Source organism: Choloepus didactylus, chromosome 2 (genome assembly GCF_015220235.1).
Source record: "Choloepus didactylus isolate mChoDid1 chromosome 2, mChoDid1.pri, whole genome shotgun sequence".
Lineage (NCBI taxonomy): Eukaryota > Metazoa > Chordata > Mammalia > Pilosa > Megalonychidae > Choloepus > Choloepus didactylus.
Window position 1 is genome coordinate 205,990,226 of NC_051308.1, and position 72,089 is coordinate 206,062,314.

At 38.9% G+C, this 72,089-nt stretch overlaps 2 protein-coding genes and 1 non-coding gene across 3 annotated transcripts; 2 read left to right on the forward strand and 1 right to left on the reverse strand.

The window, feature by feature from the left end:
- Positions 1-1,244: 1,244 nt before the first annotated feature.
- Positions 1,245-2,183, forward strand: LOC119519617 (olfactory receptor 2A12-like). Its single transcript, XM_037817356.1, has one exon. It carries the CDS (start codon positions 1,245-1,247, stop codon positions 2,181-2,183), a length of 939 nt encoding a protein of 312 aa, XP_037673284.1.
- A 30,903-nt stretch (positions 2,184-33,086) lies between these two features.
- Positions 33,087-33,219, reverse strand: LOC119528344. Its single transcript, XR_005215650.1, has one exon. It is a non-coding gene; the product is annotated as a small nucleolar RNA SNORA70 (small nucleolar RNA).
- Positions 33,220-34,100: 881 nt separating this feature from the next.
- Positions 34,101-35,048, forward strand: LOC119519623 (olfactory receptor 2A1/2A42-like). The gene has a single exon (XM_037817370.1). It carries the CDS (start codon positions 34,101-34,103, stop codon positions 35,046-35,048), a length of 948 nt encoding a protein of 315 aa, XP_037673298.1.
- The last annotated feature ends 37,041 nt before the right edge of the window (positions 35,049-72,089 follow it).

The following is a 72,089-nucleotide window of genomic DNA, read 5'->3' on the forward strand; positions in this document are numbered from 1 at the left end:
TTCTTTGGGCCAAGGTCAAAGAACCATCTAAAGTACTGAAAGTAGACACAAGTTCTTGTGAAGGCTCATTTTGGTGATACAAGTGAGAAAAAGCAGATGAAAGAGTAAGTGGTTTGGGGTTAGATGAATTGGTGCTAGGGGCAGGAGGAATATTGCAGCATCAAGACTGCTTCCATTCCCTTAGTATCAAAGGTGTACCACACATATTACATCCTTTCAGTGAGGATGTTATTTCCCTGTTCTCCATGAAGAAATTGAGGGCAGGGAGATTCAGTTGAGAAAGAGCTAAGAGTCAGGAAGAAACTAAAAGACAGTGAAAAGAATGTTGGCTTTAGTGGAGAGAAACAATGAAGGATAGACATGTCGGAGAGTGGGAATTGATTGTGGGCATCAAGCACGATGGAGTGACTTCTAAGGATGTTTGCTTCCATAGCTTGGACCTGATATCCAGTCCTGTGTATGGAGCGCCATACAGATATATAACTAAGATTTATTTCCGCATGGTGCTTTTCAAGCCAAATATCATTCAATCCTTGAAGCAAACCTGTAAAAAGAAGTAATTATTCTCATTTCATTCTTGAGGAAACTAGGATCAGGGGATGGGAAAAGGATAAAGGACTTGCTAAAGGTTGTTCACATATTAAATTATAAAACCAGGTTTTAGAATTCAGTGTTTCTTCTAATACAGCATAGCTTGAGGTAGGGTGGGTGGGCAGGCAGAGAGCTATCTTGGCCTGGGGACAGACTGAGGGTAAATTAAAGTGGAGAAATAGATCAACGTCTTCAACAGGACCAAGTGGGTTCTCCCACTGTGTCAAGACCCTGAAATTAAAGATATTTCATAATCTATACACTGTTGTTTATTTCAAAATCCCTGACTGCACAAATGCAAGTTAAATGCTCTACTAAGAAGAGAGGAATGCTAAGGGGAATTAGAGATCAGCTATCTCAGTGCTTTCATCTGACAGCTGAGGAAACTGAGGCTGAGACTGGTAATTCCTGGTGGGTCAGAAGCAGAGCCTGGACTAGATGTGGAAGCCCTTTTCACAATTTCCTGGGGATGGTGGCAGTGAACAAGAACAGGTAAAATAGGCTGTCTTGTTTGGGGGGAAACATGGGGTTTCATCATACTTTCACACTGACCACTTTCCGAACCCCATCAAAAACCCAGACTTGACTCATTGCGTAGGTGTGCCCTTTCTGAATAGATGCCTTTTTTATCCTTCATTAAGAAGTAGAACAAAATGCAAGAGTCCAACCAGTCCTCTGTGACTGAATTCATCCTTCTGGGCTTCTCCCTCAGTCCCTGGACCACTGCTCTGCTCTTCCCTGGCTTCCTGATCACCTACCTGTTGATCATTCTGGGCAATGGCTTGATTGCCATCCTCATCTGTCTGGACTCTCACCTCCATACACCCATGTACTTCTTTATTGGCATCCTTTCCTTGTTGGATCTGGGCTATACCACAACAACTGTACCCCAGATGTTGGCACATATGGCCAGCCAGAAGAAGACCATCTCTTTTGCCAGATGTGTGGCCCAAATGTACATTTTCTTGATGTTAGGCATTACTGAGTCCTGGCTTTTTGCCATCATGTCTATAGACAAGTATGTGGCCATCTGCCACCCACTCAGGTACAAGGTCATCATGAGTACTTGGCTATGTGGGATAATGGTCATCTTCTGTGGACTCTGGGGTGTTATAGCTGCTCTTATCTACACTGTCTTTGCCATGCATCTGCCCTACTGTGGCCCCAACAAGATAAACCACTTCTTCTGTGAAGTCCCTGCAGTCTTGAAGCTGGCCTGTGCAGATACCTCAGTCAATGACCAGATAGACTTCATTCTTGGCTTTAGTGTCATCCTGGTCCCACTCTCTCTCATCCTTGTCATCTATGTCAACATCTTCATTGCCATCTTGAGGATCCGCTCAGCCCAGGGGCGGCTCAAGGCCTTCTCCACGTGTGCCTCCCACATCACTGTGGTCACCATGTTCTGTGTTCCAGCCATGGTCATGTACATGAGGCCTGGCTCTGAGGCCTCCCCAGAAGAGGACAAGAAACTGGCTGTATTCTACAATGTCATCTCAGCCTTCCTCAACCCTGTCATATACAGCCTCCGGAACAAGGACGTGAAGAGGGCTTTCCTCAAGGTGACAGGCTGGGGCAGGGCCCCAGAATGAGTCCCCAGAAGAATAGCTGGGGGTCAGAGAAACAAGAGTCATGATGCAGTCAGTATCCCAAACACTCATTCACATGACCCAGCAACACCAGTACACACTCCCCCTCTGTCCCAACTTCCAACTCTACACAGGCCGTTGGGGGACAGCCTGGCATTTGACTGACAGAACCAGATCATGAAATAGCTTCCAGGGGCATCAGTCCTTTAGTTCCCATTTATTCTAGGGTCTAGGTGGTTAACAAAAGAGAAGGTATCTGAGCCATTAGAAGTCTTTTATTGAAATAAAGAGAACAGGCCTGTGATGTGTTCTATGGCTGAATCTTGAGAAAGGTTCACTACCTTCTGAAAACCACACAGGGTATTATGTTAGCTGGAGAGAAGGGTAAAGGCATTGACATTGGAGGGCTCCCAGCCCAGGAAGGAGGAAGGAGTAAATGCCATGTTCATGACTTACAAGGGGCTGTGTGCTTATGTCAGGTATGCAGATTGTAGAAAAATTGGGATGGCTGAGTCAAGTAAACTGGACTTCTCTCATTGCCTTGATGGTGCTGTACACTCCCCTTTCAGGGCTTCCACACATGTTGTTCCCTTAAACCGAAACACCCTCTCCCCTCCCCCACCTAAACCCGACCCTACATCTAGTGACCCCTTTATCCTGTTAACTCCTGTTCATTAGTCGCGTCTTTGCTTCAACTGCAGCTCTTCAAAGAAGCCTCTTCTTGAGCCCCCAGGGTGAGTTAGGGTTCCAAACACTCTGTACCTCTCATAATAATAATTCCCAGTGAATTCCTGTTAGATCTCATGTTCCACGAGGCAGGGACCATGACTGCCCAGTTCACTGCTGTATCCTCAGCTCCTAGCATCCTATTCCCACACATTAACCTGCAACAAGTATTTTATGGGTGAGTGAATGAACATTCCACAGGAAAAGCCAGGGGGAGAAAGAAGCTGGTAAACTGGGGAAGATGAATTAGGATGAGCAAAAGGCAGGAAATAGTGACCACTAAAAAGGGGGGAAGGAGATAGGAAGGATTAAAGTTTGGTGTTCAGCTATAATCATATGAAAATTATTATTGATAAATGTGAATTGAATCAGTGAAATATCATTTCTTATCTATAAAAGTAGCAAATTTTAGAAAAAATGATGCTACTGGTAAGACTACCAGACATCTACTTTCACTGCTGGTAACAGTTTAATTGGTTCTACCTTTCTGGGGCAGTGCTCAATATATTTGTTAGATGAATGTTCTATTTACTGAACATTTATATATGATACACAGATGTTAAAATGTTACATATATTAATTCATTTAATAATATCAACAAATGGAAAGCACATAACAATATGTATCATGAGATGTTACAATATTCATATACTTGGATTTAGAAATTTCAGTTTTAGGACTGTCTTGAGGAAAAAATCAGAAATGCAGACCAAGAGTTATGTACAAAAATTTTCATCAAAGAATTATTGGAAATAGCTATAAATATGACATATTAACTTTATGAAATATGCAAAATTTTGTTTTGAAATAATATTCATTACATTGAAAAGCATAATGTAATAATAGGTGAGAAAATCAGGATATTAAATTGTGTATATAAAATTAATCCATCTTTATAAAATATGCATACATTTGTCTTTTTAAAGTCTGAAAGTATATAAATTAACATGTTAACACTGGTTATCTCTGGGTAGTAAGATAATGAATGATTTTATTTTTTGTCATACTTTTCTTGACATCCCAAAATTCCTACAATCAGCACATAAATGTCTCTATATCAGAAAGAAATAAACATTACTTGAAAAATATTTGCTGTCCTGTTGGAGAAAAGACAAATTTAGCTATGAAGCTGGCATCATTCATTCATTCATTCATTCATTCATTCATCAAACATGCATTGCCGCCCACTCTATGGCAGGTCTAATCCCAGGTCCTGTGGAAGAGATGCGTATTAAGACCAGGAGGCCATAAGGTGCTCAGTGTGCTGCTGGAGACGTGTTCGAAGTGCTGATGGAGTGACGAGGAGGTGCGCCAGGCTTCACAGCTGAGGCTAGATTTCTGTTACATGTTCAAAGCACCAGTAGGAGTTTGCTGATGGGATAAATGGGCCAAGGGGCAGAGGTGGGCTTATTCCAGACAGAAGAGACAGGAGGCTCAAAGACCTAATTACAGGAAGGTTACCGAGAATGGTCCGGATGGCTGGATCACAGGCCCAGCAAAGGGAGAAGATGTGACCAACAGGACCTAGAATGCTGGGCTACAGAAGTTAGGGTTTTGCCCCAAAGACCAGCATTTTCCTAGGAGTTTTCCTGGATCTCTGGTCCCATGAAACACTCTGTGATGAGAGAATTTTGTGCCAAAATATACTGAATACCCTGTTCCTCTCTGGATGCTTCAAAATGCACTACAGTAAAGACTCTGAGAAGTCTGATAGTGACAAGTAAGTAAATAAATGAGTAATGAACAATTAAAAACAAGAAGATAACTGTGTTAATCCTGTTGAATACAGTATTTCCCAAACTCATTTCATTGCAGAATGCTTTCTTCTCAGAACATCCTAGTCAAAGAAACTAGGATTCTCTAAAATTACTGAGAAATGTTATTGTAAACATGGATGAATTTGAGGGGAGAGGGAAATCAACCCTTTTCTTCATTGTAAACATCATACATACTGATTATAGAAAATTTTCAAAATACAGAAAAAATGACTAAGTGACTAAAATATATCTCAAATTCCAACCCGTGGAGTTAGTAATTTTAATATTATGTATTGCTTTAAATCTCTGCATATCACTTAAGTAATTCAGATGATATATAGTGTTCTATGGCCTTTTGCCATGAACCATATGTCTCTCACACACTTATATTTTCCATCCTTTTGTTTTAGTGTGCTTCAATTTGTATATTTTCTTTTGACCTGATTTCTAGTTTACTAATTTTTCTATTCAGTTGTGTCTAATCTGCTGTTAAACCCAGTAATGAATTCTTAATTTATGTCTTTAGTTTTAAAATTTCAATTTGATTCTTTTTTAGAGTTTCCAGGTCTCTGCTGGAATTCTCCTTCTTATCATTTAATCATAGTTATTTTAAAGTTGGTGCCTGATAGTTCCAATATCTGGATTTCCTGTAGGTCCATTTTTCTCTTCTCTTCTCTTCTCTTCTCTTCTCTTCTCTTCTCTTCTCTTCTCTTCTCTTCTTCTCTTCACTCTCTCTTAATTTTCAGTAAACTCTTACCTTTTTGCTAGCCTGGTAATTTTTTATTGAATGCCTGGCACTGTGTATACAAAAAAATTATAGAGGTAATTTGAAGCTCTGGATGAAGCTATGTTGCTTCAGAGTGGATTACCTTTGCTTCTGACAGGCAGCTAGGGCAGTGGAAGATCATCCAAAGCCTATTGAGGATTGAGCTGATTCAAAACTGAATGTCAGTCTTTGCATGTATTAGTGTATTTCTGACTCACCCTTACAGTTCTCTGAATAGCTGAAAGTCTGTGATATTTACCAGGGCCCTTATCCTTGGACTGCCTTAAGTACAGTTTTTGTCCTCCCAGCCACCCCAAAACCACAAAAAACTATGTTCTGCTTCTCATCTCTCGGTGTGACCTACTTTTTTCACAGTATTATAAACATTTCCCCATGACATGAAAATCTCTTTGAAAATGATTGTATTAAAGAGGATAACCAACCATCCTCCTATTTGTTTTTGCTTTATTCTGTTATAGTGTTATAATGACCATCTCTGTGCATAAATCATTAGCTGAATTTTTTATTTTTTTCGGATAGATTCCTAGAAGGAGAATATTCTCAATGTCTCAAAACCTATGACCAAATTGCTTCCATGAGGGTATTGTAACATAAGAGTTGTCTGTTCTATATTTGAAAAGGTCATCCAGAGGCACATGGAGAACAGAAAGAGTAGAACAGTTAACAGGCCATTTTTATAATACAAACAAGGGATAGTGGCCTGGAAAATGGCAGTTTGAGTGGGGCTGGAGAAGAAAGGGCAGATTTGAGAGATAAACCAGAGGTAGGGTAGTCTGGACATGGTTGGATTTAATTCAACAGGAGACCCATTTTCTACTCAGAGCTCCATGGAATCCCCACATCAGTTTCTCCTAGTTTAGTGGAGAATTTATCAAACTTTGACCATCTCCCTGGAGAGACTTCACCAAGGGCACATGAGGGCCATCTATGGCGTTCTAGGAGTCTCAGGAAAAGGGCTTGAGTCCTTTCGTGACACAGTAAGTCAGTACATCACTGGCAACCCAGGCACAAGGGGTTCCCGTTGCTGCATGCTTGTGTTCTTACAGTAATGGTTTTAATTGTTATGATGATAATGATTGCTAACATTTAGGGAGCACTTATGTGCCAGGCTCTATGCTAAAAGATTTACATAAATTTACTGAAAACTCATTTAATTCTCACAACAGCCTTATGAAGAAGATTCTGTTATTACACTCATGAGGAAACTGAGGTTCAATGCAATGAAGGACAGACTCTAGATAATATGGGAAGTACATGGGCATGCTGGATGCAGAGCCCAAGACCTTGACTACTGAACTGTACTGCTGCTTACTGGGGCAGAGACTCCCAAATCACAGAGCACGTTCAGGCCATGTGGAGCAGGGAGAGAGTCAGACAAACCAACATCCAGGTAGGGAAGAAAGACATGGAGTCCCACTTCCCTTAGGAAGGAAAAGTGATTTTAAAATATTTTCTTTTCTAATGGGTCAATGTGCTTACCCAAAATTAGAGTCTGTTTGAATATTTTGTTCATTTGAAAAATTGGACTCTTTTTTTATTATAGATTTGTAGGAATGCTTTATTATTCTGGATACAAGTCCTTTGTTAGATTTTTGTATTTTGAACGTTTTCTCCAAAACTGTGACTGGTCTTTTCATTTTCTTTATGATGTCTTTTGATGAGTGAAAATTTTTAATTTTGATGAAATCCAATTTATTAATTTTTTCTTTTACAGTTTGTTCTTTTTCTGTCATAAGAAATCTTTGCCTGCCTTAAGGTTATGAAGACATTCTCCTAACTTCTTCTAGATGCTTTATTGTTTTAGCTTCTATGCTTAGGTCTATGTTCTATCTTAAATTAATGTGTGATGTGAGGTTGGAATCAATGTCATTTTTGTTCCAAACAAATATTTAGTTGTCCAGCATTATAAAGAGAAAATACATTCCTTTCTCCATTAAAGGGACTTTGCACTTTTGTTGAAAATAAAATTGAGAGAGAGAGAGAGAGAGAGAGAGAGAATCTATTTATTTTCTGCTGATTTATTGATCTATCCTATGCCAATATCACATTCTCTTGATTAGGTAGCTCTATAACACCCAAAAAAATCAGATAATGTGTGTTCTAGTTTGCTAATGCTGCCGGAAAGCAAAACATCAGAGATGGATTGGCTTTTATAAAGGAGGTTTATTTGGTTATACAGTTACAGTCTTAAGGCCATAAAGTTTCCAAGGTAACACATCAGCAATTGGGTAACTTCACTGGAGGATGGCCAATGGTGTCCGGAAAACCTCTGTTAGCTTAGAAGGCACATGGCTGGTGTCTGCTCCAAAGTTCTGGGTTCAAAATGGCTTTCTCCCAGGATATTCCTCTCTAGGCTGCAGTTCCTCAAAAATGTCACTCTCAGTTGCTCTTTGGGGGGATTTGTCTTCTCTTAGCTTCTCCAGAGCAAAAGTCTGCTTTCAACAGCTGTCTTCAAACTGTCTCTCATCTGCAGCTCCTCTCTCAGGTTCTGTGCATTCTTCAAAGTGTCCCTCTTGGCTGTAGCTCCTCTTCAGAATGTCACTCTTGGCTGCACTGAGTTCCTTCTGTTTGTCAGCTCATTTATATGGCTCCAGTGATTTAATTTAGATCCACCCTGAATGGGTGGGGTAACACCTCCATGGAAATTTTCCAGTCAGAATCATCACCCACAGTTGGGTGGAGCACATCTCATGGAAACACTCAAAGAATTACAATCTAATCAACACTGATATGTCTGCACACACAAGATTACATCAAAGGTAATGAGGTTTGGGGGGACATAATATATTCAAACTGGCACCATGTGAATCCTCAAATTTTGTTCTTTTTTAAAATTGCTTTTTCTTAAAAATTTTGGAATAAATTTGCCAATTTATATGAAAAACACTGTTGGGATTTTGACTGAGACAGAAAGACATTTGTAGATGCTAAGCTAAGACATGAAGCCCAGAGTTTTTCCTGGAGAAGCTAAGAGAGGAACCTGAGACGCTTAGAGAGAAATACCCCAGGAAAACAAGCAAGGATGCATAGGAGCTGAAAGAGAGAAGTTAAGAGAGACAAAAGCCCAGAGGCATTTTGGAGAAACCCATTTTAAAACCAGAACCCGGGAGCAAAGGACCAGCAGACACCAGCCACATGCCTTCCCAGCTGACAGAGATATTCCGGGGACCATTGGCCTTTCATCAGTGAAGGTATCCTCTTATTGATGCCTTAGTTTGAACACTTCTTTGGCCTTAGAACTGTAAATTTGTAATGTAATAAATCCCCTTTATAAAAATCAACCCATATCTGCTATATTGCATTTCTGGCAGCTTTAGCAAACCAGAATAGCACCTATTGATGTAATATTTTCCCTTTGTTCTGTTAATGTTATTAATTAAATTGGTTAATTTTCAAATGTTAAACAACCTTTTGTTTTTTGAAGAAAACCTTACTTGTTAATGAGGTATCATCTTTCTTATATATCGCTGGATTTAAATTGCTTATATTTTTAAGGAATTTTTTGTCCATGTTCATTTCGGATATTGGTTTGTAGTTTTCTTTTCTTTTACTGTATTTTGTTGGGTTTCAGAATCAAGGCTATGCTAACATCAGAAAATGAGTTGGGAAGCCATCCCTCATCCTTTAACTTGTGAAAGTCTTTTTTTTTTAAATCAGAATTATTTCTTCCTTAAATTTTGATAAAATTTACCATTGAAATAACCTGGGTCTGGAGTTTTCTTTATAGGAAGGTTTTTTGTTATGAATTTAACTTCTCTAATACATGAAGAACTATTCAGATTTTCTATTTCTCCCTATGTCCACTTGGTAAGTTGCATTTTTAAAGGAATTTGTCCATTTTATCTAGTTGTCAAATGTATTGGCATAAAGTTGGTCAGAATATTCTCTTATTCTTTTAATATCTGTAAGACCTATATAATATCTCCTTTTTATTCCTGATATTGATAGTTCGTGTTTTCTCTCTTTTTTTTCTTCATCAACTGTCTCAATGTCTCAAGATTTGTCAATTTTATTGATCCCTTCAAAGAATCAGCTTTTGGTTTCATTAATTTTCTTTATTATTTGTCCATCTCTATTCCATTGATTCCTTTTCTTGTTTATTTAGCTAGAAACTCAGATTTTTTTTAAAAAAGGCCTTTCTTCTTTTCAAATATTTAAAGCCATAAATTTCCTTCTAAGCATGGCTTTAGCTGTATCCCACAGATTTTGATATGTTTTATTTTCATTATCAATTAAAAATATTTTCTAATTTATTTTGTGATTTCTTCTTTGATTGATGAATTATTTTAAATATGTTGTTTAACTTTCCGTATTTGGGACTTTTCTAAATATCTTGTTTATTTCTAATTTAATTTATTTGTGTTCAGTTAACATACTTGGTAAGATTTCAATCTCTTGAATTTTTTTGGCCTAATATGTGGTCTATTTTGGTGAACATTCTATGCGAACTTGAAAAGAAGTCTATTGTTGGCTATAAAGATTTATAAATGTCAATTAGATCAAGATGATTGACATTGTTGTTCCTACCTTCTGTATCCTTACTGATTTTTGTCTAGTCATTCTATCAGTTGCTATGAGAGGCGTGTTACATTTGCCCCTATGTGAAATTGTCTATTTTTCTCTTTAATTCTATCAGTGTTTTCTTCATGTATTGGGCACATACACATTTATGATTATATATTTAAGATCTGTGTGTTTCACTGAATAAAAATTTTATCTCAATAATAACTAAAATAAGCTGAAACAGGCTCAGGACCAAAAGAAGGCACACAAAGATAGCTTATAAAAATGATTTGGGAGAAAAAATTAAAAATTAAATCATCCATAACATGATGGCTTTTGACATTTCCCCCAGATATCAAGATCTAAGGATGACTGCCTTAATGTGAATTGATGCATAAGCCAAGCAGAGTAATAACATGAAATGCATCTTCAACTGATTTGAAGTGTTCCTTTCTGATGTGCCATGATCCACTTCAGCTTAAAAGCCTTCATGATAAGTGATCTTCATAGTATTCACCTCTATTTGATGCCTCTTGTTTAAAATTTTATCTTCCCCTTGCCTCCTTGGGGGATGTTATGGAGCTGTATAACACAGGTTATGGAAAGGTTTTCCTCACTATTCACCCCAGAGATGATTAAGTTTCATAGTGAAAGCCGAGCTAAACCTGGGCAGTTCACCTAAGGTGCTTTCTTGGGAAGAAGATGTAAATAAATTCCAAATAATGTACTGTCTAAAAAGGCAAAGGTACTCATATTTAAATCTAGGTATAAATAAAAATTACTTATTACAGAGCAACTGAAGGCCTTGGGGTCAGATGGAGATTTCCAGGCTTTAATGTCCAACATCAGAGAAAGAAAGAATATGTTTGATGGGAGTGAGTGGGTAAGATGGATGGAAATTCTAAAGTCCTCCATCATTAAACAAAGTCAATTCCAAATCCATTTGAATATTGGGACTCAGTATAGTAACTCCTAGTCCTCTATAATGCTAAAACTAATGAACGTATATCTGTGCCATCTGCTTGACTGATATCACAACTGAACATCTCAGGTCAGATTCAACATGTCAAAAGGGGAACTCACTCCCATTTACTTCAATCTTGCTCCCCTCATGGATTTCCCACTTCAGTGGATGGCACCACCATCAATCCTGTAACCCAAAGAAATTCCACATCCAATTAGTAACCATTCAATCCCTTAATTCTCTCCAGTGTGTCCCTCTACTCTACCTGGCCAATAAGGCCTAATAATCTCTCACTTGAAATGTAATAGCCTCAAACTGGCTTTCCTCCTTCTAGTGTCATTACCCAAACTGGCTAGCTATCTTTCTAAAACACTAACCTAACCATGCAATGATATGCTGGTAAATGTTTAACTACTAACTCTCTGAAGAAAAAAAAAAAGTTGACACTGATTTGTAGTGTTTGCCAATTTATTTGGTGTAAATTCTCCCAATATGAGCAATTTCAAACTACCAATGTAATGTCACTGAACACAGAATTGGAAAGAGATTAATACAGCTGACTTCCATGAGATGCTGTTGAGTCCACTCCAGCATGCCACTGGATCATGCCACTTTCTTAAATAGTACATTTCAGTGGCTCCTTGATGCCCTCCACATGTAATATAAACTCTTTAACATGCCTAGAAGACCCTCCATGATCTGGCTCCTGATGATTTCTCCAGTCTCATCTCCCACCACTTGCTGACCCCACTCCTACTCAAACCACCTTGCCTAAATGCTCACTTTATGCTTTGTGTTGACAAAGATGGGGGGAGATTTTCCTAGTTCTGACAAGCTTTTTCTATGGAGGACCCAGGTAAAGTTAATGCAAATAAGACCATAGGTAGGGCCAGCAGAACAGCTTAAACTTAGGTCCTGGTGTTAGCCTCCTACCTGCACTCAACTAAGGGCTCCAAGATGGTCATAACTGAGGGAAGGGACCAATTTCCATATCCCTCTTGGAGTCTAGTTCCCCAGAACCTTGGGTTTCCTTTGGACCCATGCAGCCCCTCGTCTTGATTGTTCCCTCATCGCTGAACTTTCTTCCAAGTAATGGGATCCCTCAGGAGCAGAAGTCCCTTGAAGTGACACTGCAATCTATTAGGCTATACCCTTAGCAACTCCCTTATACTGACACCCATGGGCCTCATTAATGCACCAACCAGGGTATCCCCTAAGGAGCTGCTGAGATATGGTGGCTTCTGTAGAGTAACTGAAATAGGACCCCCTTTAGGCCAGGATATGGATGCTGGAGCCATCCAAGGCAGAGCCAGGACATGGGTGTGGAGGAACCGTATGTACTGGACCTGGAATCAGAGTAGAAGGATAGGTAAGGGGCATGAAGGACAAACCCAAGAGCCTGGAAAAGCCACTCTCACTGATTCACTGTCAGCCATAGTTCTGGCTGGTGTCACCTGTGGATGGTGCAGAAGCAGCAGAGCCCAGTGAAGAGAGAGCTTTGGAGAAAGACATGTCTGGATTGTGTCTTTTAATAGCCTTGTAATATCAGGCAAGTTACCCTCTCTGAATCTCTTTCTAAACAGAGTCTCTGAATCTTTTCCTCTTTTCTAAAATTTTGAATTTTTGAGAAAGAATTGTGAGGACAAAATAATGCAGTAATAAAAGCTCTTCTTTTTTTGGGCACTAACTAGCCTGCAGGTACAGTGTTAAGCAACTTTACATATACTTTTTCAATTAATCATCAAGGCATTCTTATGAGACAGATACTATTATAATCCAATTTATAGAAAAGGAAATGGACACACAAAGGTTAGGTAACCTGCCCAAGGTCACCCTGCTAATTAGTAGTGAAATCAGGACTAGAAACCAGGTCTGATTACAGCACTGATGCTCTTAGCCATTATCATATCCTGGATATAAAGTAACTGGTCCATGGTAAGTGCTCAGTGAGAGGGGGTTCTGTCCCTGACCTACCCCTCACCCAAATGCCATTTCAGGTGGCACAGACGAAAGTCTTAGAAACAGAAATATGTTTGAGAAAGATAATATGAGGATTGTTCATGTGTTCTTGACTTCATTTCTCCTCCTTTTTGTTTAAGCTTAGTTCATTTCAGTTAACAAATCGACAGAGAGGCTTTGAGTTGTACTGGGAGTGGAAATTCTCAAGGAAGATGACCTTGAGAGTAGTTTTGAAAAGAAAGTGGTGGAGAAACCATTGGGCTAAGAGTACAGCCTTGCAACTAATTCACTTTCATGCCATTGGCACAATTTCATTAAATCATTGAGCCAATGTTTATTAAAACTTACCCTTACCGTGTGCTAAATACTGGAGATAGAGAGGTGAGTAAGACAGTCCCCATCTTTAGGGAGCTCCACAGACAGGTGTGTGTACCGTATAGGTAGGGCAGTAATAGAAGCACATTTAAAGTGCTATTACATATCTCTGAATTCTAAGATGCTTAGATTTTTATGTATAAACTGGTCAGTCCCTGTGACTTAGGGCATTTGTATGACACCTGAGACTCAGAACAAGAGTTCAGAAGATATGAATGTCAGCATTACCCCATACAGCAAATGTTTCAAAAGCTGAAATAAATGTCTTCAATTAGAGATATGAACAAAATGGACTTGATTTGAACTCAGATGAACCAGATAGGAAAAGGATGATAATGACTGTGTTTTAAAACCTCAAGTTTTGTGTGAGACCAAAGAAAGAGATGTTTATTTGTTGCAAAATCTATACTTTCTGTAGCATGCTATATACTTAAACTTGTATGGTCAGTTAATTCAAACACCATAATTACATGGAACTTTGAATGGGGGGTGAGACCTGGTTGGTTTTTACAAGTTAGCATGAAACCCCAATACATCCCAGAGTAATTTGGGCAGAGAATGTAAAGTATTTGCAAAGACTCCTTGAGGGCCTGGGAAAAAATGTGGAAACATTAAACTTCTACACCTGGGGAATAACTGATATTCTCACAAGCATTGGGGACTACCGTTGTAGTAGGCCAATTCCTTGATCTTGGGGCTTGTCCTTATGAGGTTGTTACTGCAAAGGAGAGGCTAAGCCCACTTATAATGGTGCCTAATTGTTACCCCCAGAGAAACACTTTAGTTGCTCAGGTGTGGCATACCTCTCTCTAAGCCCACCTGGCAGGTAAACTCACTGCCCTCCCCCCATGTGGGACATGACTCCCAGGGGTGTAAATCTACAGGGCAATATGGGACATGACATCCAGAGATCAGCCTGGACCCATCATTGTGGGATTGAGAAAGCATTCCTGACTAAAAGTGGAAAAGAAATTAAACAAAATAATGTTTCAGTGGCTGAGAGATCTCAAATGGAGTTGAGGTCATTCGGGAGGTTATTCCTATGCATTATGTAGATACCCCTTATTAGTTTTTAGTGTACTAGAATAGCTAGAATACCTGAAACTGTTGAGCTGCAATCCAGTATACTTGATTCTTGAAGATGATTGTAGAACTATATACCTTATATGGTGCGACTCTGTAATTGTGAAAACCTTATAGCTCACACTCTATCCAGTGTATGGACAGATAAGTAGAAAAAATGGGGATAAAATGTAAATGAATAATAGGGGGGAAAAAGGAGTATGAGGTGTTTTGGGTGTTCTTTTTTACTTTTACTTTTATTCTTATTCTTCTTTTGAGTAATGAATATGTTCAAAAATTGTGGTAATGAATGTACAACTATGTGATGATACTGTGAACAGCTGATTGTACACTTTGAATGATTGTATAGTGTGTGAATACAGCGTTAAAATTGCATTTGAAAAAAAAATTGGTTTATAAAAAAAAAAATGCTATTATAGCCCAAAGAAGGAAGGGGAAGAGTGGGAATAACAGAGGCTTCCATGGTTAATATTACAACAAGAAGAGAAAACAGGGAAGGGTGTTTCAACTAGAGGATTAATTTAAAATAAAAGTAATAATAACAATTAATGTTTATTGACATAGTGTTATATATATCTAAAATTTCATTTAATCTTCACAAAAACCTTCAAAGTTATGTGTTACTCTCGCAATTTAACAGATGTGGAAAAGGCAGCTTAGTGAAGTTAATTTCTCTGGATTGTGCTGTTGGTAAGTGGCAGAGCAAGACAAACAGAATTTTCCTTGACCCCAGAACTTTCTGCTTCCTTGTCTGGCATACTGCCTGAGGGAGCACAGCTTTGTGAAAGGATGTGAATATCTGGAGAATAGGGAATGAGCTAGTTTGTCCTGAGCAGGAATCAGCAAACTTTCTGTAAAGGGCAGTAGAGATAGCTTTGGAGGCCATACAAGGTCTCTGTTACAACTTCTTAACTTCGTTGTTGTAGGGTGAAACTCACAAAGACAATACATTAAGTGAATAAACTTTTTTCAACCATTTAAAAATGCAAGACCCCGTCTTAGCTCACATGCTATACAAAATCATGATGAATGAAGGGAAGTTCAGAAAATAAAGCTAGAAATCCAGTGGATAAAGATCAGTTTCCAAAGGACCCTGAATGCCATGCTAAAGAGAATGAGCACTAGCTCACAGAAAATGGGTGTCCTCTGTGGCTTTAGGCAGAGAAGTAGCATGGTCAGCTTTGCCTTTTAGAAACGTGATGCTGGCAGCATGTAGGATGAGTGGGATGGAAGAGAGATGAGAGCATGAAAGACACTGTCTTGGATCTTGAGTAGTCCTCCTGTGATTTAAATTCAATTGTTACTCAACAACTTTTGAAATGGTCCACATTTACCAAATTTGATTTTTAGACCATTCTCTTAAAGTAGTTAAGAACAAAGAATTTTAAACAGGAAAACATAACAAAGGTTTAAAGCAGGATTTCTCTCCCTTTCACCTCCCTTCTCATGTCCTCCCTGGGATCTTCTCAGAAGGCAGGAGAGTAACCACCTCCTAGGTGCCAAGCAGGTTTATAGGGCAAGATTAGAAATGTGATTTCAGAAAATGTTGTTTGAAATGTCTATTAAATATCCAAATGGAGATGTCAAGTATGCAGTTGGATGAGTGAATTCAGAGAACAGATCCAGGATGGAGATATATTTCAGATTTATCAGCATATAATTTTAAATCCAAGGTCATACACACAGAGTGAAGATTCAAATTCAGATCCTGATGACTCTTGTAACTACTGCATACTCCTCTAATTTGAGCAATGATATATTGATATTTTCTGATCTCTCTGCATCTAAATCCTGACCATGGCTTTATGGAGAATTATTTTAACCCAAATGGAGAGCTATTAGTATTTTCACTACCTGGGCAATATCTCAAATATTGAAATTCTGAGTTTTGGGGGTTTTCTGTGAAAACCTTACTACTTACAATGCTCTGTAATATGACTTTCTGCTCTCTAAAATTGTTAACACACAGGTCAGTTTGCTTTTATAATATAATTTAAGCAGGACTGTTGTGTGTTTGGTGCCCTGCTAGAGTCTATGAAATTTAATGATGTGAGACACACATAGCTCTTGCCATATTTCAGATTAAATTGGTAGAAAGAGCATGGGATTTGTGAATCCTGGCTCTGTCAATTACTACCTGTCTAACCTTGGATGGCTCCTTTAAGAAAAAGAAAATAGTGATATTCACCTCACTGGGTTGCCATGATACTCTAAAGCATTTTATACATTGCCTGCTATAAAGGATCATTTCCTTCTTTGGAATCTGCTAAGGGTGTTCAAAGGTGTTAGAAGTGGTTGAGGTCAGCAAAAGGATTAAGAGAAAAGGATTAGTCAGTAACATTTTCTGTTGTCCACGACTGCCAACCTTGGATGGAAGACTGAGTCCAGACAAAACTGAAGACGCATTCCCAAGCACCACTCAGCTCTCTCCTGCGAACAACATGGCTGTGGAAGTTTCCTTTCTAGTTTCTAAGAAAAGCTTCCGGACACACAGGCACCTAGTTCCCAGGTTTAATATGTTTCATCTTTTTAAAAGAAATGCTAAAAAAAAAAATTGCTAGAGGCACCGAAGTTTTCTCTAAGTTTCAATACTTTTGTCTCTGTGGCTATATTTATGTCAGTTGTTTTGTTAGAGAAGTTGTGGGCTTAAAGAAAAATCATTCAGAAAATGTGGAGTTCCCTATACCCATTCCCCCTTCATACACACAGTTTTCCCTATTATTAACACTTTGCATTAATGTGGTACCTTTGTTACAAATGATGAAAGAATATTATTATAATTTTATTATTACCTGTAGTCCACAGTTTACATTAGGGTTCACTGTGTTGTACAGTGGGCAATTGTTTTTTAAAATTTTTATTCTAGTAACATACATTCAACTGAAAATTTCCTCTTTTATCCAACATTCAAATGTTTGATCAGGTAGTGGTAATTATGCTCACAAGGTTGTGCTACCATTACCACCACCCATTACCAAAACTTTTCCATCACCCAGACAGAAGCTCTGCACCAATTAAGCATTAGATCCCCACTCCTTAACCCCAACCTGGCCCCTGATAACCTGCATTCATTTCTGACTCTACAAATTTGCTTAATCTAATTATTTCATATCAGTGAGATCATATAATATTTGTCTGTTTATGTCTGACTTATTTCTCACAGCATGATGTCTTCAAGGTTGATCCATATTACCACATGTATCAGGACGTCATTCCTTTTTATAGCTGAATAATATTCCATTGTATGTATATGCCACATTTTGCTGATCCATTCCCTGGTTGGTGGACACTTGGGTTGCTGCCATCTTTTGGCAATTTTGAATAATGCTGCTATGAACATCATAGTAAATGTCTGTTCAAGTTCCTTCTTTCAATTCTTTTGGATGTATACCTAGAAGTGGGATTGCTGGGTCATAGGGTAACTCTAGACTTAACTTTCTGAGGAACTGTCAAACTCTCATTCCACAGCAGCTGCACCATTTTATATTCTCAGCAACAATGAACAAGTATTCCTATTTCTCCACATCCTCTCCAACACTTGTGATTTTCCATTTTTTGAATGGTATCCATTCTAGTAGGTGTGAAATGTTATCTCGTGATTTTGATTTGCATTTCTCTAATGACTAATGGTGTTGATCATCTTTTCATGTGCCTTTTGGCGATTAATGTGTATATATTTTTTGAGAAATGTCTATTCAAGTGTTTTGCACATTTTTAAATTGGGTTGTTTGTCTTTTTGTTGTTGAGTTTTAGGATTTCTTTATAAAATATAAATATTAAACCTTTATCAGATATGTGAGTTCCCAATATTTTATCCCATTTTGTAGGTTGTCATTTTACTTCATAATGAGGTACTTTTATATAGAAGGTTTGATTTTGATCATCCTTTTCATCTACTTTTTTCTTTTGTTGCTTCTGCTTTTAATGTACAGTCTAAGTAACCATTGCCTAACAAAAGGTCCAGAAGATGCTTCCTTATATTTTCTTCTAATTTTTTTTATAATTTTGGCTTTTATATTTAGGTCTTTGATCCATTTTGAGTTCATTTTTGTATATGGTTTGAAGTAGAGGCTGACTTTCATTCTTTTGCACATGGATATCCAGTTTTCCCAGAACAATTTAAGAGACCATTTTTTCCCCATTGAGTGGATTAGCACCCTTGTCAAAAATCAGTTGGCCATAGGTTTGAGGGTTTGTTTCTGAACTTTCACGTTAATTCCATTGTCTCTATGTCAGTCCTCAGGCCAATATCATGCTGTTTTGCTTACTGTAACTTTATAATACATTTCATAATCTGGAACTGTGAGTCCTCCAACTTTGTTCCCCCTTTTCCAAGATAGTTTGGCTATTTGTGGACCCTTACCCTTCCATATAAATTTGGTTGTTGGATTTTCCATTTCTTTAAAGAAGGCTGATGGAATTTTGATTGGGGTTGCATAGGATCTGTATATGGGTAGAATTGACATCTTGACAATATTTAGTCTTTCACTCCATGAATAAAGAATGCCCTTCCATTTATTTAGGTCTTTTTAAAATTTCTTTTAACAACATTTTATAGTTTTCTGTGTATAAATACTTTACATCCCTAGTTAAACTTATTCCCAGACATGTGATTCTTTTACTTGCTATTATAAATGGAATTTTATTATTGATTTCCCCTTCAGATTGTTTATTAGTAGTGTATAGATACACTGCTGATTTTTTCATGATGATCTTGTAGCTGGCCACTTTGCTGACTTCTTTTATTAGTTTTGATAGCTTTGTTGTGGATTTTTTTTAGGATGTTCTATACAGGCATATCTCAGAGATATTGCACGTTCAGTTCAAGACCACTGCAATAAAGCAAATATCAAAATAAAAGGAGTCACACAAATTTTCTGGTTTCCCAGTGCATATAAAAGTCTTTTTCCACTGTACTGTAGTCTACTAGATGTGCAATAGCATTATGTCTAAAGAAAACAATATACATACCTTAATTTAAAAATACTTTATTGCTAAAATGCTAACCATCATCTAAGCCGTCAGGAGTCATAATCTTTTTGCTGGTAGTGGATCTTGCCTTGATGTTGATGAGTGCTGACTGATCGATCAGGGTGGTGGTTGCTGAAGGGTGGGGTGGCTGTGACAATTTCTTAAAATAAGACAACAATGAAGTTTGCTGCATCAATCAACTCTTCCTTTTATGAAAGATTTCTCTGTAGTACGCAGTGCTGTTCCACAGTACAAAACAGTCCTCTTAAACCCTGCCTCTGCTTTATCAACTAAGTTGATGCAATATTGTAAATGATTTGTTGTCATGTCAACAGTGTTCACATTATCTTCACCAAGAGTAGGTTCCATCTCAAGAAATCCCTTTCCTTGCTCATCCCTAAGAAGCAACTTCTCATCCATTCAAGATTCATAGTAAGACTGTAGCGATTCAGTCACATCTTCAGGTTCCACTTCTAATTCTAGTTCTCTTGTTATTCCCACCACATCTGTAGTTATTTTCTCCACTGAAGTCTTGAACCCCTCAAAGTCATTCATGGTGGTTGGAATTAACTTCTTGCAAAATCCTGTTAATGTTCATATTTTGACCTCCTCCCATAAATCACAAATGTTCTTAATGATATTTAGAATGGTGAATCCTATCTGAAGATTTTCAATTTACTTTGCCCAGATCCATCAGAGGAATCACTATCAATACAGATATAGCCTTATGAAATGTATTTCTTAAATAATAAGCCTTAAAAGTGAAAATGACTCCTTGATCCATGGGCTTCTGAATGGATTTTGTGTTAGCAAGCATGAAAACAATATTAATCTCATACATTTCTGTCAGAGCTCTTGGGTGATCAGGTGCATTGTCAATAGGCCATAATATTTTCAATTTATAAAAAACACATCTGCGAAGCACAATAACATCAATCAAACAATATATGCCTTTATATAGGATCATTTCATCTGCACATAGGGAAAGTTTCACATTCTATCTTCCAATTTGATGCCTTTTATTTCTTTTTCATATCTAATTGTCCTTGCTAGAACCACAATGCTGAATAACAGTGGTGACAGTGGGCATCCTTGTCCTGTTCCAGATCTTAGAGGAAAAGCTTTCAGTCTTTCACCATTGAGTATGCAGTTAGCTGTGGGTTTTTCATATATGCCCTTTATCATGTTGAGGAAGTTTCCTTCAATTCCTAGTTTCTGTGTTTTTATCAAGAAGAGGTGCTGGATTTTGTCAAATACCTTTTCTGCATCAATTAGATGAATCATGCCTTTTTTCCTTTCCTTTTTCTATTAATGTGGTATATTATATTAATTGCTTGGTTTATGTTGAACCACCCTTGCACACCTTGGATAAACCCCACTTCATTGTGGTGTATAATTCTTTTAATGTGCTGTTGGGTTTTGTTTGCCAGGATTTTGTTGAGGATTTTTGCATCTACATTTATAGATGGTTTGTAATCTTCTTTTATTGTGTTATCTTTATCTGTCTTTGGTATGAGTGTGATGTTGGCCCCATAGAATGAGTTTAGGAATGCCCTCCTCAATCTTTTAGAAAAGTTTGTGTAGGATTGGTATTAATTCTTCTTAGTATATCTGGTAAAATTCTCCATCTGATTCTCAGCTTTTCATTGTTGGAAGGTTTTTCACAACTGACTCAATCTCTTTAATTGTTATTGGTCTGTTGAGATGTATTTCTTCATGAGTCAGTGTATGTAGTCTTTGTGTTTCTAGGAATCTGTCCATTTTGTCTAGGTTATGTAATATTTTTATGTACAGTTGATTGTGGCATTCTCTTATAACCTTTTTTATTTCTAAGAAGTCAGTAGATATATCCCCCCTTTCCTTTCTGATTTTAGTTATTTGCATCCTCACTTTTTTTTTCTTTGTCAGTCTAGTTAAAAGTTTGTTTATTTTATTGATCTTTTCAGAAAATCAACTTTTGGTTTTGTTGATTCACTCTATTGTTATATTATTCTCTATTTCATTTATCTCTGCTCTAATTTTTGTTATTTCCTTTTTCAACTTGTTTTGGGTTTAGTTTGTTCTTCTTTTTCTAGATCTCCCAGTTGTGAGATTAGGTCTCTGATTTGAGATCTTTCATCTTTTCTAATGTAGGTTTTTCCCTCAGTACTGCCTTTGCTGTATCCCATAAGTTTTGGTATATTGTGTTTTCATTTGCATTGCCTCAAGATATTTCTTAATTTTCCTTGTGATTTCTTCTTTGATTTAGTGGTTGTTTAAGAATGTGTTGCTTAATTTTCAAATATTTGTAAATTTTGCAGTTCTCCTTCTGTTGTTGATTTCTAGCTTCCTTCCATTGTTGTCAGAGAAGATACGTTGTATGACTTCAATATTTTTTAAATTATTGAGAATTGTTTTGTGACATAACATATGGTCCATCATGAAGAATGGTCCATGTGCACAAGAGAAGAATGTGTATCCCAGTGCTGTTGAGTGAAGTGTCCTCTATATGCTATTAGGTGAGTTGGTTTAGAGTATCATACAAATCTTCTATTTCCGTATTGATCTTCTCTCTAGATGTTCTACCCATTACTGAAATTGGTATATTCAAACCTCTTACTATTAATGTAGAACATCTATTTCTCCCTACAAATCTGTCAATACTTGCTTTATGTATTTTGGTGCTGTACCATTAGGTGCATATAGATTTATAATTGAATTAACACTTTTATCAATATAAAACTTTGTTGTCATAACAGTTCTTGACTTAAAGTCTATTTTATCTGATATTAGTATAGCTACCCAGCTTTCTTTTGGTTACTATTTCTATCTTTTACCTTTACCTTTCAACATATTGTATCTTTAAACTTAAGGAGAGTCTTTTGTAATCAGCATATCATTAGGCCATGATTTTTTATCCATCTGCCAATCTTTTATCTAGTCTCTGCCTTTTGACTAGAGAGTTTAATTCATTTGCGTTTATTGTCTCACTGATAATGCAGGACTTCTTCTTCCATTTTGCTATTAGGTCTTTGTAAGTCTTACACCTCTTTTGTTCCTCAATTCTTCCATTAGTGCCTACTTTCGTATTTATTGTTTTTTGTATTGTATCATTTTGAGTCACTTCTCATTTCTTTTTATATGTTTTTCATATATGTCTTGGTGGCTACCATAGATGTTGAATTTAACATCCTAAATCTATAGCAATCACATTTGATTTTATACCAACTTAACATCAGTAGCATACACATGCACTGTTCCTACCCATCTGGCCTTCCACCTTTCTCTTGTACTTCTCTTTTTTTTTTTTTTTTTTTAATTCAGTTTTATTGAAATATGTTCACAAACCATACAGTCATCCATGGTATACAATCAACTGTTCACAGTATGATCATATAGTTATGCGTTCATCACCACAATCTATTTCTGAACATTTTCCTTACATCAGAAAGAATCAGAATAAGAATAAAAAATAAAAGTGAAAAGAGAATACCCAAACCATCCCCCATCCCACCCTATTTGTCATTTAGTTTTTACTCCCATTTTTCTACTGATTTTTTTTCAATTTTTTAACTTTATCAAAAAATTAAAAACAAACAGGCAAACAACAACCAAAAAAACCCCACAACATTTCAAACAAAGCAATGGATTAAGGAAAACAAATAACCTAAAATAACTACTTTGCTTCCAATATGTTCCTACCATACCCCAAGAAAATTAATAAACCATGTCCAAACAGAGGAGTAACAAAAACAAATAATCTAAAATAACTACATTGCTTCCAACATGTTCCTACCATACCCCAAGAAAATTAACAACCCCTAAGAAAACAAAGGAATAAGAGAAAAAAAAAACCTAAAATAACTCTATTGCTTCCAACATGATCTTACTATATCCAAGAAAGTTTACAAACCATAATCATTCCTGAGCATTCCCATAACATTGAGATTACTCTCCATAGTTTATCTGTTCTTATTACATTATCATTCCCCCTCCACTAATTGGTATCTCTAGGTCCCCTACATTCTACAGTATAAAACATTGTACATTTTTCACAGAATTCACATTAGTGGTAACATACAATATCTCTTTTTTTGTGCCTGGCTTATTTTGCTCAGCATTATGTATTTTTTTTTTTTTTTAAATCTTCATTTTATTGAGATATATTCATATACCACGCAGTCATACAAAACAAATCGTACTTTTGATTGTTCACAGTACCATTACATAGTTGTACATTCATCACCCAAATCAATCCCTGACACCTTCATTAGCACACACACAAAAATAACAAGAATAATAATTAGAGTGAAAAAGAGCAATTGAAGTAAAAAAGAACACTGGGTACCTTTGTCTGTTTGTTTCCTTCCCCTATTTTTCTACTCATCCATCCATAAACTAGACAAAGTGGAGTGTGGTCCTTATGGCTTTCCCAATCCCATTGTCACCCCTCATAAGCTACATTTTTATACAACTGTCTTCAAGATTCATGGGTTCTGGGTTGTAGTTTGATAGTTTCAGGTATCCACCACCAGCTACCCCAATTCTTTAGAACCTAAAAAAAGGGTTGTCTAAAGTGTGCGTAAGTGCCCACCAGAGTGACCTCTCGGCTCCTTTTGGATTCTCTCTGCCACTGAAGCTTATTTCATTTCCTTTCACATCCCCCTTTTGGTCAAGAAGATGTTCTCCGTCCCACGATGCCGGGTCTACATTCCTCCCCAGGAGTCATATTCCACGTTGCCAGGGAGATTCACTCCCCTGGGTGTCTGATCCCACGTAGGGGGGAGGGCAGTGATTTCACCTTTCAAGTTGGCTTAGCTAGAGAGACAGGGCCACATCTGAGCAACAAAGAGGCATTCGGGAGGAGGCTCTTAGGCACAACCATAGGGAGGCCTAGCCTCTCCTTTGCAGCAACCGTCTTCCCAAGGGTAAAACCTGTGGTAGAGGGCTCAACCCATCAAACCACCAGTCCCCTATGTCTGTGGTCATGTTAGCAACCATGGAGGTGGGGTAGGCGAATACCCCTGCATTCTCCACAGGCTCCTCAAGGGGGCACTGCATCTTTTTTTTTTCCTTGTGTTTTTTTTTTTTTAACTTTCCCTTCTTTTTTAAATCAACTGTATGAAAAAAAGTTAAAAATAAAACAAACATACAATAAAAGAACATTTCAAAAAGACCATAACAAGGGAGTAAGAAAAAGACAACTAACCTAAGATAACTGCTTAACTTCCAACATGTTCCTACTTTACCCCAAGAAAGTTACCTAATATAGCAACATTTCTGTGAACTTGCTCCTACTATATCCATCAGAAATTAACAGACCATAGTCATTCCTGGGCATCCCCAGAACGTTAAAGAGCTTATCAGTTCTTCTTGGATTATTGCTCCCCCTTCCTTAATTGCTCTCTATTGCTAGTTCCCCTACATTCTACATTATAAGCCATTTGTTTTATTTTTTTCCAAAGTTCACATTAGTGGTAGCATATAATATTTCTCTTTTTGTGCCTGGCTTATTTTGCTTAGCATTATGTCTTCAAGGTTCATCCATGTTGTCATATGTTTCACGAGATCGTTCCTTCTTACTGCCGCGTAGTATTCCATCGTGTGTATATACCACATTTTATTTATCCACTCATCTGTTGAAGGACATTTGGGTTGTTTCCATCTTTTGGCAATTGTGAATAATGCTGCTATGAACATTGGCGTGCAGATATCTGTTCGTGTCACTGCTTTCCGATCTTCCGGGTATATACCGAGAAGTGCAATCGCTGGGTCGAATGGTAACTCTATATCTAGTTTTCTAAGGAACTGCCAGACTGACTTCCAGAGTGGCTGAACCATTATACAGTCCCACCAACAATGAATAAGAGTTCCAGTTTCTCCACATCCCCTCCAGCATTTGTAGTTTCCTGTTTGTTTAATGGCAGCCATTCTAACCGGTGTTAGATGGTATCTCATTGTGGTCTTAATTTGCATCTCTCTAATAGCTAGTGAAGCTGAACATATTTTCATGTGTTTCTTGGCCATTTGTATTTCCTCTTCAGAGAACTGTCTTTTCATATCTTTTGCCCATTTTATAATTGGGCCGACTGTACTATTGTCATTGAGTTGTAGGATTTCTTTATATATGCAAGATATCAGTCTGTTGTCAGATACATGGTTTCCAAAAATTTTTTCCCATTGAGTTGGCTGCCTCTTTACCTTTTTGAGAAATTCCTTTGAGGTGCAGAAACTTCTAAGCTTGAGGAGTTCCCATTTATCTATTTTCTCTTTTGTTCCTTGTGCTTTGGGTGTAAAGTCTAGGAAGTGGCCGCCTAATACAAGGCCTTGAAGATGTTTTCCTACATTATCTTCTAGGAGTTTTATGGTACTTTCTTTTATATTGAGATCTTTGGTCCATTTTGAGTTAATTTTTGTGTAGGGGGTGAGGTAGGGGTCCTCTTTCATTCTTTTGGATATGGATATCCAACTCTCCCAGCCCCATTTGTTGAAAAGACCATTATGACTCAGTTCAGTGACTTTGGGGGCCTTATCAAAGATCAGTCGGCCATAGATCTGAGGGTCTATCTCTGAATTCTCAATTCGATTCCATTGATCTATATGTCTACCTTTGTGCCAGTACCATGCTGTTTTGGCAACTGTGGCTTTATAAGAAGCTTCAAAGTCAGGGAGTGTAAGTCCTCCCACTTCGTTTTTCTTTTTTAGAGTGTCTTTAGCAATTCGAGGCATCTTCCGTTTCCAAATCAATTTGATGACTAGCTTTTCCAAGTCTGCAAAGTAGGTTGTTGGAATTTTGATTGGGATTGCATTGAATCTGTAGATGAGTTTGGGTAGAATTGACATCTTAATGACATTTAGTCTTCCTATCCATGAACATGGAATATTTTTCCATCTTTTAAGGTCCCCTTCTATTTCTTTTAGTAGAGTTATGTAGTTTTCTTTGTATAGGTCTTTTACATCTTTGGTTAAGTTGATTCCTAGGTACTTGATTTTTTTAGTTGCTATTGAAAATGGTATCTTTTTCTTGAGTGTCTCTTCAGTTTGTTCATTTCTAGCATATAGAAACATTACTGACTTATGTGCATTAACCTTGTATCCCACTACTTTGCTAAATTTGTTTATTAGCTCTAGTAGGTGTATCGTTGATTTCTCAGGGTTTTCTAGATATAAGATCATATCATCTGCAAACAATGACAGTTTTACTTCTTCTTTTCCAATTTGGATGCCTTTTATTTCTTTGTCTTGCTGGATTGCCCTGGCTAGCACTTCCAGCACAATGTTGAATAACAGTGGTGACAGCGGGCATCCTTGTCTTGTTCCTGATCTTAGAGGGAAGGCTTTCAGTCTCTCTCCATTGAGTACTATGCTGGCTGTGGGTTTTTCATATATGCTCTTTATCATGTTGAGGAAGTTTCCTTCAATTCCTACCTTTTGAAGTGTTTTTATCAAAAAGGGATGTTGGATTTTGTCAAATGCTTTTTCAGCATCTATTGAGATGATCAATTGATTTTTCCCTTTTGACTTGTTAATGTGTTGTAATACATTGATTGATTTTCTTATGTTGAACCATCCTTGCATGCCTGGAATGAACCCCACTTGGTCATGGTGTATGATTTTTTTAATGTGTCTTTGGATTTGATTTGCAAGTATTTTGTTGAGGATTTTTGCATCTATATTCATTAGGGAGATTGGCCGGTAGTTTTCCTTTTTGGTAGCATCTTTGCCTGGTTTTGGTATTAGATTGATGTTAGCTTCATAAAATGAGTTAGGTAGTGTTCCATTTTCTTCAATGTTTTGAAAGAGTTTGAGTAAGATTGGTGTCAGTTCTTTCTGGAAAGTTTGGTAGAATTCCCCTGTGAAGCCATCTGGCCCTGGGCATTTATTTCTGGGAAGATTTTTGATGACTGATTGGATCTCTTTGCTTGTGATGGGTTGGTTGAGGTCTTCTATTTCTTCTCTGGTCAGTCTAGGTTGTTCATATGTTTCCAGGAAATTGTCCATTTCCTCTACATTATCCAGTTTGTTGCCATACAGTTGTTCATAATATCCTCCTATAATTTTTTTAATTTCTTCAGGATCTGCAGTTATGTCACCTTTTTCATTCATTATTTTGTTTATATGGGTCTTCTCTCTTTTTGATTTTGTCAGTCTAGCTAGGGGCTTGTCAATCTTGTTGATCTTCTCAAAGAACCAACTTTTGGTGATATTTATCCTCTCTATTGTTTTTTTGTTCTCTATGTCATTTATTTATGCTTTAATCCTTGTTATTTCTTTTCTTGTACTTGGTTTAGGATTGGTTTGCTGTTCATTTTCTAGCTTCTTCAGTTGATCCATTAGTTCTTTGATTTTGGCTCTTTCTTCCTTTTTAATATATGCGTTTAGTGCTATAAATTTCCCCCTTAGCACTGCTTTTGCTGCATCCCATAGGTTTTGGTATGTTGTGTTCTCATTTTCATTCGTCTCTATATATTTAGCAATTTCTCTTGCTATTTCTTCTTTAACCCACTGATTGTTTAGGAGTGTGTTGTTTAACCTCCAGGTATTTGTGAATTTTCTAAGTCTCTGATGGTTATTGACTTCTAATTGTATTCCATTGTGGTCAGAGAATGTGCTTTGAATAATTTCAATCTTTTTAAATTTGTTGAGGCTTGTTTTATGTCCCAGCATAGGATCTATTCTGGAGAAAGTTCCATGAGCACTAGAAAAGTATGTGTATCCTGGTGATTTGGGATGTAATGTCCTGTATATGTCTGTTAAATCTAATTCATTTATCAGATTGTTTAGGTTTTCAATTTCCTTATTGGTCTTCTGCTGGTTGATCTATCTATAGGAGAGAGTGATGTGTTGAAGTCTCCCACAATTATTGTGGAAACATCAATTGCTTCCTTTAGTTTTGCCAGTGTTTCTCTCATGCATTTTGTGGCACCTTGGTTGGGTGCATAGACATTTACGATTGTTATTTCTTCTTGCTGAATTGCCCCTTTTATTAGTATGTAGTGGCCTTCTTTGTCTCTCAAAACATCCCTGCATTTGAAGTCTATTTTATCTGAGATTAATATTGCTACACCTGCTTTCTTTTGGCTGTAGCTTGCATGAAATATTTTTTTCCATCCTTTCACTTTCAGTTTCTTTGTGTCCCTGTGTCTAAGATGAGTCTCTTGTATGCAACATATTGATGGTTCATTTTTTTTGATCCATTCTGCGAATCTATATCTTTTAATTGGGGAGTTTAATCCATTTACATTCAACGTTATAACCGTGAAGGCATTTCTTGAATCAGCCATCTTATCCTTTGGTTTATGTTTGTCATATTTTTCCCCTCTGTCTATTAATATCCTTTATTGTACCCATACCGAATCTCTTTAGTACTGAACCTTTCTCCAAGTCTCTCTGTCCTTTCTTTGTTTCTCTGTCTGTAGGGCTCCCTTGAGTATCTCCAGTAGGGCAGGTCTCTTGTTAGCAAATTCTCTCAGCATTTGTTTGTCTGTGAAAAATTTAAGCTCTCCCTCAAATTTGAAGGAGAGCTTTGCTGGATAAAGTATTCTTGGCTGGAAATTTTTCTCACTCAGAATTTTAAATATATCGTGCCACTGCCTTCTCGCTTCCATGGTGGCTGCTGAGTAGTCACTACTTAGTCTTATGCTGTTTCCTTTGTATGTGGTGAATTGCTTTTCTCTTGCTGCTTTCAGAACTTGCTCCTTCTCTTCTGTGTTTGATAGTGTGATCAGTATATGTTGGAGTGGGTTTATTTGGATTTATTCTATTTGGAGTTCACTGAGCATTTATGATTTGTGTATTTATGTTGTTTAGAAGATTTGGGAAGTTTTCCCCAACAATTTCTTTGAATACTCTTCCTAGACCTTTACCCTTTTCTTCCCCTTCTGGGACACCAATGAGTCTTATATTTGGATGTTTCATTTTATCTATCATATCCCTGAGGTCCATTTCGATTTTTTCAATTTTTTCCCCATTCTTTCTTTTATGCTTTCATTTTCCATTCTGTCATCTTCAAGGTCACTGATTCGTTGTTCAACTTCCTCTAGTCTTGTACTATGAGTGTCCAGAATCTTTTTAATTTGGTCAACAGTTTCTTTAATTTCCATAAGATCATCCATTTTTTTATTTAGTCTTGCAATGTCTTCTTTATGCTCTTCTAGGGTCTTCTTGATTTCCTTTATCTCCCGTACTATGGTCTCATTGTTCATCTTCAGTTCTTTGAGTAGCTGCTCTAGGTACTGTGTCTCTTCTGGTCTTTTGATTTGGGTGCTTGGGCTTGGGTTATCCGTATCGTCTGTTTTTTTCATATGCTTTATAATTTTCTGTTGTTTTTGGCCTCGTGGCATTTGCTGAACTTGATAGGGTTCTTTTAGGATTTGTAGACCAATTGAAGTCCTTATCTCTAATTTATCAGATCTACAGCTTCGTGGAGTACACTTTCTCTAACTAGCCAGCAGGTGGCGTCCACGAGCCACCAGTTCTCCACAAGCCAGTTCTCCCCTGCTTAGCCTTTTTGGTGAGTGGGGGAGTGAGTCTTGTGGGGTCCAATTGGTGTACCAAGCTTGCGTGTGTAGTTGGTGTTGCCTGCCCTGTATATGGGGCATGTTTCTGGGCAGTCAGGGAGGGGGAGGGTGGCTCTAACAATCAAATCTCCCTGGTGATCCTAGAGTTTTAAAGCTGCTGCAATAGTCTAATCCTTCAGTTCAGTCCTGCCACAGTTTGTCTCTGCCACTGACCCACAAGTCCTTGGTATTGGCGTATGGCTCCTGAGACTTGCAAGTGGGCCCCTCTTCCAGGCCGTGCACCCCGGGTCCTCTGTTGAGGGATGACTGTGCTATGTCACAGGTGAGTGCCATCCCCCCAGGGCAGTTCTGGGCTGCTGGGCTGTGTAGGGAGGCTCCCAGTCTGCTGAAATGATGGCTGAATGGGGCTTTGTTAATTCACACTGCTCTACCTTCCCAACTCTGGGACAATCAGCTGAGGTTGCAGGGAAGGCTAATGTCCACGCCCAGTTTTGTGGTGTGTGCCTGTTATTTGAAGCACTTCCGTCACACTGGGTTGTCTGGGGCAGTTCTGGGCTATGGGGCTGGCGATGGGCAGGAGTGTTTCCTGTCCACCAGGATGATGGCTGTGAGCGGACACCCCCCTTTTCTTGGGAAGTTGTGGTGTTTAGTGAATTTCTCAGCCACTGGATTATTGCGTTTTGTCTCAGAGCTCTCCTAGTTCTGCTCTTGACTTGACCTGCCCAAATAGCAAGTCTTTGAAGCTTTCTGTATTGGGCTTCTTAGAGTAATTGTTTTAGAAAAAGAAAAAAGGATTAAAAAAAAAAAAAAAAAAAAAAACGGGCCCTCCTCAGAGATCTAATGGGTTATTGAAATGCTAAGAGACAAAGCAACCAGGGCCATTAAGGAAAGGTCCACAGGGCAGAGAGATCAGCTTTTCTTCGGGATTTGCATATGCGCCTCAGGGCCCTTCCCCTTTCTATGTTCATCAGAACTCCAAAAATCCTCCGCTTTTATTTTGGAGTTTTTCGTGTTGTTTTTTTTCTATGCCTGTCTCCTCTCTGCTGGGCTGGCTGCTCTCAGATTCTCTGGTGTCTGGTCTCAGTCTATCTATGGTTGGAGTTGGAATCAGTAGAATGAGTTTCCGATAAGGGCAGCCACTGCAGTTCTCCCTTCTCCTTCCCGGAGCTGACAGCCCCTCCTCCCACGGGACTGAGCCTGGCAGGGAGGGGCGCGGGTCCCCTGGCCGCAAAAACTGACAGATTTCGCTGATCTCAGCAGTTCCACGTTTTCATGAGTGTTGTATGAAGTATGCCCAAAGTCAGATTGCTCTGTGGTGTCCAGTCCACGCAGTTCCTGGCTTTCTACCTACTTTCCTGGAGGTGTAACTAAAACATACAGCTCACCAGTCTGCCATCTTGCCCCGCCTCTCTTGTACTTCTTACAAATGACATCTTTATTCACTGTATTCCAAAATCTTAGAATTATCAATACTTTTTATGCATTTGCATTTTAGAACCTGTAATAAGTAAAAAGTGGAATTGCATTCCAAAAAATACAATATAATATTACTGGCATTTATAATTACTGTATGGTTATCTTTACTGAGGTCTTTATTTCTTCATGCCACTTTAATCCACTGTCTAGTGTCCTTTCCTTTCTGTCTGAAGTATTCCCTTTAACAGGGCCTATAGGGCAGTTCTAGTGGTGATGAACTCAGTCAGCTTTTGTTTATCTAGGAATGTCTTAAATCTGTCCTTCTGTTTGAAAGAAGGAAAACATGTGCATATTAACGTCTTTCACTAAAGGTGGGAAGTTTCCTGCCATTATTTCTTTGACTATTCCCTCTGCCCCTTTTTCTCTTTTTTCTTTTTCTGTGACCCAATACTGAGTATATAGTTATGTTTGATGTTGTCCCACAGTTTTCTTAGTAGACTGTTTGGTTCCTTTCTAAAATTTCTATCTTCATACTGAGATTCTCATATCATTCATTCATTGTTTTCCTCATATCCTTTGGTTCTTTGAATTTTCCCTTACCTGCTTGAGAATATTGAGGATCGTTTTGTAAATGTCTTTGTCTAGTATGTTCAATATCTCTTCTTCTTTGTTGATGGTTTCTGGATTTCAATCTTGTCCATTGGATTGACCATCCTGTTTCTTTGTTTGATTTGTAATCTTATGTTGCACACTTATGTTGCACACTTCATATTGTAACATTTTTAAGTATTAACTCTGGGATTTAGTCCATGAACTGTCTGTTCCTTAAATTTGTATCCAGCTAGTGATACGATGGAAATTTCCTTGAGTGCCAGGAGCTACCAAAAGGAAACAAACCAATGCAAAAATCACAGTATTTGTGACTTGGCTCTGCCTTAGCTAGTTGCTCTCCTGCAAAGTTTAGCATTCCTATCAAGAATATCAACTTGAAGTGAATGTGAAATGCGGTGTCCTCTCCATCATTTCTGAGCCTGCATCTTGTCCCATATTTGTACTTGTTCATGGCCTTAGGAATTTCTCTGTGTATAAAAATTTGAATGCCCCCTCTACTCCCTAGAAAATAGAATTCTCCCCTCCAGAATTCAGAATTAAGGTAGATAATTCTTTATTGTTGACATAATTGTTTCTTGACATAATTCGTTTCATATAATTGTTTCTTACCCTACTTTAGCTGTCTGCAAGCTTTTCAGCCTGCAGAACAAGTTCTGGAAGGGCAAGTCAGAGACGAGTTACCTGGTTCAGTTTTTCTAGCTCCCCCCTTATAGACTGGCATCAACATACAGGCACTCCAGTTTGTGCATATGAGTTACTTCTGCTCCCTCCAGCACAAGACCAGGAAATCACAATGGAAGTGTAGACTGGTTCTACACTGCACCAGAGAGGGGATGGGGAAGGAATCAACAAGAGTATCACAAGCTTCTTCTACCATTTTTTTAGATAACCAGAAAGTAGTTGATTGGTTGGCACTAGTTAGGTGATGGCAGTGCTGGCAAAGCCCTCACAAGTGCAGGGCTCACCCTTAGTATAAAGGGCCATGACTGGGGATGAATTTTACCCAACAACCATCCAGGATGAGGCATTTCTCAGCCACCATACCTTTGAATTCACCAGCATTAAACTTGTTAAAGCCCAATTTCTTGGAGATATGGATTTTCCCTTGTTTTGAAGTTTGGTGCAGATGGACATGACTTGGCTGATATGGACCCTGGCTACTGTACCTTGGGGCTTTCCAAAGGCACCTCATATTCCTATTTGGAGCCTAAACTGGGGACAGCATGAGGTCAGACATGATCATCAACAGGAAAGGGCTGTTTCTAAGCTCTTAGGACAATCCATACAGGCAATAGGCTGCATACACTCCCAAGGTGGCTACTGTCTGCAATCATTGCACACTTGGCCTCCATGGAGAAAGGAGGCGAGTCTGTTTAATTGGGTGAAGATCTCTCACCATTTTTACAGCTGTGTTTTCTTGATTTGGCACTTGCCCAGTTACTGTGCCCCTTTAACTGGCTTCCAAGGTTTTGAGAAAGATGGATCTGCCAGTTTTTGTGATTTGTTCAAATACTGTGTGGTGGAACAGTACCCTGGAGGGTCTCATGCCACCATTGTGGTTGACTGGAAGCCTATCAACTTTTTTCCCTAATTTTTCTTTACATTTGTAACCACTGCAGATAAAGCTGAGAAGGTAAGAAGGAGGGAGGCAAAGATTCTATGGGAAAGATTTTTCTTCTCTTTCCCAAAAATTTTACATGAAATTCCCCCCTTTTCCTGATTTTTTTTTATCATGCATGGGTTTTCAAAGGTACAGCTTCAAAGACAAAGAAGGCAAAGAGAAGAAACTAGGCATGATGTTTGTTTGTATGTATGTTTTACATTTACACAGTCCATTTCAGTGCCTATTAGTTTTTAGAGTTGAAAGAATGATGAAGAACTCTAGGCAGCTCCAGAACTTTCTGTTTATTGGAAAATATTTTTTCATTACCTAACATCCTTACTCTGACCGGTTTATGCTCTGAATGTGTGTGTGTGCTGTTCAAAATAACACTCTGTATGATTCCTTCCACAGGACCCTGGGAATTTTATCAGGCCTAGATAATTAGATAAACCAGCAAGTATCTATAGGATCCTTACTAAGTACCCAGAGCTATGTTAAGCTAATTTGGATAAAATGCTCCCTGGGGGTGAGATTGGGTTTCTTGGTTTGATTGGTAAGCTCTGAGTTGCCTTTGGTCCCCACATCTGTGGATCTCAAACAATGTTCTTTCATTGAGTCTTCAAAGAGTTAGGAATATGTCCCCTTCTTTCCTCAGGAAGAAGGCCATGCAAAGTAAAGGATGGAGAAATCACAGCTCTGTGACAGAATTTATTCTCCTGGGCTTCTCCAGAAACCCCAGGACCAACTGGATTCTTTTCTTCATCTTCCTCTTCCTCTACTTATTTACAGTCTTGGGAAATGGGCTGATTGTTACTCTTATCAGAGCAGATGCACACCTTCACACTCCCATGTATTTCTTTCTCAGCATCCTCTCTCTACTAGATCTCAGCTATGCCACCACCACAGTGCCCCAGATGTTGGTTCATCTAGTAAGCAAGAGTAAGATCATCTCCTATGTTGGGTGTGTGGTCCAGATGTACATTTTCCTGACCCTGGGCATCACCGAGACCTGGATTTTTGCAGCAATGGCCTATGACAGATATGTTGCCATATGCTGTCCACTCCACTATGGGGTCCAGATGAGCCAAACCCTGTGCATACTCCTGGCAGTCAGCTCTGCCCTCTGTGGTCTCATATGTGCACTTGTCTACACTGTCTTTGCAATGACTCTGCCCTACTGTGGCCCCAATGAGATCAACCACTTCTTTTGTGAAATCCCTGCTGTCTTAAAGTTGGCCTGTGCAGACACATCCTTAAATGATGAAGTGGACTTTATCTTGGGTTTCTTCTTGCTCCTGATCCCATTATCCCTCATCCTGGCCTCATATGTTCACATCTTCATGGCTATTCTGAGGATTCGCTCCAATCAGGGCCGGATTAAAGCCTTCTCTACCTGTGCCTCACACATCACTGTGGTCGCCATGTTCTGTATTCCATGCATGATCATGTATATGAGGCCTGGCTCTGAGACCTCCCCAGAGGATGACAAAAAATTGGCCCTGTTCTACAACGTCATCTCTGCCTTTCTCAACCCCATAATCTACAGCCTCAGGAACAAGGATGTGAAAAGGGCTTTCCTCAAGTTAATCAGAATGAGTGAAGACACTCAGTAGGTCATGGACTAGGACTGTCTTCAGGGCTTCTGGTCTCCTGTCTACAGCATTGGCACTTTCAGTGAAGTCATTGGACTCAATGAGGAGGCCAGCATTTGGGAAATGTGCAGAAAGAAGCATGTCCACATTAATTTGCCAGTGGAAACAATAGGAAAGTACTCAGAAAGAACTGTGTTCGTGGCTTAAATCCAGCATTGACCTGAGGTGGTAAAGTCACCTAACTTCTCTGGGATTTAATTTCCTTGCTTATAAAATGTATTTCATGATACTCATTTTGCCTAAGTAACAATTTATTGAACTCTTTTTCTATCAATAGTCACTGCTTTATATGTTCTTATTTTACTCTTCATGACAACTCTAGGAAGTAGACGTTATTATACCCTTTGTACAGATGAAGACACTGATGCACAAAAAGATTAGAAAAATCATTAAAAGCCACAAGTTAGAAAGTAATACAGCTTGAACCTAGGTAGTATTGTTCCAAACCTGCTCTGGTCCATTACACTGTGCCACATTTCAAGTCACAGCTGAAATAATGGATAGGATACTTTTGAGGAAAGTTGAAAACTCTTTGGATTATTATTCTAAGTCACAACTACAAGGTTAAATACTCAAACTCTAGAACTCTACTGAATACTTTAGATCCTGCTCACCAGCATCCCTTAGTTTAAGCAAATAGCATTATGCAGTGACTATTAACATCTCATTAAATGTGTGTTGGGTGATTTTTCTAAGCCCCACCTCCATCCTTGACCTGCAATCTCCTAACCTCTTCTTTCAGATCTTTTTTTTTTTTTCACTTTCATGGGTCCCTCTCTTATTTTCATTGCACCTATCCCAACTATGGCTTCTAGCAACCCACATTTCTGTTCATAAGGACAGTGCCTCAATATCCACAGCTAACCTTTCCTTAAATTTCCTCTGACACCAGAAAGACCTTGGTGACAATGGGAAGAGCCCTGAAACTTAATCTCAATTTGTTGTCACCTAGGAAAAAGTACCCATTCTCTCTGGAACTCAGTCCTGCCATCTGTAAAATAAAAGCAATCACCATATCTGAGTCTACCTATACCATAAAATTGCTTTTAAGCTCAAATGGGAATAGGCCTTAAAAGTTAAGTAATTTTATCCACTGTCATTAGAAATTCATTGCCATCAAAACTAAATACCTTGGAAAATGATCATTAAATTATTAACAGTAGCTTGTGTTTGTCAACTTAAAACATTAAGTTCAGGCTGATTGTGAAGTCAGGAGTTATGGGTTGGATACAAAAGTGGCATGTGACTGCATGCCCAGATAGTCATATTTTCAATACACACACACACCAAATTAACAAGACACAGTTAACGAAGATAGATGACTCCAAATAATCTAGTTTCACTAGTGGACTTATAGAAGGCCCATTAAATGATCTCAGTTATTCCTATTCATATCTTGGCTGGGTATTCAAAACGCAATGTGATCAAATGGGTTGATGCTGAGGGAGTAGGGATATTGATTGTAAATTCTTATTTGAGTTACCTGCCACATCAACCTTTGGGAAATTTAAGGCCTCCATTTAATGTATGTTTATTATGGACATCTTATAAAACACAGAAGAGTAGAAGGGAAACAAAAAACCACATTGGATAGTTCATCACCCAAAGGCAACACCTATTAACAATTCTAAAAATATTCTATATGTCTCTTGTTTAATTATTTGGTTTACACAATTGTGAATATTTTGTATATCCAACTTAATTTACTATTTTTTACATATAAGTTTATACTTTTTTTTTCAATCAATGACTATTGAGTGCCAACTCTATATCAGGCAATGTTCTAGGCACCAGAAAAACAACAGTGGGCAAGATAGATAACAAATACCCACTTTCTTGGAGTTTACATTTTGGCAAAGCTTTTTTTCTATATTATAATAAGCTCTTTTAAATATAGTTTTAATTTAATGTAGTATTACATTCATGGAGCTATCATACCATAATCTTCATTAGTCCCTCCTGCTGGAAATTTAGGTTGCTTATAATTTTTAAGCTACTCTTGGAAGAACAACTATTTTCTGTGTTCCAATGTTGAAATATCCTCTCTTATTATTGTGGAGGAAGAAAATATAGAAGTAAGGCAGTCCAGTTATATTTCATGAGAACAGGGGATACTTTTTTTCCTGACTTTACAGTGGATGTAGAAGTTTATCTGTATGCCAAGAGGGAAGTAAACTACAATAAGCTGAGTCAATAAACCAAAGCAAGAAGTTGAACTGGTCATCAAAATCCAAGGAGATAGAATAGTTATTAACTGCATATATTTCAGACCCAGAAACCTAAGGGACAGAGAGATGGAGTAAGAGTAATAGCATGAGGTGCTAGTAGAAAGACTCAAGGAAATTTTCCAGAAAATGAGTCATATGTAATTGGCTTTTAAGTAGCATGTAAGTAGGATGTCTGTATTTGAAGGGCTACATGTAGGCAGATATATCCTAAGAATAGATTCATGAAAGGGGAATTACCAGATCAAAGGTTAGGAGTATTTTTGAGGCTTTTGATATCCGCACAAATTAGTTTTCCAGAAGACTTGCATCAGTTTACACTCCCATATGTCATATATGAAAGGACTCATTTCAGGTTATCAGCTGAATTTGATTGTGAATGCTAGATACATATGAATGTGTATTGTTCACGTAACATTGATTTCAAGTCAGAGCATAGAAATAAGGAGGGACAAAGTAAAGCAAGAGAATGGGTTTTAGGTAATATCAGCTGCCACATTAACCAGGAAATGGATTATTTCAAGTATTATCAGAGTAAATGAAATTTTTATCACTCCAGTTTCAGACAAATATTAACTTGCTTTAGAAAAAGTGGCAGGCACAAGGTTAATCTTTTAAATCAGGTACTTTATATGACTTTCCAATAAGATTCAGTTACAACATATTCCATTTGCTCTCAAGTATTGAGAAGAGTTTTATCTGTAAAACAAGGATCATCTGAATATTAAGAAAACCCAAAAGATTAATAAATTCTAAGAGTGTTCTTTGCTTATTAGCAACTTCCTCCAGAAGATAAATTTGTGCGAATTGCCAGTCTAAAGCACTCTTAGCATTCTCCAAGTTTTATTAGAATACTAGCTCTAAGAATGATGTGGAACTCTGCAAAGGTAAGGATCTCCTATGCCAGGGTGTGCTGGTTTGAATCTGTTATGTACCCTACAGAAGCCATGTTCCTTTAATCCAGTCTTGTGGGTGCAGATTTATTGTGGGTGGGATCTTTTGATTAGGTTGTTTCCATGGAGATGTGACCCACCCAATTGTGGGGGGGGTTGATTAAGATTATTTCCATGGAGATGTGATTCCACCCATTCAAGGTAGATCTTAATTAGTTTACTGACATCCTCTGTAAGAGGATAAAAGGCAGAGATATTTTGAAGACAGGGCAGAAACGCTTGGAGATACAGACAGAAATACGTTTGGAGATGCTAAGCTGGGAGATGAAGCCCAGAGTTTGCCCCAGAGAAGCAAAGTTGAGAAGCCACAGATGCTTAAGGAGAAAGCCACTGGAATCAGAAGCTGAAAGCAGTGCAACCTGGGAGCAAAGAACCAGCAGACACCAGCTACGTGCCTCCCAGCTGACAGAGGTATTCTGGACACCATCAGCCTTTTCCTCAAAGTTTCTACCTCTTGATGCCTTAATTTGGATATTTTTAGGGCCTTAGAACTGTAAATTTGTAACCTAATAAACCCCCTTTATAAAAGCCAATCCATTTCTGGTATTTTGCATTTCCAGAAGCTTTCGAAAACCAGAACACAGGGTTTCCTGTAAGAAGGCCACAGCCTCTAAGGAGAGAAGCACTGGGGATGGAGAACTTGATTTTCTGCAGACAGAAATGGAGTTGTTGGCCAGAGATGCTGATAGTGTTTGGGGGAGGTGGGGGTTGTTAGGAAAATTCCTTTGGAGTCCTTAGAGGGAGCATCTAAGAATCACCCACTGGAACTAATGGGACTTCTTAGATCTCTCAGAATGGTAGAAATACCACAGCAGGCCCACCCAATTTTCCCACCTCCTGACATTATCCCCCTACTCTGGCCAGTCCTGACTCATCAGGCCTCTGCATAGGCTATTCTACCCAAAATGCCCTCTTCTCCCATGTCGCAACTCTCTCCTTACTCATGAATTAAAGCCACATATAGGTATCTTCTTCAGGAAGTTTCCTAACAATTTCTGCCCAGATAAGTTTTGCTTACCCCTGAACTATCAGCATCACTGACTGAGTAGTCAACACTGGCCTCAGAAACAATAGAATCTTTGGCTGGAAGAGCTCCTAAAATGTATAAATCTCATCTTTTTTTTTTTTTTTTATTAAATTCAGTTTTATTGAAATACATTTACACACCATACAATCATCCATGGTATACAATCCACTGTCCACAGTATGATAACATAGTTATGCGTTCATCACCACAATCTATCTCTGAACATTTTCCTTACATCAGAAAGAACCAGAACAAGAATAAAAAATAAAACTGAAAAAAGAACACCCAAATCATCCCCCCATCCCACCCCATTTGTCCTTTAGTTTTTATCCCCATTCCTCCACTCATCCATACACTAGATAAAGGGGGTGTGATCCACAAGGTCTTCACAATCACACTGTCACCCCTTGTAATCTACATTATTATATTATTATCTTCAGGAGTCCAGACTGCTGGGTTGGAGTTTGGTAGTTTCAGGTATTTACTTCTAGCTATTCAAATACATTAAAACCTAAGACGTGTTATCTATATAGCGTATAAGAATGTCCACCAGAGTGACCTCTCGACTCCATTTGAAATCTCTCAGCCACTGAAACTATTTTGTCTCATTGTGCATCCCCCTTTTGGTCAAGAAGATACTCTCAGTCCCACGATGCCGGGTCCACATTCATCCCCGGGAGTCATATTCTGCATTGCCAGGGAGATTTACACCCCTGGGAGTTGGGTCCCACGCAGGGGGGAGGGCAGCAAGTTCTCCTGTCGAGATGGCTCAGTTAGAGAGAGAGAGAGGGCCACATCTGAGCAACAAAGAGGTACTCATGGGGAGACTCTTAGGCACAATTATATGCAAGTTTAGCCTCTCCTTTGCAGTAACGAGCTTCATAAGTGCATGTCCCATGATTGAGGGCTCAGCGCATCAAACTGCCAGTCCCAATGTTTGTGACAACATCAACACCAGTCCAGGTGAGGAAGTCCAACACATCCGCACCTTCCCCCAGATCCTCGGGGCTGGGGAGGGGGAGGCTGTAAATATATTTTTTATTATAACTCTCATCTTGATCTTGAGTCCCTTAGACAGCTGTAAGTACTAATACACATTTCAAATATATTTGCATAAGGCTATTTCCAATGCATATGGTTTGGAATGTCCTTTATTCCTTTGTCTACCTTTACTGTCTTGTCTGCATGGTATATAAATTCTCTTGCTCTCAGTCAAGTACTTTAGTAAGATTAATGCATGTCAGAAAATGGGAGATAAGGGTTGTGGAAGTTCAGGGCCCTGCTACATTGGTGAAATTTCTAGGGGTCCAGTTGTGTAGGGCATGTCAGAATATCATTGCTAAAGTGGAAAAAAGTTGATGCATGTTTCACTAACTATCCTGAAGAAAGTGGCATGATAAGCCTCTGAATTTTAGAAGCATGTTGCTCTGATTCATTTACTGGATAACCCATAAAGATTCCAGAAGAACTTCTTAAGTTTGCCCAAGATATCCCAAGCTGCCACCCAGGCTTTGTAACTAAGTAGATTGAATAGTGTTGGATGTGCTTGTAGCAAACAGAGATGTTATATAGAGCTCTGGCAAGTACTAAGAGGAGAATCACTGTGCAAGACCCTAGGATTTTAGAGTATGGAGGTTCCCCCTTCTGTAAATAACTAGCCTTCATTTGAAAAAACAGCTTCTGGAACTTCTCATTCTGGATAACATGGAGGAACTACATTTCACCCTATTGCTTCTGCTAATTACAATTTAAAATGCTGTACAAGGCTGAACATGGCAGAGTAAATGTTACATCAGAAAATACAGCCTAAATATTCAGGCCTGCCTGATCCTGCATCAGACAGAGAAACAAGTCTCTGTTTAGGTGAGAAGGTGAGTTTATTGAAGATGCATCAACAAGGAACTGGAGGAAAAAAAACTTTCCAAGACCAGTTCAGAGTGAGGAGAGTGGTTTGGGCTTTTATAACTCCAAACAGACAAAGAAATGGCCTGGATCTAAAAGAAAGCAGAAGGGAAAAAATAGAAGAGAAACAGCTGTTTGGTCAGATTACCCTATTATCTTGAAGCTTTCCCCTCATTCAGGCTTGTTTTCCAAGGAGTAGAAGGCACTGATTATCAGACCATATGGTGATGTCTTTTGAATTCTCCTGCAGGCAATGCTGGGAAACTTCCTGGGAACAGAGTAAGTTTTTGTTGTTGTTGTTGAGTTTAAAGCAACAGCAAGTTATTTTGACAAGGGGTTTTTATGCTTAGAATACCTCAAAGCTGCTTGAGTGAAGTGATCTTAATAAACAGGGTTTTGTGGGGTTTTTTGGCTACTGAAGACTGTAATACACAATTTCCAGCTAAAGAATTATATTAAGTACTTTTTCTACTTATCCAGCTACCAAATTTCCTCATTTAATGTGATATTTTCTTATTCTTATGAAGGAGCATCTTGTGAGCCTTTCTTATAAAAGGAAAAGTGGGTGAAGGTCTACCTTCTACTACTGCTTCCTGCTGAGCAAATGCAAAGAGGTTCTTACATTAGTCTGGAAGATGCTCTGAATAAGCCCACAGAAACAATACAGGCAACAATAAGACAAATATATGGCAAGTAAAACAAAACCCGTGCTAATAAGGGCTATTCTCCATTTCATAGGTAAGTTTTTAACTACTCAGAAAATGAGTTCAGTTTACTATGATTTTTTAACATGATCAGTATCATCCTGCATATGATTTAATATTGAACAGCTATTATTATAGTCATCTGGTATACATGAGCAGCACTTAATGCTAATGAATGCACAAGTTTTTCTGAGCTGCACTGGGTGTCAAGCTTACAATACTATATACACTATCCCTCCACAGTGTCAGGCCTTAGTGTTAATTTTGTTTTTATGTTTCAATCATATCACCTGACAATTATGGCTCCAGGAAGTATATTCTTTGTACAGTTGTCATAGCACAGCATTGTTGGTCCTCTGGAAAACAGGATGGTGAGCTCCAGGTTTCCTTTGGACTGTCTCACAGTGCCCTTCAGCACTATACAACAGAGCTGGTCTGCAGGCAGTGACCACTGGCTAAAGCAACCGAGTCTTTTCTGGCAGACAGAGCCAACTGTGGCTGTAAAAGGTGTTTCTAGTAACAGCATATTTCCTCTACTTCTGGAGCATGTCCATGTGATATGGTTACACCTTTATAATTTTAGGGACCACAGAAATGGGTCTAGCCACAATTCAGATGGGGAGACACCATGCACTGTACTAGGAGCTTGGTTTACACATGTAAGTACTTCAATTAAAACAGAGGTCTATTTTTTTTTTTTTACATCTTTACTAGGGTTATTTTAGTTGATGGGTAGAACATAATTTAAAAACTTCTCTTGCTTCTTTTTAAAAGCCTTTTTTGTTGCTGAAGATGAAGCTCTGACTTGTAGCTGACTGCAAGCCCTTTCAAGGAAGCATCAGAGTAAAACAATGTGACAAAGAAATTTGACAATTTCTGTGACATATAACATTTTAAAAATAACTAAAACTGTAACTAGCAGCACTACATTGTTGTTTAATATTATGCAGATCATAACCAACAGAAGGTTTGAAAATTTCTTTTAATGTTTATAACATTGTTTAAACATTTCTTATGCAACTTATATCAAATGAACTTAACCATTTTTAGCACTTCATTTTTTCAAGGTGAAAGAACAAATCCTTTGCAACTGTTGGGAATAAAAAGATATCCTTTCGGGCTTGAACTTGAGAAACCAAAATGTTAAAAGTTGTCAGGTTTGAAACAATATCTGTTTTTTTTCATTTAACTGAAGTTAAAGAAAATATTTAGCTTTTTTAAAAGTGAGAAAACTTGATATTTTTAAACAACCAAGGACATGATAAAGTTCACATAAAGTGCAAGAAGTTATTTTGATAAAATACAGACTTTCTGCCTTTTACACTGATAATTCAGAAAAAAAAATTATAAACTCCTACTAAAAATAATTAATAATCCAAGGAAACTTCTTTACTTTAAAGAGAGAAAACTAAATTTCTGTTTGATTAAGGTTTAAAAAAAATTTTTAACATAAACCCATCAAAACTCTCCTGGACAAAATTACTTTCTTTTTCTTCTTAATAAAAACCCATTTTTGATATTTTATATTTAAAGTTACCAAAATGATTCTGGAAACTCTTTTTAAGCAAACATCTTGTAACATTCAAGTACCATTAAAATCAAATTTGTGGAGAGGAACCTAAGACGGCGACTAGGTGAGACAGAGAAAAAAGCACCTCCATGAAAACACTACATAAAAAACCAGAAAGGGCCCAGAACACCACTTCCGAAGTAGCACCAGCTGGACAAGTTCTGCTAAAGCCACAGGGAATATGTGTTTGGTGAAACCAGGAGTCTGCATTCTGAAACAAGTGAGTGAGTAGGCTGAATCCCTCGGCCACGCTGCGTTGGGGGGAAACGGTGGATTGGAGTTTTTTAAAAAGAATAAAAGCAGCCCAGGAACAGTTGCAGATAAGACGGGAGTGGTCTGGACTAACGCCTCGATGTCTGGGGTGGAGGATACCCCTTCCCACACCCACTGCTGATTGTCTCGGGTCCAGGGAAACAAAGGGGAGATGCACAACTTGCAGCAGCCTCCCCAGTGGGCGGGGCTATTCCTGCCCAGGGCCGAGCACACAGGGCAGAGCCAAGCTGGGAGGCCCAGCCTCACAGCCGTTGCCCCAGCAGGCGGGGCTGCTCCTGCCTGGGGCCGAGCACACAGCACACAGCCCAGCCAAGAAACCCAGCCTCACAGCCATCACCCCACTGGGTGGGGCTGCTCCTGCCAGGGGCGAGCATACGGCGCAGAGCCCAGCTGAGAAGCTCAGCTTCCCAGCCATCTCCCCAGTGGGCGGGGCTACTCCTGCCCAGCTGAACACACAGCACAGACCCGAGACAAGAAACCCAGCCTGACAGGGAGTCTCTCCTGCAGCATCACTTGCATGACACGATATTGGCCATGGACAGTGGCCTTGAATACACCCATGGCTGATTGTCCCGGAGCTGGGAGAGCAGAGCTGTGCGGAAAGGGGGAAGGTAACGCATCCCATTCAACCATCTTTGAAGTGGGTTGGGAACGCCCCTACACAGCCCGGTAGTCCAGGCCTTCCCTGGAGGCTGGTGCTCACTTGTGACGTGGCATGGCCTGCCCCCCCCCACTCAACAGAGGTCCTGGAAAAGCACAGCACGGAGGGGGGAACTGCTCGGAAATCCCAGGGAACCTATGCCAATACCAAGGACTTTTGTATCAGCGGCAGAGAACAGCCTTAAATCTCTGGGAACACCTGGGAGATTTGATTGTTAGACCTGCCCTTCCTCCCTAACCACTCAGGCACATGCCCCTCATTGAGGGCAGACAGCACCGACAACACACCCAAATTAAGTGCACCAATTGGACCCCAAAAGAATCAGATCCCCACATACCACAAAGTTGGGGAGAACTAACTTGAGGGGAATAAGTGACTCATGGACGCCATTTGCTGGTTAGTTATAGAAAGTGTATGTCACCAAGCTGCAATTCTAACAAATTAAAGACTCACAGATGCCATCTGCTGGTTAGTAAGAGAAAGTGTACGTCACCAAACTGTCTCTGAAAAACTAGATTGATATCCTTTTTTTTGATACAACTTGAAAGAACCCTATCAAGCAAAACAAATGCCAAGAGCCCAAAAACAACAGAAAATCTTAATGCATATGATAAAACCAGACGATATGGAGAGTCCAGCTCCAAACACACAAACCAAGATTTCGGAAGAAATGTTGTTCCTCGCAAAATTAATTAAAGAACTACAATCAAAGAACGAAAACATAGCAAAGGATTTAAAGGACATCAAGAGGACCATGGCCCAGGATATAAGTGCCATAAAGAAGACCCTAGAAGAGCATAAAGAAGACATTGCAAGAGTAAATAAAAAAAATAGAAGATCTTATGGAAATAAAAGAAACTGTTGGCCAAATTAAAAAGACTCTGGATATTCACAATACAAGACTAGAGGAAGCCAAACAACATCTCAGTGTCCTAGAAATCCACAGAATAGAAAATGAAAGAACAAAAGAAAGAATGGAGAAAAAAATTGAAAAATTCTCAATGGATCTCAGGGATATGATAGATAAAATAAAACGTCCATACTTAAGACTCATTGGTGTCCCAGAAGGGGAAGAGAAGGGTAAAGGTCTAGAAAGAGTATTCAAAGAAATTGTTGGGGAAAACTTCCCCAACCTTCTACACAATATAAACACACAAAGCATAAATGCCCAGCAAACTCCAAATAGAATAAAAACAAATAAAACCACCCCAAGATATATTCTGATCAGACTCTCAAATACTGAAGAGAAGGAGCAAGTTCTGAAAGCAGCAAGAGAAAAGCAATTCACCACATACAAAGGAAACAATATAAGACTAAGTAGTGACTACTCAGTGGCCACTATGGAGGTGAGAAGGCAGTGGCATGACATATTTAAAATTCTGAGAGAGAATAATTTCCAGCCAAGAATACTTTATCTAGCAAAACTCTCCTTCAAATTTGAGGGAGAGCTTAAATTTTTCACAGACAAACAAATGCTGAGAGACTTTGCCAATAAAAGACCTGCCCTACTTCAGATTCTAAAGGAAGCCCTACCAACAGAGAGACAAAGAAAGGAGAAAGAGATATAGAGAATTTTAACAGACATATATAGTACCTTACATCCCAAATCACCAGGACACTCATTTTTCTCTAGTGATCACGGATCTTTCTCAGAGGGGACCATAAGCTGGGACATGAAACAAGCCTCAAGAAATTAAAAAAAAAAAATTGAATATACTCAAAGAACATTCTCCAAACACAATGGAATACAAATAGAAGTCAGTAATTTTTGAACTATAACTCCACTATTTACTTCCTACATGATAAAAAATACACAAACTCTAAGGGCAAATCAGTGGTTTTGAACTCAATGTAAAATATGTAATTTTAGACAACTATATAAAGGTGGGGGAATGAAGGAGTATAGGAACATAGTTTATGTGCCCAGTTGAAGTGAAGGTGGTATCAAAGAAAAACAAGATTGATATGGATTTAAGAGGTTAATTTTAAGCCCCACAGTAAACACAAAGAAATTATCAGAGAATATAACCATAGAGATGAAAAGTAGAGTTTGGGTTAAGAGAAATGGGGGAAGGGGCAATGGGGATTTAAGAAAGGAGTGTAGGGTTGCTGTTTGAGGGGAAGGGAAATTTCTAGTAATGGATGGTGGGAAAGAGCATAACATCATTCTAAATGTGATTAATCCCACTATTGGTAAGGCTAGGGAGGGCGTGGAATGGGAAGATTTAGGCTGTATATATGTTTCCACAATTGAAAAAAGAAAAAAAAAAAAAGACAGTCTAACTAGATGACAATTGAATGCTAAGGATGAACTTGGATGGGATTGGAGGGTGGAGGACAGGTGGCTCGAAGGGACACAGCTGAGACATAAGGAAAAGGAAATATAGAATGTAAGCATTGTATCATTGTTGAATCTCTTATACTTCTTAGCTGCGCTTAATAGAATTACATAAAAGAATGTTCTTGTTCATGGGAAGTACATACGTGAATTATAATGTATGTTCAAGGAAGTCTGCAGCTAACTCTCATATTCAGAAGACAGAGAAATATATGATGGATGATAGATAGGGAGGGAGGGAGGGAAAGAAATAGCGATGTGACAGCATGTTAAAGTTGGTGGATTGAGCTATCTGGGGAGGGGGGGTCAGGGTATGATGGAATTCTGTGTATGGGGCTAGTATTGTTTTTGCAACTATTCATGTAACTTTGAATTTATTTCAAAATAAAATTAAAAAAATGAAATTTGTCAGAATAATGGTAAATCTTCAAAACACTTTAGTCAATGCATTTTGAAATAGTAATGTACAATCTTTTGACAAGGATTAGTGGAATATGTAGGTATTATATTGTTCCCCCTCAAAAACCTACAATGATTTAATTTTGCATGAGTTTTGAAATTCATGTATTTTGTTTTCATAGTTTTGCTACATTCTTTAGAGGCATATTGGCTTTATGTATATGTCCACTTCTATAGGGTACTTAATGAGGATGAAGCCAGGAATAATCTTCACAATCTTGTATAATAGTTATGAAATCCAAGCATTTGAGAGGGATTCCTAATGTTTTTGCCTTTGCCACCCCATGGCTGCTCCTCAATGCCCTCCTTTTATATGTATCATAAGGCAGCCTTTTCAGCAGGTGTGGGGCATAATAGAAGGATATGGGCTACAGCATTTGCTTCTTGGTTACTAGGAGGAGAATTTTCCCAATTTAACTACCCAACAGAGTATTCACTCATGGTCTTAGTTTTATGATCAAACTATGGGCTAGTCAAACAGGGTTGTTAAAGGGACTTTGCACTGGTCTGACAATTTGCACTTTTGCTAATTTTTAAATTGTGTTGGTTATTTCTTGATGTCCTCCCAGGGATTTCAGGTTTTGGATCTCAATCCTCCTTAGCTCAGATAGCTTTAACTTTTGGCTGGGTCCTTTTCTCTGACTTACTAATTTTAAAAACTGACAGACCAGACTTCTATATCATATTTCTCTTAACTAATTTCTCTGGAAGGCCTGCCACTAAGGCAGAAGTGGAAGTCCACATATCTTTTCTAACTGTAACTTTTCCTTTAACTTATGGACTTCTCTTTCTTGAGACAGTCTGCTATAGCTAGCCATATTGCACATAATGGCCAGCTGACTGCAGCTGCAGTGAATCTGTTATTTTTACTAAATTTCATAGTATTTCATTCTTTTAATACATTTTGAATTGAATACTTACCTGAAGGTCAGGAATTCCATCTTTTGGCCACTCCACTGCTTTACTTAATTTATATTGTAGCCACATAGAGTTGCAATAATGTACTAACAATTTTTTTAATGAAACTCTCCAAATTTAGACAAATCATTAAGAATAGTTCCCAAGGGGAAGAAGCCAACACACTCTTGAGAGTTTCCCGTGGCTGGGCAATACCAACAGAAATCACAAAGACAGAACATCAGAGTAGGAGCTCCTCAAATACAACTGGTTCCCCACACAAATGCAAACTGCGCAGACTGCACAAATTCAAAAGGAGAACCACAATCCAAGGTCACAGATGGTGAGGTGAGCCTCAAACCTACCGGGTCTGCATGTATGACCCCTGGATCAACTCAATTAGCCTTTCACACAATAGGCTAATTGAAACAAAAGGAAGCAAAGTGGACATAACAAACAAAAGATCACACAATTACCCACACGGGGAAAGTCTTGATTGCAAAGTCACCTTCACCCAGATGTGCCTGGTGTCTGTCCATGGCAGGTACCTCCACTGGACCCTCCAGTCTGAATCCTCCAGGAAAAATTCCCAGGAAGCTGCTAGGCATAGAGCCAAAGAGTCCACGGGAGCCTTGCAGCCAACAAGGTATGGATCAGGGCTACATTAAGGGAGCATAGGGTCCCTTTGTGGTTGCAAAATTGTTGCCATTAGAAAACATGATCCTGAATAGTCATGCCTGCCTGATCTTGCATCAAACAGAGAAACAAATCTCCTTGTTTAAGTGAGAAGATGAGTTTATTGAAGATGCATCGATTAGGAACTGAAGGGAAAAAAAAAAACTTTCCAAGGCCAGTTCAGACTGAGAAGAGTTGTTTGGGCTTTTATAACCCCAAACAGACAAAGAAATGGCCAGAATCCAGAAGAAAGCAAAAGGGAAAGAAATACAAGAGAGAAAGCTCTTTGTGCAGCCTCTCCTATTATCTTGAAGTCCTCCCCTTATTCAGGCTTGTTTTTCAAGGAGAAGAAGGAATTGGTTATCAGACCACATGGTGATGTCCCTTGAATTCTCCTGCTGGCAATGCCGGGAAAGTCCTGGGAACGCTGAGTAAGTTTTTGTTGTTGTTGAGTTTAAAGCAACAGCAGGTTATTTTAACAAGTTTTTTTGTGCTTAGAATAACTCAGGCCACTTGAGTGAAGTGATCATAATAAACTATTTTTTTGCATCTGAAGAGCATTTTAAGCATTTTCAGCTAAAGAATTGTATTGAGTATTTTTTCTACTTATCAGCTACCATAGGGAACTCCAAAACTCTGTCCTTCCACTAAAGCAATAATTAATTCAGCAAAAATAATCAGAATCCCTGTTTTGGAAAATGGGATTCTAATTAAAAAAAATTTACAGCAACCAGGGAAATGTTTAATGATGAAAAAAGCTTCTGAATTTCAGTAAGAAAGCATTGTGGAGCTTTAATTTACCTGCACACCATCCCCCATTCCCCAGCTCATCCACAGCCATGGGGCAGAGGCTTACATTCCTGATGTGGCTTGCTTGTGCCACCTGGGTCAAGCAAAAACAGATTGGATAAGCAGCAGACAGACTGAAAAGTAAAAGGCTGGGAAAGGAGACACATGGGGGAATAGGGCTTCAAAAACTCCTATGTATACTGGTAAATCAAGAAGGCCAAGCACATGGTTAGAAAAGACCTGAGAAGACCCTACACTTTCACATCAAGCTGATCTTTTATTCTCTGGGCAGGATTAAGCAGGAAGTGAAGGATAAGGGAAAGACACAAATGACCTTGGTAAGTGTTGAAGGAAAGCCCCCAACACACCAACAATCTCCCAAAACTGGAAGACTTTTCTGTTTCTGATGGGGATTCAGGTGGTTTAAGAAAGATCTGACAAGTCACTAGGAGACTACTAAACTAACAAAACCGAGACATCAGTAATCTCACACAAGAAAGAATACAGTCTTTACAAAAATAGATTATAAAAGTCACTGTCTTAATATCCTAGGTCTGCCATAACAAAGTACCATAAGGTGAATGGCTTTAAACAAGAGAAATTTATTTTCTCACTGCTCTGGATGCTAGAAGTTCAAAAATTCTAGGGTAATATTTTTCTTTGTCTTTTTCTAGATTCTGGTTTGTTGCCAGCAATCCTTGGCTTCAATCTTTGCCTCAGCTATCATGCAGCATTCACCCATTGCTTTTCTATCTGAGTGTACTTCTCCCATTTTTAAAAAGAACATGAGGATAACCTAAGGTGGTGGCTAGGAGAGACAGGGCAAAAAAACACCTCCATGAAAAATACTAGATATAACCCAGAAAGTGACCCAGAACAGCAGTTTCAGTGATGCACCAGCTGGACAAGGTCTGCTAAATCCACAGGGACCATGTACTTGGTGAAACCAGGAGTCTGCATTCTGAAATAAGTGAGTAAGCCTGCTGAATATCCAGCAGCCACACTGCAGTGTGGGGAAACCATGGGTTGGTGTTCAGAGGTGGACTAGTTCTTTTTTACAAAACCCAAAAACAGCTGCAAATACAGCAGCAAGAACTGCACAGTGAAGCATGGCAGGAATGGGCTGTGTGAATGCCTCAATATCTGGCATGAAAGATAGCCTTTGGCATACCTGCTGCTAATTGTCTTGGAGTGAGGCAGGCAGAGGTGAGCCAAAAGGGGAAAATAACCATGCCCCTTGCAGCCATCTTCCCAGTGGGCTGGGAATGCTCCTGCCCAGCACTGGAGCCACAGCCCAGAGCTGCACCAAAAAACACAGTGTGATGGGAAGTGTTTCCAGCAACACACACACAGGCCACAATATTGGGCATGGACAATAGCCTTTCACACATTGACAGCTAATTTTCCTGGAGCTGGGAAGGCAGAGTTGTGTGAAAAGGGGGAAATTAATGCACCCCATACAGCCATCTTTACAGTTGGCTGGGAATGCACCTACACAGCCCAGCAGAACAGAACTTCCCTTAAGGGATGGCATGCACTTGTGATGTAGTGCAGCCTTCCCCCAGCAGAGGCCCTGGGGGACACGGCTTGGAAGAGGATCCCACTCGGGAATCCCAGGGACCATGCGCCAATGCCAGGGACTTGTGGGTTGATGGCAGAGACAATCTGTGGTGAGACTGAAATGAAGGTTTAGACTCTTACAACAGCCTTAAATCTCCAGGAACACCTGGGAGGTTTCATTATTAAAGCTGCTCTCCCTCCCTAACTGCTCAGACACATGCCCCACATTCAGGGTGGATAGTACCAATGACAAACCCAGGCTTGGTGCACCAATTGGACCCCACAAGAATCAGACCCCCACACACCAGAAAGACAAATTTGGGGAGAACTGACTTGAGGGGAGTGGGTGACTCGTGGATGCCATCTGCTGGTTGGTTGGAAAGGGTGTGCTCCACCAAGCTGTAGATCTGAAAAATTAGAGATTAAGCTTTGAATAATCCTACATATCCTGGAAGAACCCTGTCAGGTGGAGTGGATGCCAGGAGGCCAAAAGCAATAGAGGATTTTGAAGCATATGAAGGGACTGGATGGTGTGGATAGTCCAAACCCAGGCACCCAAATTAGGAGATTGGAGGAGACACAGTACTTGGAGCAATTAATCAAAGGGCTGAGGACAAGCAATGAGAGCATGGCACAGGATATGGAGGACATGGGGAAGGGCATGGCACAGGATGTAAAGGGCATGGAGGGGACCCTGGAAGAGCATAAAGAAGAAATTGCAAGAGTAAATGGAAAAATAGATGATCTTATGGAAATGAACTGTTGACCAAGTTGGAAAGATTCTGGATACTCATGGTACAAGAATGGAGGGGGCTGAGTGATGAGTCAGTGACCTCGAGGGCCACAGAATGAGGGAACAGAAGAAAGAGTGGGGAAAAGAATTGAAAGGGTCAAGGTGGACCTCAGGGATATGTTAGATAAAATGAAACATTCAAGTATGGGACTCGGTGTCCTGGGGCAGGGAGAGGAGAAGGGTAGAAGTCTAGAAAGAGTGTTCAGGAAAATTGTTGGGGAAAACTTCCTAAACCCCCTACATAATATAAATGCACAGAGCATGAATGCCCAGTGAACTCTGGGTGGAGTGGATCCAAATGGACCCACTCCAGGACATGTTCTGATCAGACTGTCAAGAGCTGGGGAGAAGGAGTGGGTTCTGGGAGCAGCAGGAGAGGAGCAGTTCACCACTTACAAGGGAAACAACATAGGACTAGGTGGTGGCTGCTCAGCAGCCACTGTGGAGGTGGGAAGGCAGTGGCATGGTATATTTAAAGTTCTGGGAGAGAAGGGTTTCCAGCCAGGGATACTTTATCCAGCAAGGCTCTCCTTCAAATTTGAAGGAGAGCTTAAATTTTTCACAGACAAACAAAACCTGAGAGATTTTGCTAATAAAAGTCCTACCCTACTTTTGATACTGAAAGGAGCCCTACCAACAGAGAGGCAAGGAAGAGAGAGGGAGATATGTAGAAAGGTTCAGTACTAAAGAGATTCAATCCTGGTTCATTAAGGGACAGTAGGAGAGAGAGGGAAAATATATATCTGACAAACATAGACCAGGGGATGGGATGGCAGATTGGGGGAATGCCTTCACAGTAATAATGTTGAATGTGGGTGGATTGAACTTCCCAGTTAGGGGATGTGGATTGGCAGAATGGATCAAGGAATATGAACCATCAATATGTTGCATGCAGGGGACTCATCTTAGACACAAGAACACAGGTTGAAAGTGAAAGGATGGGAAGGGATATTTCATGCAGGCTGCTGCCGGGAGAGGGCAGGAGTGGCAATATTCATCTCAGATAAAATAGACTTTAAACGTAAGGATGTTACGAGAGACAAAGAAGGCCACTACATACTAATAAAAGGGGCAATTCAACAAGAGGAAATAACAATCATAAATGTTTATGCACCCAATCATGGTGCCACAAAATACATGAGACAAACACTGGCAAAATTAAAGGAAGCAATGGATGTTTCCACAATAATTGTGGGAGACTTCAACACATCACTCTCTCCTATAGATAGATCAATGAGACAGAACACCAATAAGGAAATTGAAAATATAAACAATCAGATAAATGAATTTGATTTAACAGACATGTATAGAACATTACATCCCAAATCACCAGGATACACATTCTTCTCTAGTGATCATGGAACTTTCTCCAGAATAGACCATATGCTGGGACATAAAACAAGTCTCAATAAATTTAAAAAAACTGAAATTTTTCAAAGCACATTCTCTGACCACAATGGAATACAATTACAAGTCAATAACCATCAGAGACTTAGAAAATTCACAAACACCTGGAGGTTAAACAACACACTTCTAAAATAAATGGTTTATAATGTAGAATGTAGGGGAACTAGCTACAATTGGTGCAATTGGTGAAGGGAGACAATAACCCAATATGAACAGATAAGCTATCATGGGTGAGTTTAACGTTCTGGGAATACCCAGGAATGCCTATGGTTTGTTAATTTCTGGTGGGTGTGGTGGGAACAAGTTCACAGAAATGTTGCTATATTGGGTTATTTTCTTGGGGTAGAATAGGAACATGTTGGACTCCCTTGTTATGGTTTGTTTGAAATTTTTTTATTGTATTTTTAAAATTTTTTTGATATAGTTGATTTTTAAAAAAGGGTTAATTGAAAAAAAAACAATGAAAAAATATGCAGAGCCCCCTTGAGGAGTGGGTGGAGAATGCAGGGGTGTTGGGCTCCCCCACCTTGATGGTTGCTGATGTGCTCACAGACATAGGGTATTGGTGGTTTGATGGGCTGATCTACCACAGGACTTGTCCTTGGGAAGACTGTTGCTGCAAAGGAGAGGCTAGGCCTCCCTACAATTGTGCCTAAAAGCCTCCTCCTGAATGCCTCTTTATTGCTCAGATGCGGCCCTCTCCCTCTAGCTAAGCAAACTTGGCAGGTGAAACCACTGCCCTCCCCCTTACGTGGGATCTGACACCCAGGGGAGTGAATCCCCTTGGCAACATGGAATATGACTCCCAGGGAGGAATCTAGACCTGGCATCATGGGATGGAAAACATCTTCTTGACCAAAAGGGGGATGTGAAAGGAAATGAAATAAGCTTTAGTGGCAAAGAGATTCCGAAAGAAGCCAAGAGGTCACTCTGGTGGGCACTCTTATGCACAATATAGACAACCCTTTTTAGGTTCCAGTGAATTGGAGTAGCTAGCAGTACATACCTGAAACTATCAAACTACAACCCAGAACCCATGAATCTGGAAGACGGTTGTATAAAAATGTGGCTTATGAGATGTGACAATGTGATTGAGAAAGCCATATGGACCACACTCCCCTTTGTTCAGTGTATGGATGAATGAGTAGAAAAATGGGGGCAAAAAAAAGGGCACCCCATGTTCTTTTTTACTTTAATTTTTCTTTTTCACTTTAATTTTTATTCTTATTATTTTTGTGTGTGTGGTAATGAAAATGTCAAAAATTAATTTTGGTGATGAATGCACAACTATATAATGGCACCATAAACAAATGAATGTATGCTTTGTTTTATATGACTGCATGGTATGTGAATAAATCTCAATAAATATGAATATAAAAAAGAACATAAGTTATATTAGATTAGGGCCCAATTTAATCCATCTGACTATAACATCTTCCATTCCAAAAACGATCACGTTCACAAGACTGGGGATTAGGACTTGAATGTGTCTTTTTTGGGGGGAAGAGGAGACACAATTTAATCCATAACAGAAACTAAATAAACAAACAACTACTATTCACAAAAAGCAGCAAAACTAGGGCAGATGGTAAAATCTGATTTCCAGTTATCATATGGTAATATTCAAAATGTCCAGTTTTCAACAAAACATTATAAGGCAAGCAAAGCAACTATCATTCACAGCAGAAAAAGAAATTAAAAGAAACTATCTCTGAGAATGCCAAGACATTGGATTTACTAGACTTTGTGAAAGGCTTGTACATTGGAAAATGGGTCTGCTTGGTTTCTGGGTTATCTTTATAATGTAAAGAAATCTCCCTGGGAAGTCAGAATCCTGGGTTTGAATTCTAATTCCAACATATGTAATTTGGGACAGGTTCATCCTACCAAAGAGAAAATGTTTTTATTTGTGAATGAGCATATGTTGTCTTAAAGAGGGGTATCATATTAGCATTCTCAGAGTGTCTGCCTCCTGATCAAAAAATGAGACATGACCCCTACTCATAAAGGATCTACATCTGTCACACATCATGCTACCACTTAAAGGCAGCATTTCACAGCCACAAAATTCCAAGTGTTTAATTACAAAATCAAGAGTCCAAAGCAGATTTTCAAAATCTCATGAAATACATGATAAAACAATGTCAAGAAATAAAATATGAGTTGACAAAGCTCTGGAAATAAATGGAAGAGAAAAATAAAGTGACCATATTGCCTGCAACACAAGGAGACCAGGCATTTCTAAAAACAGAGCATGGGATAGGGAAATGAGGAATGAAAACTAAGCAAATAAAATGGAAATGAACAAGAATTTGGCAGAATTACACAGAAATGATAATTATGCAACCCAAATAAAAGCCATCCTATGAAATCAATTTTATTCAGTTTGAAGAACAAACTGAAAAAATGTAAAAAATTAAAATTCAAAATATAAAGCAGGAAATTTTCAAAATAAAATAAGCTTTGATTCTACAGATTAAAAGGTGACTCATTGCAACATGCTATAAAAACTGATATAGAGTGATGTCATCAACATGGCAATGTAAAACATCTGTAAAAATCTCCTGAGAGATTCAGCAAACATAATGATGAATACCACATGCTTTGAACTCTGGAGGATGGTTAGAGAACAGAGAAGGAATCCACAAATCCTGAAAAATATCAGGTAGGAAATTTCCATCCTGGAGTGGCCAGTCCTCTTCTCTCCCCTTCACTCAGTCCCATGTAGCTTGGACGGTCTCCAGAGGCAGAGGCCTGGGTCACTCCCACTGGGGTAACAGACTACTGAGAAACTCACAGCAGTTAGAACCCCACACATACCCAGGCTCAGGGACCCAAGTCCACAGACACCCAGGGCAAAACACAAGTCACTGAGGAGTGCTACATAGAAAAGCACTCCCAGGAGTAAGGGGGAGAAAACAGAATTGTGGTTGCCAAGTACTGCACTCAATCCAGTTACTGTCAGTGGGAATCCCCAAACACAAAACAGACTTTTCTGGAGTGACCCACCTTTCTGGATTGAGCCCCTCTGATTCCCCAAGGTGGGGTACCCTAATTAGGAAGGAACCAGAGGCAGAAAAGCCTCACAGAGGGAAAAAAAAAAAAAAGAGGAGGAAGGTTTAACTGACATGCTATAAGACTGGAGAATCCAAGAACTGAAAGTATAAGGAAAATGGGGCATTGAGTGAGGGAAAGAACTTAAACAAATTATTGGAGCTGGGGAGAAAATTCTGCACAGAGACAAAAAGAACAGATTATGATTCCTGAAGAAAAAAACAGGAAAGGAAGCTTTCTCATGGAGGTGAAATAATTACACAAATAGTAGGATCCTAAAAATTGTACCACATATCCAGGGTAAGAGTCTGATGAAGAGCTGAGAAAATTTGATCAGTTAAACTTGGACTATTCTAAAGGACCAGTATAATTTGGGCCAAGCATCAAAGAAGAGTCTTAACATAAAGCCAATCAACAATAAAACCATAGACAAGAAGAAGAAGCTGACCTTCAGAGTTAACTAATCAAGGTAATCAGATGCCTAGTCATCAGCAAAAGTTTACAAGCCATATTAAGAAACAGAAAGATATGACCAGACAAGAAAACAAATTAAAACTTCAGAGGAGACTCAGAATTTGAAACATCTAATTAAAGAATTTCAAAAAATTTCCTAAATTCAAGGATATGAAGGAAAATATGCATAAAGAGATAAAGGATCTATAGAAGACAATGTGTGAGCATAAAGAAGAAAGTGAAAGTTTAAAAAGAAACATGACAAAAATTATAGGGAAGAAAGGCACAATAGTAAAGATTAAAAATACACTAGAGAAGATCTAAGATGGTGGCATAGAAAGGAGTAGAAGCTAAGTAGTCCTCCTGGAACAACTAAAAAAAACCAGAAACAACTAGTAAATAATCTGGAATAACTGCAGGGGGACAAAAGTGGCCATCCACTCATCATACACCAACCTGAATTGGGAAGAATGCCCAATATCACAGCATGAAATCTGTAAGTAAAAACTGTGGATCCAAGTCAGGAGACCCATCCCCCCACAGCCTGAACTGCGAAGCCTCATGGTGCCAGAGAGAAGCTCTCTCCCAGCAAACAAATATAGCTCAGCTGAGCTCCAGCTGGGGTTTTAATTAGTGAGTGTGAACTGCTCACTATGAACTATGATTACCCAACAAGCAGACAGAGGCTTTGGGTGATGACTGACCATGGAGAGCCAGAGGGTCACCTTGGACTAGGTCCGAAGGGAACTTTCTGTTTCTTTTTTGGCTCAGTGGAGAAAGCCTCAGCCATTTTCAGTTCCCAGTGCTGTGACCCAGACCAGCGTGGAGATAACGCAGGCAGAGAGAGACCACTGAAATGCTAATGACCTCCCCCTAGGGGGTATATCTTCTCTAAGAGCAAAGGGGTGGGGCTCAGCTCTACTACCCACCTTCCATTCAAAACCAGAACCCAGAGCCTGGGGAAAAACAGCCACACCTCCTTACACCAGTCAAGAATTGCAGTCTAACAGGTGCCACCTGCTGGGCTGAAAAGCAGAGAGACCTGAGGCAACACGGGGTGTACCAATTTTCTAAGACACTCCCTCAGGGAAACCAGATACTGAATATTTCTTCCTTCTGGGGCCTGAGCCCATTCTGGTCTGGGAAAACCTGATTGGATTAACCAAGGAAACCTTGCCTAGACAACAGAAAACTACAACCTACAATAAGAAAAATGAAGTTATGGCCCAGTCAAAGTAACAAACACAGGAATTGAAACAACTAATAATAAGTCAATTCAAAAAGTTTAGGGAAGATATGGTGAAAGGGCTGAACCATATGAAAACACAGGATGTACGTAAGGTAGAAATTGAAAGTTTGAAAAACCAACTGGCAGAATCTATGGAAATGAAAGGCACAACACAAGAGATGAAAGACATGCTGGAAACATACAACAGCAGATCTCAAGAGGCAGAAGAAAACACTCAGGAACTGGAAAACAAGGCACCTGAAAGCCTACACACAAAAGAACAGATAGAGAAAAGAATGGAAAAATATGAGCAACATCTCTAAGAACTTAAAAACAAAACAAAAAGCAAGAATTTACATGTCATTGGTGTCCCAGAAGGAGAAGAGAAGGGAAAAGGGGCAGAAGCAATAATAGAGGACATACTCAATGAAAATTTCCTGTCTCTTATGAAAGACATAAAATTATGGATCCAGGAAGTGCAGCGTACCCAAACAGAATAGATCTGAATAGGCCTATGCCAAGACACTTAATAATCAGATTATCAAATGTCAAAGATAGAGAGAATCCTGAAAGCAGCAAGAGAAAAGCAATCTACCACAGACAAAGGAAGCTTGATAAGACTAAGTGTGGATTTCTCAATAGAAACCATGGAGGCAAGAAGGAAGTGGGGTGATATGTTTAAAATACTGAAAGAGAAAAACCACCAACCAAGAATCCTATATCTGGCAAAACTATCCTTCAAATATGAGGGAGAGCTTAAAATGTTCTCTGACAAACAGACAATGATGGATTTTGTGAACAAGATACCTGCTCTACAGGAAACACTAAAGGGAGCACTGCAGACAGAAAGGACAAGACAGGAATGAGAGGTTTGGAAAGCAATTTTGGGAGATAGTAACACAGCAATGTAAGCACACTGAACAAAGATGACTGTGAATATGGTTGAAAGAGGAAGGCTGGGACCATGTGGGACACCAGAACAAAACACGAACAATAAATACTGGGACTGTGTAACTCACAGAAACCTAGGGTGCTCAATGATTGTAATAAAAGGTACAAATATGTTTTTACATGAGGTAGAACAAATGAATGTCAACTTTGCAAGGTGTTAAAAATAGGGTAGGATTGAGGGGAAAATACAATCAATGCAAACTAGAGGCTAGAATTAACAGAAACATTGTATTATTCTTCCTTTAATGTAATAAAGGCAATATACCAAAGCTAAATGTTTATGGGAGAGGTGCGGAATAGGGGAAGGGTTTGGGACTCCTGGCATTGGTGATGTTGTCTGACTCTTTATTCTAACTTTAGGTTAATGCTACCTTTCCTTTTGTCACTTTATAGCTATCAAGTTTTGTTTTTTTGTTTGTTTATTTTTCTTTCTCTTTTCTTTTACCCCTCTGCCTTCTTTGACTCTTCCTCCATCTTTGTGGAAGAAATGGAGATGTTCTTATATAGAGAGTGGCGATGGTGCTCAAGACATAAATACTTAACTAAATGGAGAACCAATGATTGTTTACTTAAGACGGAATGTATAATGTGTGAACAAAACCATCTTAAAAGAAATAGGCTAATGAAGAAACCTTGAGGGCACTGTATTGAGTGAAATAAGACAGACATAAAGCCAAATATTGCAGGGTCTCATTGATATGAACTAATTATAATATGTAAACTCACAGATATGAAATATAAGTTACCAAGGTATAGAAATGAGGCTAAAGAATGGGGAGCAGTTCCTTATTATGAGCAGAATGTTCAACTAGGGTGAACTTAAATGTTTAGAAATGGACAGGGGTGATGATAACATGTTATGAGAATAACTAACAGTGCTGAAAGGTGTGTGAAGGTGGTGGAAAGGGTGCGCTCAAAGTCACACATGTCACCAGAAGGAAAGTTGGAGGTCAAAAGATGGGACTGTAAAAAACAGTGAATATTGTGATGGACAATGTCTATGATTAACTATACAAATATTAGAAATCTCTCTCACAAACTAGAACAAATGTGTCACCATAACTAGAAGTTAATAGAGAGGCATATAGGGAAAATTAGATACCTAATGCAAACTGTATACTACAGTTAGTAGTATTTAACGTTCTTTCATCAACAGTAACAAATGTACTATACCAAAACTATGAATCTATAATGGAGGGGGGTGTGGTGAGGGGTATGGGAGGATCTGAGTTTCCATTTTTTTTTTTTTTTTGTCTTTATTTCTTTTCTGGAGTAGTGAAAATGTTCTAAAAATTGTAAAAAAATTAATTGTGTTGATGGATGCACAGCTGTATGGTGGTGCCATGGGCAACTGATTGTACACTTTGGATCTTAGCTATATGGTATCTGAACAATCTCAATAAAAAAATTTAAAAATATATACACCAGAGGCATACAACACCAGATTTTAATAGGCAGAAGAAAGAATCTCTGAATCAGAAATAGGACAATTGAAATCATAGGGTCAGAAGAACAGACAGAAAAAAGGACAGAAAAAAATTGAATGATGTCTCAGAAATTTGAGTGACAGCATGAAGAACACAAACATGTGCATCATGGGTGTCCCAGCAGAAGAGAAGGGAAAAGGGGTAGAAAGAATATTTGAGGAAATAATGGCACCAAATTTGCAAACTCTTCTGGAAGACATGAAGTACCTGTCCAAGAAGCACAACCTACTTCAAACAGAATAAATACTAATAGACCTACTCCAAGACACATACTAATCAGATTGTCAAATGTCAAAAATAGAGAATTCTGAAAGCAGTAGGCAAAAATCAATTTGTCACATACAAGGAATCCCCAATAAGACTAAGTTATGATTTCACACCAGAAATCATGGAGTTGAGAAGGCAATGGTATGATATATTTAAGTTACTGAAAGAGAAAAACTTCCAGCCCAAAATTCTTTATCCAGCAAAAGTGTCCCTCAAGACAGAGAGACTTTTAAATATTCACAGATAAATAGAAACTGAGAGAGTTTGTGAACAAAAGTCACAAACTGGTTTCAATAATTACTAAAGGGTCTTCTGCAGGTTGAAAGGAAAAGAAAGGAGAGAGCGACTTGGAGTAGTGCAAATAAATGAAGTGTCAGAGAATGTGCATGCTATTGGAGCTAAGTTGGTATCTTTTCATGTTAGTAGATTATAGATGTAGTTTGTACAATATAAACACCAGGGTAACCACAAAGAAAGTATTTTTAAAATATACAGAAAGAAAAATGAGAAAAGGATCATTCAGACACATCACAAGAGATCAACTACACAGAAAAAGAGGTTGCAATAAAGGAAAAGAGAGAAAAAAAAGATGTGACATATAAAAATCAAAGGACAAAATGGCTAAAGTGCATACTGCCTTTACAGTAATAACACTGAATGTTAATGGATTAAACTCCTCAATCAAAAGTCACAGATTGGCAGAATGGATAAAAAAACATAATCCAGCCTTTACATTTTGGACCAATTCACCCTAGTCTTAACCAGATCTCCTTCATTCATATCTCTTATTGAGGTCTGGGCTCTGTTCTAGTTTGCTAATGCTGCTGGAATGCAAAACACCAGAGATGGATTGGCTTTTATAAAAGGGGGTTATTTGGTTACAATTACAGTCTTAAGGCCCTAAAGTGTCCAAGGTAACATATCAGCAATCAGGTGCCTTCACTGGAGGATGGCCAATGGTGTCTGGAAAACCTCTGTTAGCTGGGAAGGCACATGGCTGGCGTCTGCTCCAAAGTTCTGGTTTCAAAATGGCTTTCTTCCAGGACATTCCTCTCTAGGCTGCAGTTCCTCAAAAATGTCACTCTTAGTTGCACTTGGGACTCCAGCTTCTCTGGAGCAAGAGTCTGCTTTCAATGGCCGTCTTCAAACTGTCTCTCATCTGCAGCTCGTGTGCTTTCTTCAAAGTGTCCCTCTTGGCTGTAGCTCCCCTTCAAGATGTCACTCTCAGCTGCACTGAGTTCCTTCTGTCTGTCAGCTCATTTATATGGCTCCAGTGATTTCATTTAGATCAACCTTGAATGGGTGGGGTAACACCTCCATGGAAATTATCCAACCAGAGTCATCACCTAGTTGGGTGGGGCACATTCCATGGAAACACTCAAAGAATTACAGTCTAATTAACACTGATAGGTCCACCCACACAAGATTACATAAAAAATAATGGCATTTGGGGGGACATAATACATTCAAACTGGCACAGGTTCTTTGCAGCTTTTTTTTTTTTAACAGTTGCTATATGCATTACCACTGACATTCATATCTGCCAAGTTCTAGCTTTGAGTTTCAGGTGTCACACTGATGCCCAATGCTCCCAAGTCCAATCAGGTTATACACCAAGGGATCAACATCTCAGAGTCTGGAGATAGCCATCACATTTCAGGTATAGATTTGACTGATGTAAGAGCTTACAATCTAGGGACCATTACAATAAGGGAAGAGATGTTTATTTGGTGTAGGATCTATATTTTCTAAACAACGTAACTTCTACAGTCAGTTTGTTCAAACACCGCAATTACATGGAACTTTGAATAGAAAGTGAGATATGGTAGGTCTGTATTGGTTAGAGTGAAATAGCAACATGTTCCAAAGTAATTTGGGCAGAGAATAAAAATATATATTTGGTGTCCCCCCCCTGAGGAGCTGGGGGAGGATGTGGAGGTGTTGGACTCCCTCACCTGCATTGTTGCTGATGTTCTCACAAACAGTGGGGACTGAAGGCTTGATATGCTGAGGCCTCTGTCTTGGGACTTGCCTCTATGAAGCTTGTTACGGCAAAGGAGAGGCTATACCTGCTTATAATTGTGCTAAGAGTCTCCCCCTGAATGCCTCTTGGTTGCTCAGATGTGGGCTTCTTTCTCTAAGTCAACTCAGCAGGTTATCTCACTGCCCTCCCTCCTCCATGGGACCTGACTCCCAGGGGTGTAAATCTCCCTGGCAATGCAGGATATGACTTCTGGGGATGAATCTGCACCCAGCATTGTGGGATTGAGAACATCTTCTTGACCAAAAAGGGGAGGCAAAATGAAACTAAATAAAGCTTCAGTGGCTGAGAGATTTCAAATGGAGTCAAGAGCTCACTCTGGTGGACATTCTCATGCACTCTATAAATAACACTTTTTAGGTTTTAATGTATTGGAATAGCTGGAAGTAAATACCTGAGACTACCAAACTCAACCCAGTAGACTTGACCCTTGAAAATGATTGTATAACAATGTAGATTACAAGGGGTGACAGTGTGATTGTGAAAACCCTGTGGATTGCATTCCCTTTATCCAGTACATGGATAGATGAGTAGAAAAATGGGGACAAAAACTAAATGAAAAATTGGTTGGGATGGGGGGGATGATTTGGGTGTTCTTTTTTACTTTTTTTTTTTTATTCTTATTCTGATTCTTTCCGGTGTAAGGAAAATGTTCAAAAATAGATTGAGGTGATGAATGCAGAACTGTATGATGGTACTGTGAAAAGTTGATTGTACACCATGAATGACTGTATGGTATGTGAATATATCTCAATAAAACTGAATTAAAAAGCAAAACAAAAAAGCATGATCCAAGTATATCATTTACAAGAGACTCACCTTAGACCCAAATACACAAACATATTGAAAATGAAAGGTTGGAAAAAGATATTCCATGCAAATATTAACTAAAATGTGCTGGGCATAGCCATACTAACATCAGACAAAATAGATTAAGTCAAAAGCTGTTATAAGAAACAAAGAAGGACACTATATATTAATAAAAGGAACAATCCACTAAGAAGAAATAACTATCACAAATATTTATGCATGTAACAATGGTGCCAAAATACATGAGGCAAATACTGGCAAAACCAAGGGGAGAAATAGACACAACAATAATAGTTGGAGACTTCAATACACCAATCTCATCAAAATATAGAACATCTAGACAGAAGATAAATAAGGAAACCAAACTTTAATAACATGATGAATGAACTAGACCTAACAGGCATATACAGAACATTGCACTTCAAAACAGCAGGATATACATTCTTTTCAAGTACACATGGATCATTCTAAAGGATAGAACCCATGTTGTGTCTAAAAAACAAGTCTCAATAAATTTTAAAAAATTGAAATTATACAAAGCATCTTCACTGATCACAATGGAATGAAGCTGGAAATCAATAACAGGTGGAGAACTGGAAAATCCACAAATACAGAGAAGTTAAATAACACTCAAATAATCAGTGAATCAAAGAAGAAATTTCTAGGGAAATCAATAAATATCTTGACATGAATGAAAACAAGGATACAACATATCAAAACTTATGGGAATGTAGAGAAGGCAGTCCTGGGGGGGTTATTTATAGCCCTAGATGCTTACATTTAAAAAGAAGAAAGAGCTGTAACCAAAGACTGAACTGCACACCTGGAGGAACTAGAAAAAGAACAGCAAACTAATTCCAAAGCAAGCAAGAGGAAAGGAATAACATATATTGGAGCAGAAATAAATGAAATTGACAATTGAAAAATAGAATTAACAAAACCAAAAGTTGTTTCTTTGAAAAATCAATAAAATTGGCAAAACATACATAGATTGATAAAGAAAAAAGGAGAGAAGACACAAATAAATAAATCAGAAATGAGAGGAGGGACATTACTACTGATCCAACAGAAATAAAAAGGATCATAAGAGAGTACTGTGAGCAACTGCATGCCAATATATTAGACAACTTAGATGAAATAGACCATTTCCTAGAAACACATGAACAAACTACACTGACTCTACAACAAATAGAAGACCTCAACAGACCAGAAATAGATCCTTACATTTATGGTCAGTTGATTTTTGACAAGGATGCCAAGTCCATTTAATGGGAGAAAGAATAGTCTTTTCAACAAATGGTGCTGGGACAACTGGAGATCCAGATACAAAAGAATGAAGTTGGACCCCTACTTCACACAAAAATTAATAAAAATGATTCAAATACCTAAATGTAAGAGCTAAAACTATAAATAAACTATTAGAAGAAACATAGGTGTAAATATTTTTTACCTTGGCTTAGGTAATAGTTTCTTAGATATGACACCTAAAGAACAAGCAACAAAAGATAAAAAGGATAAATTGTATTTTGTCAAAATTAAACCTTCTGTGAATCAGTACACATTATCCAGAAAGTGAAAAGAGAACCCATAGCACAGGGAGAAAATATTCGTAAACTATATATCCCATAAAGATTTAGTATCTAGAATATATAACGAACTTGTAGAACTCTGCAACAATAAATAACCCAATTCAGAAATGAGCAAAGGACCTGAATAGACATTTCTTCAAAGAAGAAATACAAATGGCCATTCAGCACACATGATCAGTCATTAGAGAAATTCAAATCAAAACTACAGTGAGGAACCACTTCACACTCATTAATATGGTTACAATCTGAGGAACCGAAAATAAGTGTTGGTGATGCTGTGGAGAAATTAGAACCCTCATACATTGATGGTGGGAACATAAAATGGTGCAGCCACTTTGGAAAATCAGTCTGGCAGTTCCTCCAAATGTCAAAAATAGAGTGTCCACATGACATATAAATTCCGCTTCTAGATGTATACACAAGAGAAATGAAAACATGTTTACACAAAAAATTATACATGATGTTTATAGCAGCATTACTCAAAATAGACAGAAAAAAATGCAAACAACTCAAGTGTTCAGCTGATGAATAGATAAACAAAATGTGTTATATCCACACAACAGATTATAATTCACCCATAAAAAGGAATGAAGTACTGATGTATGCTACAACGTGGAAGAACCTTGAAAACATTATGCTAAGTAAAAGAGTCCAGATACAAAGGCCACAAACTGTATGAATTCATTTATATGAAATGTATGGAATAGACTAATCCATACAGACACAAAATTTATTTGTGGTTACAAGGGCTGGGGTGAATGGGAAATGGGAGTTGAGTTCTAATGGATATGTGTTTCTTCTAGTATGTGGGTAGATTGACTCCTATAGCCCAATTTAGACATGTTCTTAATCTTAATCTATATTCCTGGGACTGAGAACCCATTGTAAACAGTGTCTCTTGAAAATGTTAGTTTTAGTTAAGGCACAGTCCAACTGAATGAGCTTGGATCTTAATCTGGATTACTGAAGTGCTTTCTAAGCAGAAGAAATTCAGACAGACTCAGAGAAGGTCATAAGAAGAAGTCAGAGGGAAACTTGGAAGATAAAGGAGAGGACATTACCATGTGACAGGAAAGTCAAAGAACCCAAGGATTTCTGACCAGCCAAATGCTACACCTGGAGGAAGCAGACCTTCTAGCCAATGGCTTGATTTGGACTTCTGGCCTCTAAAACTGTGAACCAACAAATTCCTGTCATTTGAGCCAACCTTTTGTGTGGTATTTATCATAGCAGCTCAGGAAAGCAAAGACTGTAGGTGAATTATATCTCAATAAAAAATGATACAAAATTTTCAAACAAAGGCATTTAGCACAAAACAAAAGGAAGAGGAACTCTCATTCTTCTACACCATTCACATTCCTCAATATTTCTATCCCATTCCCAATCCCTGAATGTAATTAATCTCATTAGTTTATGTTTTATCCTTCTCATATTTCTTTTTGGTCAAAGGAATAGATCCATGTATTTTTTTAAATCTGTTTTTCTTACATGAAAGGTAATGTAAAATGTAAAATAGCTACTTTTTTGCACTTTGCTATTTTCACTTAATATATTCTAGAAATCAGTCCATATCAATTCATAGATATATTCTTCCTTCTTTTATAGCTGCATAGTACCTCATCTTGTAAATGTACAAACTTCTTTTTTGAATGTTCTTTCTTCCCTTTGGCTTAGCTTTTCCAACTGGAATTCTCCCTGGGACAACACATCCCCTGCAGCTCTGTAAAGGGGAGGTCATTTATTCTTGCATACCTCAAGTTGGATGGTAGGGCTGGTGCCTTTCTTAATCCACTTTTCTCCTGCCATCTCTTCCCTTCCCCCATCTCTTCTGCAAAATTCCTGGCTGTACCACCTTCTGCCCCTCTTCACTGATATTTTCCGCTGACTTCCTGATCACTTCCTCTTATTCATCAAACACATCAGCATTAGCCCAACTGTTCTTCTCCATTCCGACTCCTGCCATCAATCATCATGACATTATTTCAATGTATAGAGCCCATCCAACCCCCAACCTGTGAATTCCCTGACCTTTCTCAGAGTCATTGACCTTACTCCCTCCCCCTTTCCAGTCCTGCTTTCCTAAAGTGCACACTCACTGGAGATTATCCACCTGGAAACTGACTGCTTTCCAATCAGAATCCAAACAATCCACTGTGTAACCACTAGCCTCTTTTGTTTAGAATGCACAAGTAAAGCCTTATTGAGAAATTTAATATTTCAATCTCTCATTCTACTGAAGGGAGGAACAATATTCATCTTCTTGCCCTTTGTTCTAGTTTGCTAATGCTGCAGAATGCAAAACACCAGAGATGGATAGGCTTTTATAAAATGGGGGTTCATTTCGCTACACAGTTACAGTCTTAAGGCCACAAAACATCCAGGGTAACACCTCAGCAATTGGGTACCTTCACCGGAGGATGGCCAATGGCGTCCGGAAAACCTCTGCTAGATAGGAGGCAGCTGGCGTCTGCATCAAAGCTCTGGCCTCAAAATGGCTTTCTCCCAGGATGTTCCTCTCTAGCAAGCTTGCTCCTCTTCAAAACATCACTCACAGCTGCACTCAGTTCCCTCTCTTCGAGTCAGCTCATTTATATGGCTCCACTGATCAAGGCCCACCCTGAATGGGCAGGGCCATGCCTCCATGGGAACATCTCATCAGAATCATTACCCACAGCTGGGTGGGGCACATTCCAAGCAAATCTAACCAGCACCAAAAATGTCTGCCCCATAAGACTACAAAGACAATGGCATTTGGGGGACACAATACCTTCAAACTGACACACCCTTCCTCTTTTCCTGACTGTAAGCTCAAGAGAGCATACTGAGTACTGAAGACTGCAGTGGCAGATGATAGTGAACTGAGATGCAATCTGGTTCTCTGTGTCTGGCACTACTGAGATAACCACCTTCCCATGAGGTCCTCAGTCTCCACAGTGTAGTGTAGCAATGTCTCCGATCTGACCACACCTCCTATTAACAACCACTGGCACTTGGTGCCATGGCTGAAGTGCTGTACTGCACCTGCAATCTGGACTCCAGGAAGTGTTGTCACTGGCAATTCTCAAGGCCAATGCACCATTCTGCTGCTCCTGCTTCATGCTGTTGGATGAGGATCTCTGGGAGGCAGCTACAGCCTGAGCAGCAAATGCTTCCTCTCCTCCCAGAAAATGCTGGGCAAAAGTACCCCACTCTGGGGGTGGGGCAAGATGGCAACATAGAGAGGTGTGGAATTTAGTTAGTCCTCTAGAGCAACTAGTAAATAGCCAGGAACAACTAGTAAATAGCCTGGAACAATTGTTGGGGGCCAACCATGCCTGTTCACACATCATATACCAGCCTGGAATGGGTGGAATGGCTGAGATCACAGCATAAAAGCTGGAAGTAAAATCTGTGGAAACAGCACCCCTCCCTGTGATGCAGCAGGCTAAGCTGCAAAACTTTGCTGTGGGAGAAAGAAGTCCCTGTCAGGAGCCAGTGAATGCAGCTCAACCAAGCTCCAACTGTGGTTTTAATTAACAAATGAATACAATCCACAAGCACAGATAAACCCCTAGCAAGCAGGAAAGTACCCAGAGGTCTCTCCCAGTGGAGAGGAGTTGCAGCTGGTGGAAAAAAATATAGAGGCTTTTGGAGACAGCTGGGCTTAGAATAGTGGAAAATGGCTGTCCCTAGAAAATGAGTACAGAGTACTGGGTACTATCTCCGGCCAGCAGGCAAAACTGCAGGGTCAAGGAATGGCTCTGAAAAGGGGCTTTCTCTCTTTCTCCTTTTTTTCTCTCTCAATCTGAGTAGCTCATTGGAGAAAGCCTCAGGCATTTTCAGTTCTCAGTGCTGACCCAGGCAAGGGTGGAGATAACAGTGTCAGAGAAACAAAGGAGTAATTCACATGTAGAAGATAACTCCCTAGGGGGTGTATCTTCCCTAAGAGGAGGGGGTGGGTCCAGCTCAAGTGGCTGCCCTCCCTTCAGAACTCAGACCCCAGGGCCTCTGGGAAAACACACAAACCAGAAACAACATAAGCTTGGCTTCTGACACCCTCAGTCTCTGGCCAGGACCGGGTCTGCTGAGAATTAAGGGGCCCACACCTCTTTACTCCAGTGGGGAGTGACAGGCTGACAAGCACCACATGATTCTGAATACAGCCTCTTCCTGAGACCTGGGCCCATCTAGTCTGGAAAAATCTGATTGGTATAATCAAGGACACCAGATGCCTAGACAACAGAAAACTACAAATCACTCTAGGAAAAATGAAGTTATGGCCCAGTCAAAGGAACAAACTTACACTTTAACTGAGATGTAGAAATTGAAACAACTAATTAAAGGTCTTCAAATAAATATGCTAAATCAATTGAAAAACCAATTCAATGAGTTGAGGGAAGGTATGGCAAAAGAGAAGAAGGATATAAAGAAAACATTGGGTGAACATAAGAAAGAACTAGAAAGTTTGAAAAAACAATTGGCAGAACCTATGGAAATGAAAGGCAAAACAAGAGAGATGAAAACACAGTGAAGACATACAACAGCAGATTTCTAGAGGCAGAAGAAAACATTCATGATCTGGACAACAGGACACCTGAAATCCTACACACAAAAGAACAGCTAGGGAAAAGAATGGAAAAATATGAGCAACAACTCAAGGAATTGAATGACAACATGAAGTACATGAATGTAAATGTCATGGGTGTCCCAGAAGGAGAAGAGAAGGGAAAGGGGGTAGAAGCAATGATGGAGGAAATAATCACTGAAAATTTCCCATCTTTATGAAACACATAAAATTACAGATCCAGGAAGCACACCATACCCCAAACAGAAGAGATCCAAATAGACCTACACCAAGACACTTAATAATCAGATTGTCAAATGTCAAAGACAAAGAGAGAATCCTGAAATCAGCAAGAGAAAAGAGATCCACCACATACAAGGGAAGCTCAATAAGACTATGTTACAGATTTCTCAGTAGAAACCATGGAGGCAAGAAAGCAGTGGTGTGATATATTGAAGATAGTGAAAGAGAAAAAATGCCAACCAAGAATCCTATATCTGGCAAAACTGTCCCTCAAATATGAGGAAGAGCTTAAAATATTCTCTGACAAACAAACAATGATGGTGTGTGAACAAGATACCTGCTCTACAGGAAATACTAAAAGGAGCACTACAGATAGATGGGAAAAGACAGGAGTGAGAGGTTTGGAGCACAATTTTGAGTGATGGTAACACAATAATGTAAGTACACTGAATAACAATGACTGTGAGTGTGGCTGAAAGAGGAAGGTTAGGGGCATATGGGACACCAGAAAGAAAAAGGGAAGATAAAGACTGGAACTGTATAACTTAATGAAACCTAGAACAGTCAACAATTGTGATAAAATGTACAAATATCTTTTTTTTAATTTTTATTGAGATTGTTCACATACCATACAATTATCCAAAGATCCAAAGTGTAGAATCAATTGCCCCCCAGTATCCTCATACAGCTGTGCATCCATCACCACACTTAAATTTTGTTTAATTTTTAGAACCTTTACATTACTCCAGACAAGAAATAAAGTGAAAGAATTTTAAAAAAGGAAAAGAAAAAGAAAAGGAAACTCAAATCCTCCCATATCCCTAACCAACCCCCCTCCATTGTCGACTCATAGTATTGGTATAGTACATTTGTTACTATTTATGAAAGAATGTTGAAATACTACTAACTATAGTATATTGTTTGCAATAGGTATATATTTTTTCCCTCTATGCCCCTCTATTATTAACATCTAGTTGTACTGTCATACATTTGTTCTGGTTCATGGAAGAAATTTCTAATATTTTTGCAGTTAATCACGGACATTGCCCACCATAGGATTCAGTTTCATACAATCCCATCTTTTGACTTCCAGCTTTCCTTCTGTTGGCATATATGACTCTGAGCTTCCCCTTTCCACCTCATTCATGCACCATTCAGCACTGTTAGTTTTTCTCACGTCTTGCTACCAACACCTCTGTTCATTTCCAAACATTTAAGTTCATCCTAGTTGAAGATTCTGCTCATAATAAGCACCCACTACCCATTCTTTAGCCTCATTCTATATCTTGGTACCTTATATTTCATGTCTATGAGTTTACATATTATAATTAGTTCCTCCCGGTGAGACCCTGAAATATTTGTCTTTATGTGTCTGGCTTATTTCACTCAGTATATTGCCCTCAAGGTTTTGTCATCAACCCATTTTTTAAAAGATGGTTTTGTTCACATGCCATACATTCCATACTAAGTAAACAGTTGATGGTTCCCTGTATAGTCACATATTTATGTGTTCACTACCCTCACCACTATCTATATAAGAGCATCTACATTTCTTCCACAAAGGAGGAGGAGGAGTAAAAGAAGGTAGAGAGGCAAAAGATAAAGAAAAAAGAAAGAGGAAAAAAATGACAGCTAGGAAGCAGCAAAAGGAAAGATAATCTTAAATCAAAGTAGAATAAAGACTCAGACAACACCACCAATGTCAAATGTCTCACAGCCCTCCCCATCCCACCATCTTATCTGCATTTACCTTGGTATATCACCTTTGTTACATTAAAGGAAGCATAATACGATGTTTCTGTTAATTACAGTCTCTAGTACATGTTGATTGCATCCCTCCCCCAAAGCCTCCCCATTTTTGACACCTTGCAAGGTTGAAATTTGATTGTTCTCTCTCATGAAAGAACATATTTGTAGATTTTATCACGATTGTTGAACATTATAGATTGCACCATGTTACACAGTCCCATTCCTTATCTTTCCTCCTTTCTTCTGGTGTCTCACATGCTCCCAACCGTCCTCTGTCAAACATATTCATAGTTATCTTTGTTCAGTGTACTTACATTGCTGTGCTACCATCTTCCAAAATTGTGTTCCAAACCT

Excerpts from the sequence above, each read along its gene's own strand:
- LOC119519623 (XM_037817370.1), top strand. The coding sequence starts at position 34,101 with ATGCAAAGTAAAGGATGGAGAAATCACAGCTCTGTGACAGAATTTATT.
- LOC119519617 (XM_037817356.1), top strand. The coding sequence starts at position 1,245 with ATGCAAGAGTCCAACCAGTCCTCTGTGACTGAATTCATCCTTCTGGGC.